The sequence below is a fragment of the Schistocerca gregaria genome, chromosome 3 (assembly GCF_023897955.1).
Source record: "Schistocerca gregaria isolate iqSchGreg1 chromosome 3, iqSchGreg1.2, whole genome shotgun sequence".
Classification (NCBI taxonomy): Eukaryota; Metazoa; Arthropoda; class Insecta; order Orthoptera; family Acrididae; genus Schistocerca; species Schistocerca gregaria.
In genome coordinates, this window is record NC_064922.1 from 57,548,006 (window position 1) to 57,620,094 (window position 72,089).

A 72,089-nucleotide genomic window follows, 5' to 3' on the forward strand; every position below is an offset into this window, starting at 1 on the left:
TTCAAGCTGAAGAGCATCTCCAAGCAAAAAATGGTCAACAGCAACATTCAGACTGTTTCGTACTGCTCAATTGCTACATTAAAACGTTATGTTTCTTTTTCAGAACTGGAAAAACACAAGCGTGACAGCATTCGAACCTGTAATCTTCACATCCGAAGTCCGACGCCTTATCCATTAGGCCACACGGTCACTGACGACCAACATTTACATGTATACGACTCATCTCGAAACGCTCACACCCCTGAGGATTTGTGTTTTCGTTCTGCACAGCCGCTGCCCCTTGCTCTTTCCCACCCATTCGTTACATTCAACCTCTGACGTGACCGACCAAATATAGACTGAGAAACAAGACCACACACTTTGTGCATTCGGAATCGAAGGCAGGGCGTCCCTCGCCGCATTTGCTACGATTGCCATTTGCTACTTCTGCAGAAGCGGCGGCGACGACGACGACGACGACGACGTTGAATATCGCGAGAGGCTCTGAGATATGTGAGAAATACATCTATAAAATGTAATTCAGACTGCCTCGTCCCACCTTATGCTGTACCGCTTTGGCAAATGCTTTATCTGCGCCATTCGCCTTAATCGCATCTGAGAGTAATTCTTAAAAAAACGCCTGTCGCTAATTGTTCGTCATCACAGGTACTGTTTGCAATACGGCCACGACGCGCAACTGATTTCCAAAATTCATCTTTCTCCTGTGAGGACGGAACTTACGACCCCTGGTTTATTACACCAGTGCTCTACCACAGAGCTAAAGAGGCGCGGCCTAGCGGTACTCTTGGGTACTTCGTCCTTACGGTCGTCTGCATCATCAGACTTTAGCTGACAACACTTCATATTACCGGCTAATATCTGCAGCTATGGCGACAAATTACTGCTTGGCTACACATCTGACACGTAACCGATGTGCTCTCCAAACAACAACACTTGCATTTCGGAACATGTCTTTCACACATGTCTACAAAATCACCTTCACCTTCAAATACAGTTTCCTTGCGACTGACAGAGACGTAGGCAAAGTTTAAAGTTGCTATTTCCATTAAATCTCGTTAATCAGAAAAACGGTGATTTACACCTGCAGCGGAACAAAATTCCGTTCCGCCCAGCGTCTGGCTCGAACCCACAACCCTGGGTTTAAGTGTCTGACGCTCTACCGACTGAGCTAGCCGGCTACCTCGGTGAATACCTGCCGGGTAGCACGTCACACAGTACTCGTTTGGGTTGGGTGGTCCCATACAGAATCTCTCCATGATGCCTAATCTTTTCCTAACGTCACACTCGTCACGTACTTCACTTTTATGTCATAATCATTTCTGAGAGGTAAAGAAATTGCATGACAACATGCAGAGCTAGTGGCGTCAAAATTAACACACATACTTTATGTGACTCAAAAGCCGAACGAGTTACTTTCCGACGTTGTCTTAGATGTGCAAGTGATAGTCAAAACTCGCTGTGTCGGCACTCTGCCGACCATTTCGCTAGTTAACACCGGTCTTGTTGTGTGTGTTTCAAGCTGAAGAGCATCTCCAAGCAAAAAATGGTCAACAGCAACATTCAGACTGTTTCGTACTGCTCAATTGCTACATTAAAACGTTATGTTTCTTTTTCAGAACTGGAAAAACACAAGCGTGACAGCATTCGAACCTGTAATCTTCACATCCGAAGTCCGACGCCTTATCCATTAGGCCACACGGTCACTGACGACCAACATTTACATGTATACGACTCATCTCGAAACGCTCACACCCCTGAGGATTTGCGTTTTCGTTCTGCACAGCCGCTGCCCCTTGCTCTTTCCCACCCATTCGTTACATTCAATCTCTGACGTGACCGACCAAATACAGACTGAGAAACAAGACCACACACTTTGTGCATTCGGAATCGAAGGCAGGGCGTCCCTCGCCGCATTTGCTACGATTGCCATTTGCTACTTCTGCAGAAGCGGCGGCGGCGGCGACGACGACGACGACGACGACGACGACGACGACGACGTTGAATATCGCGAGAGGCTCTGAGATATGTGAGAAATACATCTATAAAATGTAATTCAGACTGCCTCGTCCCACCTTATGCTGTACCGCTTTGGCAAATGCTTTATCTGCGCCATTCGCCTTAATCGCATCTGAGAGTAATTCTTAAAAAAACGCCTGTCGCTAATTGTTCGTCATCACAGGTACTGTTTGCAATACGGCCACGACGCGCAACTGATTTCCAAAATTCATCTTTCTCCTGTGAGGACGGAACTTACGACCCCTGGTTTATTACACCAGTGCTCTACCACAGAGCTAAAGAGGCGCGGCCTAGCGGTACTCTTGGGTACTTCGTCCTTACGGTAGTCTGCATCATCAGACTTTAGCTGACAACACTTCATATTACCGGCTAATATCTGCAGCTATGGCGACAAATTACTGCTTGGCTACACATCTGACACGTAACCGATGTGCTCTCCAAACAACAACACTTGCATTTCGGAACATGTCTTTCACACATGTCTACAAAATCACCTTCACCTTCAAATACAGTTTCCTTGCGACTGACAGAGACGTAGGCAAAGTTTAAAGTTGCTATTTCCATTAAATCTCGTTAATCAGAAAAACGGTGATTTACACCTGCAGCGGAACAAAATTCCGTTCCGCCCAGCGTCTGGCTCGAACCCACAACCCTGGGTTTAAGTGTCTGACGCTCTACCGACTGAGCTAGCCGGCTACCTCGGTGAATACCTGCCGGGTAGCACGTCACACAGTACTCGTTTGGGTTGGGTGGTCCCATACAGAATCTCTCCATGATGCCTAATCTTTTCCTAACGTCACACTCGTCACGTACTTCACTTTTATGTCATAATCATTTCTGAGAGGTAAAGAAATTGCATGACAACATGCAGAGCTAGTGGCGTCAAAATTAACACACATACTTTATGTGACTCAAAAGCCGAACGAGTTACTTTCCGACGTTGTTTTAGATGTGCAAGTGATAGTCAAAACTCGCTGTGTCGGCACTCTGCCGACCATTTCGCTAGTTAACACCGGTCTTGTTGTGTGTGTTTCAAGCTGAAGAGCATCGCCAAGCAAAAAATGGTCAACAGCAACATTCAGACTGTTTCGTACTGCTCAATTGCTACATTAAAACGTTATGTTTCTTTTTCAGAACTGGAAAAACACAAGCGTGACAGCATTCGAACCTGTAATCTTCACATCCGAAGTCCGACGCCTTATCCATTAGGCCACACGGTCACTGACGACCAACATTTACATGTATACGACTCATCTCGAAACGCTCACACCCCTGAGGATTTGTGTTTTCGTTCTGCACAGCCGCTGCCCCTTGCTCTTTCCCACCCATTCGTTACATTCAACCTCTGACGTGACCGACCAAATATAGACTGAGAAACAAGACCACACACTTTGTGCATTCGGAATCGAAGGCAGGGCGTCCCTCGCCGCATTTGCTACGATTGCCATTTGCTACTTCTGCAGAAGCGGCGGCGGCGGCGACGACGACGACGACGACGTTGAATATCGCGAGAGGCTCTGAGATATGTGAGAAATACATCTATAAAATGTAATTCAGACTGCCTCGTCCCACCTTATGCTGTACCGCTTTGGCAAATGCTTTATCTGCGCCATTCGCCTTAATCGCATCTGAGAGTAATTCTTAAAAAAACGCCTGTCGCTAATTGTTCGTCATCACAGGTACTGTTTGCAATACGGCCACGACGCGCAACTGATTTCCAAAATTCATCTTTCTCCTGTGAGGACGGAACTTACGACCCCTGGTTTATTACACCAGTGCTCTACCACAGAGCTAAAGAGGCGCGGCCTAGCGGTACTCTTGGGTACTTCGTCCTTACGGTCGTCTGCATCATCAGACTTTAGCTGACAACACTTCATATTACCGGCTAATATTTGCAGCTATGGCGACAAATTACTGCTTGGCTACACATCTGACACGTAACCGATGTGCTCTCCAAACAACAACACTTGCATTTCAGAACATGTCTTTCACACATGTCTACAAAATCACCTTCACCTTCAAATACAGTTTCCTTGCGACTGACAGAGACGTAGGCAAAGTTTAAAGTTGCTATTTCCATTAAATCTCGTTAATCAGAAAAACGGTGATTTACACCTGCAGCGGAACAAAATTCCGTTCCGCCCAGCGTCTGGCTCGAACCCACAACCCTGGGTTTAAGTGTCTGACGCTCTACCGACTGAGCTAGCCGGCTACCTCGGTGAATACCTGCCGGGTAGCACGTCACACAGTACTCGTTTGGGTTGGGTGGTCCCATACAGAATCTCTCCATGATGCCTAATCTTTTCCTAACGTCACACTCGTCACGTACTTCACTTTTATGTCATAATCATTTCTGAGAGGTAAAGAAATTGCATGACAACATGCAGAGCTAGTGGCGTCAAAATTAACACACATACTTTATGTGACTCAAAAGCCGAACGAGTTACTTTCCGACGTTGTTTTAGATGTGCAAGTGATAGTCAAAACTCGCTGTGTCGGCACTCTGCCGACCATTTCGCTAGTTAACACCGGTCTTGTTGTGTGTGTTTCAAGCTGAAGAGCATCTCCAAGCAAAAAATGGTCAACAGCAACATTCAGACTGTTTCGTACTGCTTAATTGCTACATTAAAACGTTATGTTTCTTTTTCAGAACTGGAAAAACACAAGCGTGACAGCATTCGAACCTGTAATCTTCACATCCGAAGTCCGACGCCTTATCCATTAGGCCACACGGTCACTGACGACCAACATTTACATGTATACGACTCATCTCGAAACGCTCACACCCCTGAGGATTTGTGTTTTCGTTCTGCACAGCCGCTGCCCCTTGCTCTTTCCCACCCATTCGTTACATTCAAACTCTGACGTGACCGACCAAATATAGACTGAGAAACAAGACCACACACTTTGTGCATTCGGAATCGAAGGCAGGGCGTCCCTCGCCGCATTTGCTACGATTGCCATTTGCTACTTCTGCAGAAGCGGCGGCGGCGGCGACGACGACGACGTTGAATATCGCGAGAGGCTCTGAGATATGTGAGAAATACATCTATAAAATGTAATTCAGACTGCCTCGTCCCACCTTATGCTGTACCGCTTTGGCAAATGCTTTATCTGCGCCATTCGCCTTAATCGCATCTGAGAGTAATTCTTAAAAAAACGCCTGTCGCTAATTGTTCGTCATCACAGGTACTGTTTGCAATACGGCCACGACGCGCAACTGATTTCCAAAATTCATCTTTCTCCTGTGAGGACGGAACTTACGACCCCTGGTTTATTACACCAGTGCTCTACCACAGAGCTAAAGAGGCGCGGCCTAGCGGTACTCTTGGGTACTTCGTCCTTACGGTCGTCTGCATCATCAGACTTTAGCTGACAACACTTCATATTACCGGCTAATATTTGCAGCTATGGCGACAAATTACTGCTTGGCTACACATCTGACACGTAACCGATGTGCTCTCCAAACAACAACACTTGCATTTCGGAACATGTCTTTCACACATGTCTACAAAATCACCTTCACCTTCAAATACAGTTTCCTTGCGACTGACAGAGACGTAGGCAAAGTTTAAAGTTGCTATTTCCATTAAATCTCGTTAATCAGAAAAACGGTGATTTACACCTGCAGCGGAACAAAATTCCGTTCCGCCCAGCGTCTGGCTCGAACCCACAACCCTGGGTTTAAGTGTCTGACGCTCTACCGACTGAGCTAGCCGGCTACCTCGGTGAATACCTGCCGGGTAGCACGTCACACAGTACTCGTTTGGGTTGGGTGGTCCCATACAGAATCTCTCCATGATGCCTAATCTTTTCCTAACGTCACACTCGTCACGTACTTCACTTTTATGTCATAATCATTTCTGAGAGGTAAAGAAATTGCATGACAACATGCAGAGCTAGTGGCGTCAAAATTAACACACATACTTTATGTGACTCAAAAGCCGAACGAGTTACTTTCCGACGTTGTTTTAGATGTGCAAGTGATAGTCAAAACTCGCTGTGTCGGCACTCTGCCGACCATTTCGCTAGTTAACACCGGTCTTGTTGTGTGTGTTTCAAGCTGAAGAGCATCTCCAAGCAAAAAATGGTCAACAGCAACATTCAGACTGTTTCGTACTGCTCAATTGCTACATTAAAACGTTATGTTTCTTTTTCAGAACTGGAAAAACACAAGCGTGACAGCATTCGAACCTGTAATCTTCACATCCGAAGTCCGACGCCTTATCCATTAGGCCACACGGTCACTGACGACCAACATTTACATGTGTGCGACTCATCTCGAAACGCTCACACCCCTGAGGATTTGTGTTTTCGTTCTGCACAGCCACTGCCCCTTGCTCTTTCCCACCCATTCGTTACATTCAACCTCTGACGTGACCGACCAAATATAGACTGAGAAACAAGACCACACACTTTGTGCATTCGGAATCGAAGGCAGGGCGTCCCTCGCCGCATTTGCTACGATTGCCATTTGCTACTTCTGCAGAAGCGGCGGCGGCGGCGATGACGACGACGTTGAATATCGCGAGAGGCTCTGAGATATGTGAGAAATACATCTATAAAATGTAATTCAGACTGCCTCGTCCCACCTTATGCTGTACCGCTTTGGCAAATGCTTTATCTGCGCCATTCGCCTTAATCGCATCTGAGAGTAATTCTTAAAAAAACGCCTGTCGCTAATTGTTCGTCATCACAGGTACTGTTTGCAATACGGCCACGACGCGCAACTGATTTCCAAAATTCATCTTTCTCCTGTGAGGACGGAACTTACGACCCCTGGTTTATTACACCAGTGCTCTACCACAGAGCTAAAGAGGCGCGGCCTAGCGGTGCTCTTGGGTACTTCGTCCTTACGGTCGTCTGCATCATCAGACTTTAGCTGACAACACTTCATATTACCGGCTAATATCTGCAGCTATGGCGACAAATTACTGCTTGGCTACACATCTGACACGTAACCGATGTGCTCTCCAAACAACAACACTTGCATTTCGGAACATGTCTTTCACACATGTCTACAAAATCACCTTCACCTTCAAATACAGTTTCCTTGCGACTGACAGAGACGTAGGCAAAGTTTAAAGTTGCTATTTCCATTAAATCTCGTTAATCAGAAAAACGGTGATTTACACCTGCAGCGGAACAAAATTCCGTTCCGCCCAGCGTCTGGCTCGAACCCACAACCCTGGGTTTAAGTGTCTGATGCTCTACCGACTGAGCTAGCCGGCTACCTCGGTGAATACCTGCCGGGTAGCACGTCACACAGTACTCGTTTGGGTTGGGTGGTCCCATACAGAATCTCTCCATGATGCCTAATCTTTTCCTAACGTCACACTCGTCACGTACTTCACTTTTATGTCATAATCATTTCTGAGAGGTAAAGAAATTGCATGACAACATGCAGAGCTAGTGGCGTCAAAATTAACACACATACTTTATGTGACTCAAAAGCCGAACGAGTTACTTTCCGACGTTGTTTTAGATGTGCAAGTGATAGTCAAAACTCGCTGTGTCGGCACTCTGCCGACCATTTCGCTAGTTAACACCGGTCTTGTTGTGTGTGTTTCAAGCTGAAGAGCATCTCCAAGCAAAAAATGGTCAACAGCAACATTCAGACTGTTTCGTACTGCTCAATTGCTACATTAAAACGTTATGTTTCTTTTTCAGAACTGGAAAAACACAAGCGTGACAGCATTCGAACCTGTAATCTTCACATCCGAAGTCCGACGCCTTATCCATTAGGCCACACGGTCACTGACGACCAACATTTACATGTATACGACTCATCTCGAAACGCTCACACCCCTGAGGATTTGTGTTTTCGTTCTGCACAGCCGCTGCCCCTTGCTCTTTCCCACCCATTCGTTACATTCAACCTCTGACGTGACCGACCAAATATAGACTGAGAAACAAGACCACACACTTTGTGCATTCGGAATCGAAGGCAGGGCGTCCCTCGCCGCATTTGCTACGATTGCCATTTGCTACTTCTGCAGAAGCGGCGGCGGCGGCGACGACGACGACGACGACGACGACGACGACGACGTTGAATATCGCGAGAGGCTCTGAGATATGTGAGAAATACATCTATAAAATGTAATTCAGACTGCCTCGTCCCACCTTATGCTGTACCGCTTTGGCAAATGCTTTATCTGCGCCATTCGCCTTAATCGCATCTGAGAGTAATTCTTAAAAAAACGCCTGTCGCTAATTGTTCGTCATCACAGGTACTGTTTGCAATACGGCCACGACGCGCAACTGATTTCCAAAATTCATCTTTCTCCTGTGAGGACGGAACTTAGGACCCCTGGTTTATTACACCAGTGCTCTACCACAGAGCTAAAGAGGCGCGGCCTAGCGGTACTCTTGGGTACTTCGTCCTTACGGTCGTCTGCATCATCAGACTTTAGCTGACAACACTTCATATTACCGGCTAATATCTGCAGCTATGGCGACAAATTACTGCTTGGCTACACATCTGACACGTAACCGATGTGCTCTCCAAACAACAACACTTGCATTTCGGAACATGTCTTTCACACATGTCTACAAAATCACCTTCACCTTCAAATACAGTTTCCTTGCGACTGACAGAGACGTAGGCAAAGTTTAAAGTTGCTATTTCCATTAAATCTCGTTAATCAGAAAAACGGTGATTTACACCTGCAGCGGAACAAAATTCCGTTCCGCCCAGCGTCTGGCTCGAACCCACAACCCTGGGTTTAAGTGTCTGACGCTCTACCGACTGAGCTAGCCGGCTACCTCGGTGAATACCTGCCGGGTAGCACGTCACACAGTACTCGTTTGGGTTGGGTGGTCCCATACAGAATCTCTCCATGATGCCTAATCTTTTCCTAACGTCACACTCGTCACGTACTTCACTTTTATGTCATAATCATTTCTGAGAGGTAAAGAAATTGCATGACAACATGCAGAGCTAGTGGCGTCAAAATTAACACACATACTTTATGTGACTCAAAAGCCGAACGAGTTACTTTCCGACGTTGTTTTAGATGTGCAAGTGATAGTCAAAACTCGCTGTGTCGGCACTCTGCCGACCATTTCGCTAGTTAACACCGGTCTTGTTGTGTGTGTTTCAAGCTGAAGAGCATCTCCAAGCAAAAAATGGTCAACAGCAACATTCAGACTGTTTCGTACTGCTCAATTGCTACATTAAAACGTTATGTTTCTTTTTCAGAACTGGAAAAACACAAGCGTGACAGCATTCGAACCTGTAATCTTCACATCCGAAGTCCGACGCCTTATCCATTAGGCCACACGGTCACTGACGACCAACATTTACATGTATACGACTCATCTCGAAACGCTCACACCCCTGAGGATTTGTGTTTTCGTTCTGCACAGCCGCTGCCCCTTGCTCTTTCCCACCCATTCGTTACATTCAACCTCTGACGTGACCGACCAAATATAGACTGAGAAACAAGACCACACACTTTGTGCATTCGGAATCGAAGGCAGGGCGTCCCTCGCCGCATTTGCTACGATTGCCATTTGCTACTTCTGCAGAAGCGGCGGCGGCGGCGACGACGACGACGACGACGACGACGACGACGACGACGACGTTGAATATCGCGAGAGGCTCTGAGATATGTGAGAAATACATCTATAAAATGTAATTCAGACTGCCTCGTCCCACCTTATGCTGTACCGCTTTGGCAAATGCTTTATCTGCGCCATTCGCCTTAATCGCATCTGAGAGTAATTCTTAAAAAAACGCCTGTCGCTAATTGTTCGTCATCACAGGTACTGTTTGCAATACGGCCACGACGCGCAACTGATTTCCAAAATTCATCTTTCTCCTGTGAGGACGGAACTTACGACCCCTGGTTTATTACACCAGTGCTCTACCACAGAGCTAAAGAGGCGCGGCCTAGCGGTACTCTTGGGTACTTCGTCCTTACGGTCGTCTGCATCATCAGACTTTAGCTGACAACACTTCATATTACCGGCTAATATTTGCAGCTATGGCGACAAATTACTGCTTGGCTACACATCTGACACGTAACCGATGTGCTCTCCAAACAACAACACTTGCATTTCGGAACATGTCTTTCACACATGTCTACAAAATCACCTTCACCTTCAAATACAGTTTCCTTGCGACTGACAGAGACGTAGGCAAAGTTTAAAGTTGCTATTTCCATTAAATCTCGTTAATCAGAAAAACGGTGATTTACACCTGCAGCGGAACAAAATTCCGTTCCGCCCAGCGTCTGGCTCGAACCCACAACCCTGTGTTTAAGTGTCTGACGCTCTACCGACTGAGCTAGCCGGCTACCTCGGTGAATACCTGCCGGGTAGCACGTCACACAGTACTCGTTTGGGTTGGGTGGTCCCATACAGAATCTCTCCATGATGCCTAATCTTTTCCTAACGTCACACTCGTCACGTACTTCACTTTTATGTCATAATCATTTCTGAGGGGTAAAGAAATTGCATGACAACATGCAGAGCTAGTGGCGTCAAAATTAACACACATACTTTATGTGACTCAAAAGCCGAACGAGTTACTTTCCGACGTTGTTTTAGATGTGCAAGTGATAGTCAAAACTCGCTGTGTCGGCACTCTGCCGACCATTTCGCTAGTTAACACCGGTCTTGTTGTGTGTGTTTCAAGCTGAAGAGCATCTCCAAGCAAAAAATGGTCAACAGCAACATTCAGACTGTTTCGTACTGCTCAATTGCTACATTAAAACGTTATGTTTCTTTTTCAGAACTGGAAAAACACAAGCGTGACAGCATTCGAACCTGTAATCTTCACATCCGAAGTCCGACGCCTTATCCATTAGGCCACACGGTCACTGACGACCAACATTTACATGTATACGACTCATCTCGAAACGCTCACACCCCTGAGGATTTGTGTTTTCGTTCTGCACAGCCACTGCCCCTTGCTCTTTCCCACCCATTCGTTACATTCAACCTCTGACGTGACCGACCAAATATAGACTGAGAAACAAGACCACACACTTTGTGCATTCGGAATCGAAGGCAGGGCGTCCCTCGCCGCATTTGCTACGATTGCCATTTGCTACTTCTGCAGAAGCGGCGGCGGCGGCGATGACGACGACGTTGAATATCGCGAGAGGCTCTGAGATATGTGAGAAATACATCTATAAAATGTAATTCAGACTGCCTCGTCCCACCTTATGCTGTACCTTTTTTTTTTTTTTTTTTTTTTTCCTTTATTGTGATTTTAATACCTGTGACAAACAGGTAGGCCGGCAGCGGACCAAGTACGCCGCTCTTCGGCCTCAGAGTATACACAGAACAGAGATGAGTGAGATATAAAAACAATCAAGACGGCGGGGTACAAACAGTAGACAAAACAGAGTTAAAACGGAGTCGGTCACGTGCGTAGCACAATGGATAAAAGCGGAGAAACACGGTGCACAAACGCAGATGGCAGATGGCCACACGTGAACCAGCGGAGCACAAACGACGAAACACAAACACACTGCAGGAGAGTCGAGGCACAAACACATGCGATGGTCTTCGGCGTAGGACGATGAAAGTAACTGATGGAAGACAGCAGAGTCGTGGCCTGCCAAGGGGAAAAGGTGTGGGGAAGAGGAGAGAGAGGGGGAGGGGAAGATGCCAGTGGAGGAGATGGATGGAGGAGAAGGGGGAGGGTAGGGGGAGTGGAAGCCCAAGGAGAAAGGGGAGGGGAGGGAGGGAGAGAAGGGAGAGAGGGTGCCCACAGGAAAAGGAGAGGAGAGGGAAGGTAAGGCTCAAAGTTGGTAGGAGGGGTAGATGGAGGGGAGGAGGGCATCATCAGGGAGGGGGAGTTGACGGAAGCCACCGAGGGAGAGGGTGTGGAGGGTGTAAAGATGGAGAGCAGGTGGGATATAGGAATGCAGGCGCGGCAGCGGGTTGGGGTGGGAGAGGATGGGAGAGACAAGAGGGTGTGGAGGATCAAGCTTGCGGGAGGTGTAGAGGATCCGTAACCGTTCGAGGAAAAGGAGGAGGTGCGGGAAGGGAATCAGGTCATAGAGGATCCGCGTGGGGGAAGGGAGACGGATGCGATAGGCGAGGCGGAGCGCATGGCGTTCTAGGATCTGAATGGACTTGTAGAAGGTAGGAGGGGCAGAGATCCAGGCGGGATGAGCATAGCAAAGGATAGGACGGATGAGGGACTTGTAGGTGTAGAGGATGGTGGAAGGGTCCAGACCCCATGTACGGCCAGAAAGGAGCTTAAGGAGGCGGAGGCGGGAGCGTGCCTTGGCTTGGATCGTCCGGAGATGTGGGTTCCAGGAGAGGCGACGGTCGAGGGTGACACCAAGGTACTTGAGAGTAGGTGTGAGGGTGATGGGACGGCCATAAATAGTAAGATAGAAATCAAGGAGACGGAAGGAACGAGTGGTTTTGCCTACAATGATCGCCTGGGTCTTGGAAGGATTGACCTTGAGCAACCACTGGTTACACCAAGTGGTGAACCGGTCAAGATAGGATTGGAGAAGGCGCTGGGAGCGTTGCAGGGTGGGAGCGAGGGCAAGGAAGGCAGTGTCATCGGCGTACTGGAGAAGGTGTAGGGGAGGTGCAGGTGGAGGCATGTCTGCCGTGTAAAGGAGGTAGAGAAGAGGGGAAAGGACGGAACCTTGGGGCACACCGGCGGAGGGGTAGAAGGTGTAGGAATCAGTGTTGTGGATGGTGACATAGGAAGGACGGTGGGAAAGGAAGGAAGCGACCAGACGGACATAGTTGAGAGGAAGAGCAAAGGTTTGGAGCTTGAAAAGGAGACCGGAATGCCACACACGGTCATATGCGCGTTCGAGGTCGAGGGAAAGGAAGATGGCGGAACGACGGGAATTGAGTTGTTCGGAGAGGAGGTGAGTGAGGTGAAGGAGGAGGTCATCGGCTGAGAAGGACGGCCGAAAGCCACATTGGGTAGGGGGGAGGAGGCGGTGTTGGTGAAGGTGCTTGTGTAGGCGGCGGGTAAGAATGGATTCCAGGACCTTGCTGAAGACCGAGGTAAGGCTGATGGGACGGTAGGAGGAGACAGCGGAAGGCGGTTTGTCGGGCTTGAGGAACATCAGGATCCGGGAGGTTTTCCACAGGTCGGGGTAGTAGCCGGTGGACAGGACCACATTGTAGTGCCTGGCCAATGTGGAGAGGAAGGAGGCAGGAGCTTCACGGAGGTGACGGTAAGTAACACGATCGTGACCGGGAGCAGTGTTGCGTTTAGGGCGAAGTGTAGCAATGATATCTTGAGTGGTGATTGGGGTATTTAGTTCTGTGTGTGTGATGTTGTCCAAGTACTGGAAGCCAGGAGCAAGCGGGGGGACAGAGGTATCAGTTCGATCACGGACATCAGGAAAGAGGGAATAATCGAACTGGGGATCGTCAGGGATGGTAAGGATATCGGAGAGGTAGGAGGCGAAATGGTTGGCCTTACTAAGGGCATCAGGGAAGGGGTGGTCATCATGAAGGAGAGGGTAGTAGGGAGAGGGTTTAGATCCGGTAAGGCGGCGGAAGGCTGACCAGTACTTGGACGAGTTGATAGGTAAGGTGGCATTAAGACGGGTGCATGTCTGTCGCCAGTCCCGGCGTTTCTTTGCCGTGAGTAAGTTCCTGATGTGTCGCTGTAGTTGCCGGTGGCGTCGTAGTGTGTCCTGGTCACGTGTGTGAAGGAAGGCACGGTAGAGCCGGCGGGATTCACGCAGGAGAAGGACGGCCTGTGGGGGTAAGGTGGGGCGGTGCGGATGGATGGCAATGGTAGGGACGTGGGCCTCCACGGCCTCAGACAAGGTCTGCTGGAGAAAGGAGGCAGCACGGGTAACGTCATCAGGTTGGTGGTAGGTGAGGGGGTGGCTATCGACCTGGAGAGCAAGGGAGTCCCGGTAGGCATTCCAGTTGGCACGGGAGTAGTCATGGACATATTTCGGGGGAGGGTCATGGCGCGGGTCGGGACGGGGGCGACGACCGTCTGATACAGTGAGGAGGACAGGGAGATGGTCACTGCCAATGGGATCAAGGACGTCCACCGCTATGCGGCCAAGCAGGTTGGGGGAGGCTAGGACGACATCGGGAGTGGTATTGGATTCAGGGCGGGTGTGTTGGGGAATTGGAAGGACGTCGCCTTGGAGGGTGGCAAGGAACCGATGCCACCGCCGTAACTGGGCGGCAGAACGACTATGGATGTTAAGGTCGGCGGCGATCACGTAGGAGGAGAAGGTACGGTCGATGTGGGAAAGGAAGTCGAAAGGAATAGGTGCAGCGGGGCGGACATAGATGGTGGCACAGGTAAGGGTAAGGCCGGGGAAGAAGAGACTAAGGATCAAGTGTTCTGTGGGGTCAGGAAGGAGGGGTTGGAGCCGGACAGGGATCTGGCGGTGGTGGCCAATGGCAACTCCGCCACGCGCTATCTGGAGTGGATTGTCAGACCGGTGAAGGAGGTAGGGCGAGGTGTGGACGGTGTGGTGGGGCTGAAGAAAGGTTTCGTTCAGAAGGAAGGCATCCACACGGTGGGTCGTAAGGGTATGCATAAGGAGGTGCTTGTTGGTGGGAAGGGAGCGGATGTTATTGAACAGGATACGGTGCTGTCGTGCCATAATGGGAATTTAAACGAGGGTGTCGAGACGGGAGAAGGTGAAATGGGCCTGGTTGTGGGAATAGGTGGCGTAGGTGTTGAGGTGGAACACGGAACGGGCAGCGAGGGAAATCTGGTGGAGGGTGTGGGGACGCTGAAAGGGATGGACGTTCTGGAGCACTATTGTGACGAACCTGATGATGTCCTCTGCGGTGGGGGGAGGACGGAGGGAATTGCCAGGAGGGGTGGGGTCATCCAAAGGGCGGAGAGGAACAGTGAGTTCAGGAGCGGATGGAGGAGGTCGAGCCTTGCATTTCTGGGAGTAGGTAGGGTGTTGGAGGTTGCAGGTATTGCAGGAGGGAGGAGACTGAAGGTTGGGGCACTGCCGGAGGAAGTGCGCTTGCTTACAATGCGGGCAGACTGGGGCCTCGCGGCACTCTGATGTTGGGTGTGCGTTATAACGCAGACACCTCTGGCAGCGAATGGATTGTGGTGGGGAGCGGGAGGGGTCAACCTTATACCGGCGGTGGAAGAGGAGGGCACCCTCCTTAAGGAGATGGTCGATGGAGGGAGCGTGTTCGGTGAAAACTCGCATAAGGCGAGTGGGGCCCGCAGAGTTGAAAATGCGGCGAACAGCTCGCACCTCCAGGTACGGGTGGGCCTTCAACTCCGCCAGCACCTCTTCCTCCGTGATCGTCGGGCTAAGCCGAGTGATCACGGCGGTGAGGGTCGGCGGGCGACGTGGGGGTTGGGGTTGACGGGGGGAGGAAGGGGAAGGAGCAGGGGCAAGGGAGGCATTAGGTCCAAATCGGGTGAGAGGAATTCGGGAGAGGATGTCGGAGTGTAGGGTAGGGCTTGGGGAGGTGATCAAGACAGAGTCCCTACGGGGGGTAAGAAGGGAGATGGGGGCTGCAGGGAAGTATTGGCGGAGGAGCAAGGTCAGGTTGCGGGCCTCCAGGAGAGAGGGATCAGGACGGGAGAGGAGATACTTGTAGGAGGGGGAGTTAGAAGAGGAAGTAGAGGGGGCTGGAGGGGAGACATCCATGGCATCTAGGGGTGGGGGAGGGGGAAGATGCTGGGACTTCTTGGGTGCAGAGGAGGCGGGGGTGCCACTGGGACGCTTAACAGCGGGGACAGGATGGGAGGAGGTGTGGGGCACAGGAGTGACGGGGAGATGACGGGAAGCGGCAGGTCCCGGTGTCGGTGCTGGTGCTGGTGCTGCTGTTGGTGCTGCTGTTGGTGCTGCTGCTGGTTGTGGCGCTGCTGCAGGTGGTGGTGCTGGCGCCGGCGATGGTGCGGCATGGGTCGTAGCCCGACGAGACACAACCCTGGCAGGGGCCGCATGAGTGGTGTGGGGGAGTGGGGGAAAGGGGTCGTGTGTGGAGGCTTGGGGAGAAGGAGCAGGGGATGGGGCGACAAAGGGAGCTGGGGTGGGAAGGGTGAGGAGGGGCGGGATATAGTAGGACGGGGGCGACTGAGCACACCAAGTAAGAGTAGTGGCAGCGAGGGAGGGCGTCGTATAGACGATGGCGGTGGTAGTGGCGGTGGTGGTGGGGGTGGTCATGATGGCAGTAAGGAAAACTGGAAACACAGAAAAGAAGAATGGGGACAGACAAGGGACAAAGTCAGGAACAGATTACAGATGACAGATGAGAGACGTCGAGGAGCGAAAGGATGAAGGCAAAGACGAAGACGAGAATAGCGACGACAACGAAAGCAGGAGAGGAAGACGAAGCACTGGGTCCTGGCGGCGGCGGCGGCGGCGGCGGCGGCGGGGGCCGGAAGCTGCGGCGGCGGCGGCGGCGGCGGCGGCGGCGGGGGCCGGAAGCTGCGGCGGCGGCGGCGGCGGCGGCGGCTGGGTCCGGAAGCTGCGGCTGGGTCCGGCGACGACTGCTACTGCAAAACTGGCGGCACTGGAAACTGCTGCTGCTGCTGCTGCTGCTGCTGGCGGTTCCGGAACTGCGACTGCGACTGCGACTGCGACTTCTGCGAAGCCCTAACACTTCGATACGTAGCAGTACTCTGCAAGGTATCGAAGGGCGGAACTCTTCCGAGGTCCGCCGAAGAATGTATGCTGTACCGCTTTGGCAAATACTTTATCTGCGCCATTCGCCTTAATCGCATCTGAGAGTAATTCTTAAAAAAACGCCTGTCGCTAATTGTTCGTCATCACAGGTACTGTTTGCAATACGGCCACGACGCGCAACTGATTTCCAAAATTCATCTTTCTCCTGTGAGGACGGAACTTACGACCCCTGGTTTATTACACCAGTGCTCTACCACAGAGCTAAAGAGGCGCGGCCTAGCGGTGCTCTTGGGTACTTCGTCCTTACGGTCGTCTGCATCATCAGACTTTAGCTGACAACACTTCATATTACCGGCTAATATCTGCAGCTATGGCGACAAATTACTGCTTGGCTACACATCTGACACGTAACCGATGTGCTCTCCAAACAACAACACTTGCATTTCGGAACATGTCTTTCACACATGTCTACAAAATCACCTTCACCTTCAAATACAGTTTCCTTGCGACTGACAGAGACGTAGGCAAAGTTTAAAGTTGCTATTTCCATTAAATCTCGTTAATCAGAAAAACGGTGATTTACACCTGCAGCGGAACAAAATTCCGTTCCGCCCAGCGTCTGGCTCGAACCCACAACCCTGGGTTTAAGTGTCTGATGCTCTACCGACTGAGCTAGCCGGCTACCTCGGTGAATACCTGCCGGGTAGCACGTCACACAGTACTCGTTTGGGTTGGGTGGTCCCATACAGAATCTCTCCATGATGCCTAATCTTTTCCTAACGTCACACTCGTCACGTACTTCACTTTTATGTCATAATCATTTCTGAGAGGTAAAGAAATTGCATGACAACATGCAGAGCTAGTGGCGTCAAAATTAACACACATACTTTATGTGACTCAAAAGCCGAACGAGTTACTTTCCGACGTTGTTTTAGATGTGCAAGTGATAGTCAAAACTCGCTGTGTCGGCACTCTGCCGACCATTTCGCTAGTTAACACCGGTCTTGTTGTGTGTGTTTCAAGCTGAAGAGCATCTCCAAGCAAAAAATGGTCAACAGCAACATTCAGACTGTTTCGTACTGCTCAATTGCTACATTAAAACGTTATGTTTCTTTTTCAGAACTGGAAAAACACAAGCGTGACAGCATTCGAACCTGTAATCTTCACATCCGAAGTCCGACGCCTTATCCATTAGGCCACACGGTCACTGACGACCAACATTTACATGTATACGACTCATCTCGAAACGCTCACACCCCTGAGGATTTGTGTTTTCGTTCTGCACAGCCGCTGCCCCTTGCTCTTTCCCACCCATTCGTTACATTCAACCTCTGACGTGACCGACCAAATATAGACTGAGAAACAAGACCACACACTTTGTGCATTCGGAATCGAAGGCAGGGCGTCCCTCGCCGCATTTGCTACGATTGCCATTTGCTACTTCTGCAGAAGCGGCGGCGGCGGCGACGACGACGACGACGACGACGACGACGACGACGACGACGTTGAATATCGCGAGAGGCTCTGAGATATGTGAGAAATACATCTATAAAATGTAATTCAGACTGCCTCGTCCCACCTTATGCTGTACCGCTTTGGCAAATGCTTTATCTGCGCCATTCGCCTTAATCGCATCTGAGAGTAATTCTTAAAAAAACGCCTGTCGCTAATTGTTCGTCATCACAGGTACTGTTTGCAATACGGCCACGACGCGCAACTGATTTCCAAAATTCATCTTTCTCCTGTGAGGACGGAACTTACGACCCCTGGTTTATTACACCAGTGCTCTACCACAGAGCTAAAGAGGCGCGGCCTAGCGGTACTCTTGGGTACTTCGTCCTTACGGTCGTCTGCATCATCAGACTTTAGCTGACAACACTTCATATTACCGGCTAATATCTGCAGCTATGGCGACAAATTACTGCTTGGCTACACATCTGACACGTAACCGATGTGCTCTCCAAACAACAACACTTGCATTTCGGAACATGTCTTTCACACATGTCTACAAAATCACCTTCACCTTCAAATACAGTTTCCTTGCGACTGACAGAGACGTAGGCAAAGTTTAAAGTTGCTATTTCCATTAAATCTCGTTAATCAGAAAAACGGTGATTTACACCTGCAGCGGAACAAAATTCCGTTCCGCCCAGCGTCTGGCTCGAACCCACAACCCTGGGTTTAAGTGTCTGACGCTCTACCGACTGAGCTAGCCGGCTACCTCGGTGAATACCTGCCGGGTAGCACGTCACACAGTACTCGTTTGGGTTGGGTGGTCCCATACAGAATCTCTCCATGATGCCTAATCTTTTCCTAACGTCACACTCGTCACGTACTTCACTTTTATGTCATAATCATTTCTGAGAGGTAAAGAAATTGCATGACAACATGCAGAGCTAGTGGCGTCAAAATTAACACACATACTTTATGTGACTCAAAAGCCGAACGAGTTACTTTCCGACGTTGTTTTAGATGTGCAAGTGATAGTCAAAACTCGCTGTGTCGGCACTCTGCCGACCATTTCGCTAGTTAACACCGGTCTTGTTGTGTGTGTTTCAAGCTGAAGAGCATCTCCAAGCAAAAAATGGTCAACAGCAACATTCAGACTGTTTCGTACTGCTCAATTGCTACATTAAAACGTTATGTTTCTTTTTCAGAACTGGAAAAACACAAGCGTGACAGCATTCGAACCTGTAATCTTCACATCCGAAGTCCGACGCCTTATCCATTAGGCCACACGGTCACTGACGACCAACATTTACATGTATACGACTCATCTCGAAACGCTCACACCCCTGAGGATTTGTGTTTTCGTTCTGCACAGCCGCTGCCCCTTGCTCTTTCCCACCCATTCGTTACATTCAACCTCTGACGTGACCGACCAAATATAGACTGAGAAACAAGACCACACACTTTGTGCATTCGGAATCGAAGGCAGGGCGTCCCTCGCCGCATTTGCTACGATTGCCATTTGCTACTTCTGCAGAAGCGGCGGCGGCGGCGACGACGACGACGACGACGTTGAATATCGCGAGAGGCTCTGAGATATGTGAGAAATACATCTATAAAATGTAATTCAGACTGCCTCGTCCCACCTTATGCTGTACCGCTTTGGCAAATGCTTTATCTGCGCCATTCGCCTTAATCGCATCTGAGAGTAATTCTTAAAAAAACGCCTGTCGCTAATTGTTCGTCATCACAGGTACTGTTTGCAATACGGCCACGACGCGCAACTGATTTCCAAAATTCATCTTTCTCCTGTGAGGACGGAACTTACGACCCCTGGTTTATTACACCAGTGCTCTACCACAGAGCTAAAGAGGCGCGGCCTAGCGGTACTCTTGGGTACTTCGTCCTTACGGTCGTCTGCATCATCAGACTTTAGCTGACAACACTTCATATTACCGGCTAATATCTGCAGCTATGGCGACAAATTACTGCTTGGCTACACATCTGACACGTAACCGATGTGCTCTCCAAACAACAACACTTGCATTTCGGAACATGTCTTTCACACATGTCTACAAAATCACCTTCACCTTCAAATACAGTTTCCTTGCGACTGACAGAGACGTAGGCAAAGTTTAAAGTTGCTATTTCCATTAAATCTCGTTAATCAGAAAAACGGTGATTTACACCTGCAGCGGAACAAAATTCCGTTCCGCCCAGCGTCTGGCTCGAACCCACAACCCTGGGTTTAAGTATCTGACGCTCTACCGACTGAGCTAGCCGGCTACCTCGGTGAATACCTGCCGGGTAGCACGTCACACAGTACTCGTTTGGGTTGGGTGGTCCCATACAGAATCTCTCCATGATGCCTAATCTTTTCCTAACGTCACACTCGTCACGTACTTCACTTTTATGTCATAATCATTTCTGAGAGGTAAAGAAATTGCATGACAACATGCAGAGCTAGTGGCGTCAAAATTAACACACATACTTTATGTGACTCAAAAGCCGAACGAGTTACTTTCCGACGTTGTTTTAGATGTGCAAGTGATAGTCAAAACTCGCTGTGTCGGCACTCTGCCGACCATTTCGCTAGTTAACACCGGTCTTGTTGTGTGTGTTTCAAGCTGAAGAGCATCTCCAAGCAAAAAATGGTCAACAGCAACATTCAGACTGTTTCGTACTGCTCAATTGCTACATTAAAACGTTATGTTTCTTTTTCAGAACTGGAAGAACACAAGCGTGACAGCATTCGAACCTGTAATCTTCACATCCGAAGTCCGACGCCTTATCCATTAGGCCACACGGTCACTGACGACCAATATTTACATGTATACGACTCATCTCGAAACGCTCACACCCCTGAGGATTTGTGTTTTCGTTCTGCACAGCCGCTGCCCCTTGCTCTTTCCCACCCATTCGTTACATTCAACCTCTGACGTGACCGACCAAATATAGACTGAGAAACAAGACCACACACTTTGTGCATTCGGAATCGAAGGCAGGGCGTCCCTCGCCGCATTTGCTACGATTGCCATTTGCTACTTCTGCAGAAGCGGCGGCGGCGGCGGCGGCGACGACGACGACGACGACGACGTTGAATATCGCGAGAGGCTCTGAGATATGTGAGAAATACATCTATAAAATGTAATTCAGACTGCCTCGTCCCACCTTATGCTGTACCGCTTTGGCAAATGCTTTATCTGCGCCATTCGCCTTAATCGCATCTGAGAGTAATTCTTAAAAAAACGCCTGTCGCTAATTGTTCGTCATCACAGGTACTGTTTGCAATACGGCCACGACGCGCAACTGATTTCCAAAATTCATCTTTCTCCTGTGAGGACGGAACTTACGACCCCTGGTTTATTACACCAGTGCTCTACCACAGAGCTAAAGAGGCGCGGCCTAGCGGTACTCTTGGGTACTTCGTCCTTACGGTCGTCTGCATCATCAGACTTTAGCTGACAACACTTCATATTACCGGCTAATATCTGCAGCTATGGCGACAAATTACTGCTTGGCTACACATCTGACACGTAACCGATGTGCTCTCCAAACAACAACACTTGCATTTCGGAACATGTCTTTCACACATGTCTACAAAATCACCTTCACCTTCAAATACAGTTTCCTTGCGACTGACAGAGACGTAGGCAAAGTTTAAAGTTGCTATTTCCATTAAATCTCGTTAATCAGAAAAACGGTGATTTACACCTGCAGCGGAACAAAATTCCGTTCCGCCCAGCGTCTGGCTCGAACCCACAAGCCTGGGTTTAAGTGTCTGACGCTCTACCGACTGAGCTAGCCGGCTACCTCGGTGAATACCTGCCGGGTAGCACGTCACACAGTACTCGTTTGGGTTGGGTGGTCCCATACAGAATCTCTCCATGATGCCTAATCTTTTCCTAACGTCACACTCGTCACGTACTTCACTTTTATGTCATAATCATTTCTGAGAGGTAAAGAAATTGCATGACAACATGCAGAGCTAGTGGCGTCAAAATTAACACACATACTTTATGTGACTCAAAAGCCGAACGAGTTACTTTCCGACGTTGTTTTAGATGTGCAAGTGATAGTCAAAACTCGCTGTGTCGGCACTCTGCCGACCATTTCGCTAGTTAACACCGGTCTTGTTGTGTGTGTTTCAAGCTGAAGAGCATCTCCAAGCAAAAAATGGTCAACAGCAACATTCAGACTGTTTCGTACTGCTCAATTGCTACATTAAAACGTTATGTTTCTTTTTCAGAACTGGAAAAACACAAGCGTGACAGCATTCGAACCTGTAATCTTCACATCCGAAGTCCGACGCCTTATCCATTAGGCCACACGGTCACTGACGACCAACATTTACATGTGTGCGACTCATCTCGAAACGCTCACACCCCTGAGGATTTGTGTTTTCGTTCTGCACAGCCGCTGCCCCTTGCTCTTTCCCACCCATTCGTTACATTCAACCTCTGACGTGACCGACCAAATATAGACTGAGAAACAAGACCACACACTTTGTGCATTCGGAATCGAAGGCAGGGCGTCCCTCGCCGCATTTGCTACGATTGCCATTTGCTACTTCTGCAGAAGCGGCGGCGGCGGCGACGACGACGACGACGACGACGACGACGTTGAATATCGCGAGAGGCTCTGAGATATGTGAGAAATACATCTATAAAATGTAATTCAGACTGCCTCGTCCCACCTTATGCTGTACCGCTTTGGCAAATGCTTTATCTGCGCCATTCGCCTTAATCGCATCTGAGAGTAATTCTTAAAAAAACGCCTGTCGCTAATTGTTCGTCATCACAGGTACTGTTTGCAATACGGCCACGACGCGCAACTGATTTCCAAAATTCATCTTTCTCCTGTGAGTACGGAACTTACGACCCCTGGTTTATTACACCAGTGCTCTACCACAGAGCTAAAGAGGCGCGGCCTAGCGGTACTCTTGGGTACTTCGTCCTTACGGTCGTCTGCATCATCAGACTTTAGCTGACAACACTTCATATTACCGGCTAATATTTGCAGCTATGGCGACAAATTACTGCTTGGCTACACATCTGACACGTAACCGATGTGCTCTCCAAACAACAACACTTGCATTTCGGAACATGTCTTTCACACATGTCTACAAAATCACCTTCACCTTCAAATACAGTTTCCTTGCGACTGACAGAGACGTAGGCAAAGTTTAAAGTTGCTATTTCCATTAAATCTCGTTAATCAGAAAAACGGTGATTTACACCTGCAGCGGAACAAAATTCCGTTCCGCCCAGCGTCTGGCTCGAACCCACAACCCTGGGTTTAAGTGTCTGACGCTCTACCGACTGAGCTAGCCGGCTACCTCGGTGAATACCTGCCGGGTAGCACGTCACACAGTACTCGTTTGGGTTGGGTGGTCCCATACAGAATCTCTCCATGATGCCTAATCTTTTCCTAACGTCACACTCGTCACGTACTTCACTTTTATGTCATAATCATTTCTGAGAGGTAAAGAAATTGCATGACAACATGCAGAGCTAGTGGCGTCAAAATTAACACACATACTTTATGTGACTCAAAAGCCGAACGAGTTACTTTCCGACGTTGTTTTAGATGTGCAAGTGATAGTCAAAACTCGCTGTGTCGGCACTCTGCCGACCATTTCGCTAGTTAACACCGGTCTTGTTGTGTGTGTTTCAAGCTGAAGAGCATCTCCAAGCAAAAAATGGTCAACAGCAACATTCAGACTGTTTCGTACTGCTCAATTGCTACATTAAAACGTTATGTTTCTTTTTCAGAACTGGAAAAACACAAGCGTGACAGCATTCGAACCTGTAATCTTCACATCCGAAGTCCGACGCCTTATCCATTAGGCCACACGGTCACTGACGACCAACATTTACATGTATACGACTCATCTCGAAACGCTCACACCCCTGAGGATTTGTGTTTTCGTTCTGCACAGCCGCTGCCCCTTGCTCATTCCCACCCATTCGTTACATTCAACCTCTGACGTGACCGACCAAATATAGACTGAGAAACAAGACCACACACTTTATGCATTCGGAATCGAAGGCAGGGCGTCCCTCGCCGCATTTGCTACGATTGCCATTTGCTACTTCTGCAGAAGCGGCGGCGACGACGACGACGACGACGACGACGTTGAATATCGCGAGAGGCTCTGAGATATGTGAGAAATACATCTATAAAATGTAATTCAGACTGCCTCGTCCCACCTTATGCTGTACCGCTTTGGCAAATGCTTTATCTGCGCCATTCGCCTTAATCGCATCTGAGAGTAATTCTTAAAAAAACGCCTGTCGCTAATTGTTCGTCATCACAGGTACTGTTTGCAATACGGCCACGACGCGCAACTGATTTCCAAAATTCATCTTTCTCCTGTGAGGACGGAACTTACTACCCCTGGTTTATTACACCAGTGCTCTACCACAGAGCTAAAGAGGCGCGGCCTAGCGGTACTCTTGGGTACTTCGTCCTTACGGTCGTCTGCATCATCAGACTTTAGCTGACAACACTTCATATTACCGGCTAATATTTGCAGCTATGGCGACAAATTACTGCTTGGCTACACATCTGACACGTAACCGATGTGCTCTCCAAACAACAACACTTGCATTTCAGAACATGTCTTTCACACATGTCTACAAAATCACCTTCACCTTCAAATACAGTTTCCTTGCGACTGACAGAGACGTAGGCAAAGTTTAAAGTTGCTATTTCCATTAAATCTCGTTAATCAGAAAAACGGTGATTTACACCTGCAGCGGAACAAAATTCCGTTCCGCCCAGCGTCTGGCTCGAACCCACAACCCTGGGTTTAAGTGTCTGACGCTCTACCGACTGAGCTAGCCGGCTACCTCGGTGAATACCTGCCGGGTAGCACGTCACACAGTACTCGTTTGGGTTGGGTGGTCCCATACAGAATCTCTCCATGATGCCTAATCTTTTCCTAACGTCACACTCGTCACGTACTTCACTTTTATGTCATAATCATTTCTGAGAGGTAAAGAAATTGCATGACAACATGCAGAGCTAGTGGCGTCAAAATTAACACACATACTTTATGTGACTCAAAAGCCGAACGAGTTACTTTCCGACGTTGTTTTAGATGTGCAAGTGATAGTCAAAACTCGCTGTGTCGGCACTCTGCCGACCATTTCGCTAGTTAACACCGGTCTTGTTGTGTGTGTTTCAAGCTGAAGAGCATCTCCAAGCAAAAAATGGTCAACAGCAACATTCAGACTGTTTCGTACTGCTCAATTGCTACATTAAAACGTTATGTTTCTTTTTCAGAACTGGAAAAACACAAGCTTGACAGCATTCGAACCTGTAATCTTCACATCCGAAGTCCGACGCCTTATCCATTAGGCCACACGGTCACTGACGACCAACATTTACATGTATACGACTCATCTCGAAACGCTCACACCCCTGAGGATTTGTGTTTTCGTTCTGCACAGCCGCTGCCCCTTGCTCTTTCCCACCCATTCGTTACATTCAACCTCTGACGTGACCGACCAAATATAGACTGAGAAACAAGACCACACACTTTGTGCATTCGGAATCGAAGGCAGGGCGTCCCTCGCCGCATTTGCTACGATTGCCATTTGCTACTTCTGCAGAAGCGGCGGCGGCGACGACGACGACGTTGAATATCGCGAGAGGCTCTGAGATATGTGAGAAATACATCTATAAAATGTAATTCAGACTGCCTCGTCCCACCTTATGCTGTACCGCTTTGGCAAATGCTTTATCTGCGCCATTCGCCTTAATCGCATCTGAGAGTAATTCTTAAAAAAACGCCTGTCGCTAATTGTTCGTCATCACAGGTACTGTTTGCAATACGGCCACGACGCGCAACTGATTTCCAAAATTCATCTTTCTCCTGTGAGGACGGAACTTACGACCCCTGGTTTATTACACCAGTGCTCTACCACAGAGCTAAAGAGGCGCGGCCTAGCGGTACTCTTGGGTACTTCGTCCTTACGGTCGTCTGCATCATCAGACTTTAGCTGACAACACTTCATATTACCGGCTAATATTTGCAGCTATGGCGACAAATTACTGCTTGGCTACACATCTGACACGTAACCGATGTGCTCTCCAAACAACAACACTTGCATTTCGGAACATGTCTTTCACACATGTCTACAAAATCACCTTCACCTTCAAATACAGTTTCCTTGCGACTGACAGAGACGTAGGCAAAGTTTAAAGTTGCTATTTCCATTAAATCTCGTTAATCAGAAAAACGGTGATTTACACCTGCAGCGGAACAAAATTCCGTTCCGCCCAGCGTCTGGCTCGAACCCACAACCCTGGGTTGAAGTGTCTGACGCTCTACCGACTGAGCTAGCCGGCTACCTCGGTGAATACCTGCCGGGTAGCACGTCACACAGTACTCGTTTGGGTTGGGTGGTCCCATACAGAATCTCTCCATGATGCCTAATCTTTTCCTAACGTCACACTCGTCACGTACTTCACTTTTATGTCATAATCATTTCTGAGAGGTAAAGAAATTGCATGACAACATGCAGAGCTAGTGGCGTCAAAATTAACACACATACTTTATGTGACTCAAAAGCCGAACGAGTTACTTTCCGACGTTGTTTTAGATGTGCAAGTGATAGTCAAAACTCGCTGTGTCGGCACTCTGCCGACCATTTCGCTAGTTAACACCGGTCTTGTTGTGTGTGTTTCAAGCTGAAGAGCATCTCCAAGCAAAAAATGGTCAACAGCAACATTCAGACTGTTTCGTACTGCTTAATTGCTACATTAAAACGTTATGTTTCTTTTTCAGAACTGGAAAAACACAAGCGTGACAGCATTCGAACCTGTAATCTTCACATCCGAAGTCCGACGCCTTATCCATTAGGCCACACGGTCACTGACGACCAACATTTACATGTATACGACTCATCTCGAAACGCTCACACCCCTGAGGATTTGTGTTTTCGTTCTGCACAGCCGCTGCCCCTTGCTCTTTCCCACCCATTCGTTACATTCAACCTCTGACGTGACCGACCAAATATAGACTGAGAAACAAGACCACACACTTTGTGCATTCGGAATCGAAGGCAGGGCGTCCCTCGCCGCATTTGCTACGATTGCCATTTGCTACTTCTGCAGAAGCGGCGGCGGCGGCGATGACGACGACGTTGAATATCGCGAGAGGCTCTGAGATATGTGAGAAATACATCTATAAAATGTAATTCAGACTGCCTCGTCCCACCTTATGCTGTACCGCTTTGGCAAATGCTTTATCTGCGCCATTCGCCTTAATCGCATCTGAGAGTAATTCTTAAAAAAAACGCCTGTCGCTAATTGTTCGTCATCACAGGTACTGTTTGCAATACGGCCACGACGCGCAACTGATTTCCAAAATTCATCTTTCTCCTGTGAGGACGGAACTTACGACCCCTGGTTTATTACACCAGTGCTCTACCACAGAGCTAAAGAGGCGCGGCCTAGCGGTACTCTTGGGTACTTCGTCCTTACGGTCGTCTGCATCATCAGACTTTAGCTGACAACACTTCATATTACCGGCTAATATTTGCAGCTATGGCGACAAATTACTGCTTGGCTACACATCTGACACGTAACCGATGTGCTCTCCAAACAACAACACTTGCATTTCGGAACATGTCTTTCACACATGTCTACAAAATCACCTTCACCTTCAAATACAGTTTCCTTGCGACTGACAGAGACGTAGGCAAAGTTTAAAGTTGCTATTTCCATTAAATCTCGTTAATCAGAAAAACGGTGATTTACACCTGCAGCGGAACAAAATTCCGTTCCGCCCAGCGTCTGGCTCGAACCCACAACCCTGGGTTTAAGTGTCTGACGCTCTACCGACTGAGCTAGCCGGCTACCTCGGTGAATACCTGCCGGGTAGCACGTCACACAGTACTCGTTTGGGTTGGGTGGTCCCATACAGAATCTCTCCATTATGCCTAATCTTTTCCTAACGTCACACTCGTCACGTACTTCACTTTTATGTCATAATCATTTCTGAGAGGTAAAGAAATTGCATGACAACATGCAGAGCTAGTGGCGTCAAAATTAACACACATACTTTATGTGACTCAAAAGCCGAACGAGTTACTTTCCGACGTTGTTTTAGATGTGCAAGTGATAGTCAAAACTCGCTGTGTCGGCACTCTGCCGACCATTTCGCTAGTTAACACCGGTCTTGTTGTGTGTGTTTCAAGCTGAAGAGCATCTCCAAGCAAAAAATGGTCAACAGCAACATTCAGACTGTTTCGTACTGCTTAATTGCTACATTAAAACGTTATGTTTCTTTTTCAGAACTGGAAAAACACAAGCGTGACAGCATTCGAACCTGTAATCTTCACATCCGAAGTCCGACGCCTTATCCATTAGGCCACACGGTCACTGACGACCAACATTTACATGTATACGACTCATCTCGAAACGCTCACACCCCTGAGGATTTGTGTTTTCGTTCTGCACAGCCGCTGCCCCTTGCTCTTTCCCACCCATTCGTTACATTCAACCTCTGACGTGACCGACCAAATATAGACTGAGAAACAAGACCACACACTTTGTGCATTCGGAATCGAAGGCAGGGCGTCCCTCGCCGCATTTGCTACGATTGCCATTTGCTACTTCTGCAGAAGCGGCGGCGGCGGCGATGACGACGACGTTGAATATCGCGAGAGGCTCTGAGATATGTGAGAAATACATCTATAAAATGTAATTCAGACTGCCTCGTCCCACCTTATGCTGTACCGCTTTGGCAAATGCTTTATCTGCGCCATTCGCCTTAATCGCATCTGAGAGTAATTCTTAAAAAAAACGCCTGTCGCTAATTGTTCGTCATCACAGGTACTGTTTGCAATACGGCCACGACGCGCAACTGATTTCCAAAATTCATCTTTCTCCTGTGAGGACGGAACTTACGACCCCTGGTTTATTACACCAGTGCTCTACCACAGAGCTAAAGAGGCGCGGCCTAGCGGTACTCTTGGGTACTTCGTCCTTACGGTCGTCTGCATCATCAGACTTTAGCTGACAACACTTCATATTACCGGCTAATATTTGCAGCTATGGCGACAAATTACTGCTTGGCTACACATCTGACACGTAACCGATGTGCTCTCCAAACAACAACACTTGCATTTCGGAACATGTCTTTCACACATGTCTACAAAATCACCTTCACCTTCAAATACAGTTTCCTTGCGACTGACAGAGACGTAGGCAAAGTTTAAAGTTGCTATTTCCATTAAATCTCGTTAATCAGAAAAACGGTGATTTACACCTGCAGCGGAACAAAATTCCGTTCCGCCCAGCGTCTGGCTCGAACCCACAACCCTGGGTTTAAGTGTCTGACGCTCTACCGACTGAGCTAGCCGGCTACCTCGGTGAATACCTGCCGGGTAGCACGTCACACAGTACTCGTTTGGGTTGGGTGGTCCCATACAGAATCTCTCCATTATGCCTAATCTTTTCCTAACGTCACACTCGTCACGTACTTCACTTTTATGTCATAATCATTTCTGAGAGGTAAAGAAATTGCATGACAACATGCAGAGCTAGTGGCGTCAAAATTAACACACATACTTTATGTGACTCAAAAGCCGAACGAGTTACTTTCCGACGTTGTTTTAGATGTGCAAGTGATAGTCAAAACTCGCTGTGTCGGCACTCTGCCGACCATTTCGCTAGTTAACACCGGTCTTGTTGTGTGTGTTTCAAGCTGAAGAGCATCTCCAAGCAAAAAATGGTCAACAGCAACATTCAGACTGTTTCGTACTGCTTAATTGCTACATTAAAACGTTATGTTTCTTTTTCAGAACTGGAAAAACACAAGCGTGACAGCATTCGAACCTGTAATCTTCACATCCGAAGTCCGACGCCTTATCCATTAGGCCACACGGTCACTGACGACCAACATTTACATGTATACGACTCATCTCGAAACGCTCACACCCCTGAGGATTTGTGTTTTCGTTCTGCACAGCCGCTGCCCCTTGCTCTTTCCCACCCATTCGTTACATTCAACCTCTGACGTGACCGACCAAATATAGACTGAGAAACAAGACCACACACTTTGTGCATTCGGAATCGAAGGCAGGGCGTCCCTCGCCGCATTTGCTACGATTGCCATTTGCTACTTCTGCAGAAGCGGCGGCGGCGGCGATGACGACGACGTTGAATATCGCGAGAGGCTCTGAGATATGTGAGAAATACATCTATAAAATGTAATTCAGACTGCCTCGTCCCACCTTATGCTGTACCGCTTTGGCAAATGCTTTATCTGCGCCATTCGCCTTAATCGCATCTGAGAGTAATTCTTAAAAAAACGCCTGTCGCTAATTGTTCGTCATCACAGGTACTGTTTGCAATACGGCCACGACGCGCAACTGATTTCCAAAATTCATCTTTCTCCTGTGAGGACGGAACTTACGACCCCTGGTTTATTACACCAGTGCTCTACCACAGAGCTAAAGAGGCGCGGCCTAGCGGTACTCTTGGGTACTTCGTCCTTACGGTCGTCTGCATCATCAGACTTTAGCTGACAACACTTCATATTACCGGCTAATATTTGCAGCTATGGCGACAAATTACTGCTTGGCTACACATCTGACACGTAACCGATGTGCTCTCCAAACAACAACACTTGCATTTCGGAACATGTCTTTCACACATGTCTACAAAATCACCTTCACCTTCGAATACAGTTTCCTTGCGACTGACAGAGACGTAGGCAAAGTTTAAAGTTGCTATTTCCATTAAATCTCGTTAATCAGAAAAACGGTGATTTACACCTGCAGCGGAACAAAATTCCGTTCCGCCCAGCGTCTGGCTCGAACCCACAACCCTGGGTTTAAGTGTCTGACGCTCTACCGACTGAGCTAGCCGGCTACCTCGGTGAATACCTGCCGGGTAGCACGTCACACAGTACTCGTTTGGGTTGGGTGGTCCCATACAGAATCTCTCCATGATGCCTAATCTTTTCCTAACGTCACACTCGTCACGTACTTCACTTTTATGTCATAATCATTTCTGAGAGGTAAAGAAATTGCATGACAACATGCAGAGCTAGTGGCGTCAAAATTAACACACATACTTTATGTGACTCAAAAGCCGAACGAGTTACTTTCCGACGTTGTTTTAGATGTGCAAGTGATAGTCAAAACTCGCTGTGTCGGCACTCTGCCGACCATTTCGCTAGTTAACACCGGTCTTGTTGTGTGTGTTTCAAGCTGAAGAGCATCTCCAAGCAAAAAATGGTCAACAGCAACATTCAGACTGTTTCGTACTGCTCAATTGCTACATTAAAACGTTATGTTTCTTTTTCAGAACTGGAAAAACACAAGCGTGACAGCATTCGAACCTGTAATCTTCACATCCGAAGTCCGACGCCTTATCCATTAGGCCACACGGTCACTGACGACCAACATTTACATGTATACGACTCATCTCAAAACGCTCACACCCCTGAGGATTTGTGTTTTCGTTCTGCACAGCCGCTGCCCCTTGCTCTTTCCCACCCATTCGTTACATTCAACCTCTGACGTGACCGACCAAATATAGACTGAGAAACAAGACCACACACTTTGTGCATTCGGAATCGAAGGCAGGGCGTCCCTCGCCGCATTTGCTACGATTGCCATTTGCTACTTCTGCAGAAGCGGCGGCGGCGGCGGCGGCGACGACGACGACGACGACGACGTTGAATATCGCGAGAGGCTCTGAGATATGTGAGAAATACATCTATAAAATGTAATTCAGACTGCCTCGTCCCACCTTATGCTGTACCGCTTTGGCAAATGCTTTATCTGCGCCATTCGCCTTAATCGCATCTGAGAGTAATTCTTAAAAAAACGCCTGTCGCTAATTGTTCGTCATCACAGGTACTGTTTGCAATACGGCCACGACGCGCAACTGATTTCCAAAATTCATCTTTCTCCTGTGAGGACGGAACTTACGACCCCTGGTTTATTACACCAGTGCTCTACCACAGAGCTAAAGAGGCGCGGCCTAGCGGTACTCTTGGGTACTTCGTCCTTACGGTCGTCTGCATCATCAGACTTTAGCTGACAACACTTCATATTACCGGCTAATATTTGCAGCTATGGCGACAAATTACTGCTTGGCTACACATCTGACACGTAACCGATGTGCTCTCCAAACAACAACACTTGCATTTCGGAACATGTCTTTCACACATGTCTACAAAATCACCTTCACCTTCGAATACAGTTTCCTTGCGACTGACAGAGACGTAGGCAAAGTTTAAAGTTGCTATTTCCATTAAATCTCGTTAATCAGAAAAACGGTGATTTACACCTGCAGCGGAACAAAATTCCGTTCCGCCCAGCGTCTGGCTCGAACCCACAACCCTGGGTTTAAGTGTCTGACGCTCTACCGACTGAGCTAGCCGGCTACCTCGGTGAATACCTGCCGGGTAGCACGTCACACAGTACTCGTTTGGGTTGGGTGGTCCCATACAGAATCTCTCCATGATGCCTAATCTTTTCCTAACGTCACACTCGTCACGTACTTCACTTTTATGTCATAATCATTTCTGAGAGGTAAAGAAATTGCATGACAACATGCAGAGCTAGTGGCGTCAAAATTAACACACATACTTTATGTGACTCAAAAGCCGAACGAGTTACTTTCCGACGTTGTTTTAGATGTGCAAGTGATAGTCAAAACTCGCTGTGTCGGCACTCTGCCGACCATTTCGCTAGTTAACACCGGTCTTGTTGTGTGTGTTTCAAGCTGAAGAGCATCTCCAAGCAAAAAATGGTCAACAGCAACATTCAGACTGTTTCGTACTGCTCAATTGCTACATTAAAACGTTATGTTTCTTTTTCAGAACTGGAAAAACACAAGCGTGACAGCATTCGAACCTGTAATCTTCACATCCGAAGTCCGACGCCTTATCCATTAGGCCACACGGTCACTGACGACCAACATTTACATGTATACGACTCATCTCAAAACGCTCACACCCCTGAGGATTTGTGTTTTCGTTCTGCACAGCCGCTGCCCCTTGCTCTTTCCCACCCATTCGTTACATTCAACCTCTGACGTGACCGACCAAATATAGACTGAGAAACAAGACCACACACTTTGTGCATTCGGAATCGAAGGCAGGGCGTCCCTCGCCGCATTTGCTACGATTGCCATTTGCTACTTCTGCAGAAGCGGCGGCGGCGGCGACGACGACGACGTTGAATATCGCGAGAGGCTCTGAGATATGTGAGAAATACATCTATAAAATGTAATTCAGACTGCCTCGTCCCACCTTATGCTGTACCGCTTTGGCAAATGCTTTATCTGCGCCATTCGCCTTAATCGCATCTGAGAGTAATTCTTAAAAAAACGCCTGTCGCTAATTGTTCGTCATCACAGGTACTGTTTGCAATACGGCCACGACGCGCAACTGATTTCCAAAATTCATCTTTCTCCTGTGAGGACGGAACTTACGACCCCTGGTTTATTACACCAGTGCTCTACCACAGAGCTAAAGAGGCGCGGCCTAGCGGTACTCTTGGGTACTTCGTCCTTACGGTCGTCTGCATCATCAGACTTTAGCTGACAACACTTCATATTACCGGCTAATATTTGCAGCTATGGCGACAAATTACTGCTTGGCTACACATCTGACACGTAACCGATGTGCTCTCCAAACAACAACACTTGCATTTCGGAACATGTCTTTCACACATGTCTACAAAATCACCTTCACCTTCAAATACAGTTTCCTTGCGACTGACAGAGACGTAGGCAAAGTTTAAAGTTGCTATTTCCATTAAATCTCGTTAATCAGAAAAACGGTGATTTACACCTGCAGCGGAACAAAATTCCGTTCCGCCCAGCGTCTGGCTCGAACCCACAACCCTGGGTTTAAGTGTCTGACGCTCTACCGACTGAGCTAGCCGGCTGCCTCGGTGAATACCTGCCGGGTAGCACGTCACACAGTACTCGTTTGGGTTGGGTGGTCCCATACAGAATCTCTCCATGATGCCTAATCTTTTCCTAACGTCACACTCGTCACGTACTTCACTTTTATGTCATAATCATTTCTGAGAGGTAAAGAAATTGCATGACAACATGCAGAGCTAGTGGCGTCAAAATTAACACACATACTTTATGTGACTCAAAAGCCGAACGAGTTACTTTCCGACGTTGTTTTAGATGTGCAAGTGATAGTCAAAACTCGCTGTGTCGGCACTCTGCCGACCATTTCGCTAGTTAACACCGGTCTTGTTGTGTGTGTTTCAAGCTGAAGAGCATCTCCAAGCAAAAAATGGTCAACAGCAACATTCAGACTGTTTCGTACTGCTCAATTGCTACATTAAAACGTTATGTTTCTTTTTCAGAACTGGAAAAACACAAGCGTGACAGCATTCGAACCTGTAATCTTCACATCCGAAGTCCGACGCCTTATCCATTAGGCCACACGGTCACTGACGACCAACATTTACATGTATACGACTCATCTCGAAACGCTCACACCCCTGAGGATTTGTGTTTTCGTTCTGCACAGCCGCTGCCCCTTGCTCTTTCCCACCCATTCGTTACATTCAACCTCTGACGTGACCGACCAAATATAGACTGAGAAACAAGACCACACACTTTGTGCATTCGGAATCGAAGGCAGGGCGTCCCTCGCCGCATTTGCTACGATTGCCATTTGCTACTTCTGCAGTAGCGGCGGCGACGACGACGACGTTGAATATCGCGAGAGGCTCTGAGATATGTGAGAAATACATCTATAAAATGTAATTCAGACTGCCTCGTCCCACCTTATGCTGTACCGCTTTGGCAAATGCTTTATCTGCGCCATTCGCCTTAATCGCATCTGAGAGTAATTCTTAAAAAAACGCCTGTCGCTAATTGTTCGTCATCACAGGTACTGTTTGCAATACGGCCACGACGCGCAACTGATTTCCAAAATTCATCTTTCTCCTGTGAGGACGGAACTTACGACCCCTGGTTTATTACACCAGTGCTCTACCACAGAGCTAAAGAGGCGCGGCCTAGCGGTACTCTTGGGTACTTCGTCCTTACGGTCGTCTGCATCATCACACTTTAGCTGACAACACTTCATATTACCGGCTAATATTTGCAGCTATGGCGACAAATTACTGCTTGGCTACACATCTGACACGTAACCGATGTGCTCTCCAAACAACAACACTTGCATTTCAGAACATGTCTTTCACACATGTCTACAAAATCACCTTCACCTTCAAATACAGTTTCCTTGCGACTGACAGAGACGTAGGCAAAGTTTAAAGTTGCTATTTCCATTAAATCTCGTTAATCAGAAAAACGGTGATTTACACCTGCAGCGGAACAAAATTCCGTTCCGCCCAGCGTCTGGCTCGAACCCACAACCCTGGGTTTAAGTGTCTGACGCTCTACCGACTGAGCTAGCCGGCTACCTCGGTGAATACCTGCCGGGTAGCACGTCACACAGTACTCGTTTGGGTTGGGTGGTCCCATACAGAATCTCTCCATGATGCCTAATCTTTTCCTAACGTCACACTCGTCACGTACTTCACTTTTATGTCATAATCATTTCTGAGAGGTAAAGAAATTGCATGACAACATGCAGAGCTAGTGGCGTCAAAATTAACACACATACTTTATGTGACTCAAAAGCCGAACGAGTTACTTTCCGACGTTGTTTTAGATGTGCAAGTGATAGTCAAAACTCGCTGTGTCGGCACTCTGCCGACCATTTCGCTAGTTAACACCGGTCTTGTTGTGTGTGTTTCAAGCTGAAGAGCATCTCCAAGCAAAAAATGGTCAACAGCAACATTCAGACTGTTTCGTACTGCTCAATTGCTACATTAAAACGTTATGTTTCTTTTTCAGAACTGGAAAAACACAAGCGTGACAGCATTCGAACCTGTAATCTTCACATCCGAAGTCCGACGCCTTATCCATTAGGCCACACGGTCACTGACGACCAACATTTACATGTATACGACTCATCTCGAAACGCTCACACCCCTGAGGATTTGTGTTTTCGTTCTGCACAGCCGCTGCCCCTTGCTCTTTCCCACCCATTCGTTACATTCAACCTCTGACGTGACCGACCAAATATAGACTGAGAAACAAGACCACACACTTTGTGCATTCGGAATCGAAGGCAGGGCGTCCCTCGCCGCATTTGCTACGATTGCCATTTGCTACTTCTGCAGAAGCGGCGGCGGCGGCGACGACGACGACGACGACGACGACGACGACGTTGAATATCGCGAGAGGCTCTGAGATATGTAAGAAATACATCTATAAAATGTAATTCAGACTGCCTCGTCCCACCTTATGCTGTACCGCTTTGGCAAATGCTTTATCTGCGCCATTCGCCTTAATCGCATCTGAGAGTAATTCTTAAAAAAACGCCTGTCGCTAATTGTTCGTCATCACAGGTACTGTTTGCAATACGGCCACGACGCGCAACTGATTTCCAAAATTCATCTTTCTCCTGTGAGGACGGAACTTACGACCCCTGGTTTATTACACCAGTGCTCTACCACAGAGCTAAAGAGGCGCGGCCTAGCGGTACTCTTGGGTACTTCGTCCTTACGGTCGTCTGCATCATCAGACTTTAGCTGACAACACTTCATATTACCGGCTAATATTTGCAGCTATGGCGACAAATTACTGCTTGGCTACACATCTGACACGTAACCGATGTGCTCTCCAAACAACAACACTTGCATTTCAGAACATGTCTTTCACACATGTCTACAAAATCACCTTCACCTTCAAATACAGTTTCCTTGCGACTGACAGAGACGTAGGCAAAGTTTAAAGTTGCTATTTCCATTAAATCTCGTTAATCAGAAAAACGGTGATTTACACCTGCAGCGGAACAAAATTCCGTTCCGCCCAGCGTCTGGCTCGAACCCACAACCCTGGGTTTAAGTGTCTGACGCTCTACCGACTGAGCTAGCCGGCTACCTCGGTGAATACCTGCCGGGTAGCACGTCACACAGTACTCGTTTGGGTTGGGTGGTCCCATACAGAATCTCTCCATGATGCCTAATCTTTTCCTAACGTCACACTCGTCACGTACTTCACTTTTATGTCATAATCATTTCTGAGAGGTAAAGAAATTGCATGACAACATGCAGAGCTAGTGGCGTCAAAATTAACACACATACTTTATGTGACTCAAAAGCCGAACGAGTTACTTTCCGACGTTGTTTTAGATGTGCAAGTGATAGTCAAAACTCGCTGTGTCGGCACTCTGCCGACCATTTCGCTAGTTAACACCGGTCTTGTTGTGTGTGTTTCAAGCTGAAGAGCATCTCCAAGCAAAAAATGGTCAACAGCAACATTCAGACTGTTTCGTACTGCTCAATTGCTACATTAAAACGTTATGTTTCTTTTTCAGAACTGGAAAAACACAAGCGTGACAGCATTCGAACCTGTAATCTTCACATCCGAAGTCCGACGCCTTATCCATTAGGCCACACGGTCACTGACGACCAACATTTACATGTATACGACTCATCTCGAAACGCTCACACCCCTGAGGATTTGTGTTTTCGTTCTGCACAGCCGCTGCCCCTTGCTCTTTCCCACCCATTCGTTACATTCAACCTCTGACGTGACCGACCAAATATAGACTGAGAAACAAGACCACACACTTTGTGCATTCGGAATCGAAGGCAGGGCGTCCCTCGCCGCATTTGCTACGATTGCCATTTGCTACTTCTGCAGAAGCGGCGGCGGCGACGACGACGACGACGACGACGACGTTGAATATCGCGAGAGGCTCTGAGATATGTGAGAAATACATCTATAAAATGTAATTCAGACTGCCTCGTCCCACCTTATGCTGTACCGCTTTGGCAAATGCTTTATCTGCGCCATTCGCCTTAATCGCATCTGAGAGTAATTCTTAAAAAAACGCCTGTCGCTAATTGTTCGTCATCACAGGTACTGTTTGCAATACGGCCACGACGCGCAACTGATTTCCAAAATTCATCTTTCTCCTGTGAGGACGGAACTTACGACCCCTGGTTTATTACACCAGTGCTCTACCACAGAGCTAAAGAGGCGCGGCCTAGCGGTACTCTTGGGTACTTCGTCCTTACGGTCGTCTGCATCATCAGACTTTAGCTGACAACACTTCATATTACCGGCTAATATTTGCAGCTATGGCGACAAATTACTGCTTGGCTACACATCTGACACGTAACCGATGTGCTCTCCAAACAACAACACTTGCATTTCGGAACATGTCTTTCACACATGTCTACAAAATCACCTTCACCTTCAAATACAGTTTCCTTGCGACTGACAGAGACGTAGGCAAAGTTTAAAGTTGCTATTTCCATTAAATCTTGTTAATCAGAAAAACGGTGATTTACACCTGCAGCGGAACAAAATTCCGTTCCGCCCAGCGTCTGGCTCGAACCCACAACCCTGGGTTTAAGTGTCTGACGCTCTACCGACTGAGCTAGCCGGCTACCTCGGTGAATACCTGCCGGGTAGCACGTCACACAGTACTCGTTTGGGTTGGGTGGTCCCATACAGAATCTCTCCATGATGCCTAATCTTTTCCTAACGTCACACTCGTCACGTACTTCACTTTTATGTCATAATCATTTCTGAGAGGTAAAGAAATTGCATGACAACATGCAGAGCTAGTGGCGTCAAAATTAACACACATACTTTATGTGACTCAAAAGCCGAACGAGTTACTTTCCGACGTTGTTTTAGATGTGCAAGTGATAGTCAAAACTCGCTGTGTCGGCACTCTGCCGACCATTTCGCTAGTTAACACCGGTCTTGTTGTGTGTGTTTCAAGCTGAAGAGCATCTCCAAGCAAAAAATGGTCAACAGCAACATTCAGACTGTTTCGTACTGCTCAATTGCTACATTAAAACGTTATGTTTCTTTTTCAGAACTGGAAAAACACAAGCGTGACAGCATTCGAACCTGTAATCTTCACATCCGAAGTCCGACGCCTTATCCATTAGGCCACACGGTCACTGACGACCAACATTTACATGTATACGACTCATCTCGAAACGCTCACACCCCTGAGGATTTGTGTTTTCGTTCTGCACAGCCGCTGCCCCTTGCTCTTTCCCACCCATTCGTTACATTCAACCTCTGACGTGACCGACCAAATATAGACTGAGAAACAAGACCACACACTTTGTGCATTCGGAATCGAAGGCAGGGCGTCCCTCGCCGCATTTGCTACGATGGCCATTTGCTACTTCTGCAGAAGCGGCGGCGGCGGCGACGACGACGACGACGACGACGACGACGACGACGACGACGTTGAATATCGCGAGAGGCTCTGAGATATGTGAGAAATACATCTATAAAATGTAATTCAGACTGCCTCGTCCCACCTTATGCTGTACCGCTTTGGCAAATGCTTTATCTGCGCCATTCGCCTTAATCGCATCTGAGAGTAATTCTTAAAAAAACGCCTGTCGCTAATTGTTCGTCATCACAGGTACTGTTTGCAATACGGCCACGACGCGCAACTGATTTCCAAAATTCATCTTTCTCCTGTGAGGACGGAACTTACGACCCCTGGTTTATTACACCAGTGCTCTACCACAGAGCTAAAGAGGCGCGGCCTAGCGGTACTCTTGGGTACTTCGTCCTTACGGTCGTCTGCATCATCAGACTTTAGCTGACAACACTTCATATTACCGGCTAATATTTGCAGCTATGGCGACAAATTACTGCTTGGCTACACATCTGACACGTAACCGATGTGCTCTCCAAACAACAACACTTGCATTTCAGAACATGTCTTTCACACATGTCTACAAAATCACCTTCACCTTCAAATACAGTTTCCTTGCGACTGACAGAGACGTAGGCAAAGTTTAAAGTTGCTATTTCCATTAAATCTCGTTAATCAGAAAAACGGTGATTTACACCTGCAGCGGAACAAAATTCCGTTCCGCCCAGCGTCTGGCTCGAACCCACAACCCTGGGTTTAAGTGTCTGACGCTCTACCGACTGAGCTAGCCGGCTACCTCGGTGAATACCTGCCGGGTAGCACGTCACACAGTACTCGTTTGGGTTGGGTGGTCCCATACAGAATCTCTCCATGATGCCTAATCTTTTCCTAACGTCACACTCGTCACGTACTTCACTTTTATGTCATAATCATTTCTGAGAGGTAAAGAAATTGCATGACAACATGCAGAGCTAGTGGCGTCAAAATTAACACACATACTTTATGTGACTCAAAAGCCGAACGAGTTACTTTCCGACGTTGTTTTAGATGTGCAAGTGATAGTCAAAACTCGCTGTGTCGGCACTCTGCCGACCATTTCGCTAGTTAACACCGGTCTTGTTGTGTGTGTTTCAAGCTGAAGAGCATCTCCAAGCAAAAAATGGTCAACAGCAACATTCAGACTGTTTCGTACTGCTCAATTGCTACATTAAAACGTTATGTTTCTTTTTCAGAACTGGAAAAACACAAGCGTGACAGCATTCGAACCTGTAATCTTCACATCCGAAGTCCGACGCCTTATCCATTAGGCCACACGGTCACTGACGACCAACATTTACATGTATACGACTCATCTCGAAACGCTCACACCCCTGAGGATTTGTGTTTTCGTTCTGCACAGCCGCTGCCCCTTGCTCTTTCCCACCCATTCGTTACATTCAACCTCTGACGTGACCGACCAAATATAGACTGAGAAACAAGACCACACACTTTGTGCATTCGGAATCGAAGGCAGGGCGTCCCTCGCCGCATTTGCTACGATTGCCATTTGCTACTTCTGCAGAAGCGGCGGCGGCGGCGACGACGACGACGACGACGACGACGACGACGACGACGACGACGACGACGTTGAATATCGCGAGAGGCTCTGAGATATGTAAGAAATACATCTATAAAATGTAATTCAGACTGCCTCGTCCCACCTTATGCTGTACCGCTTTGGCAAATGCTTTATCTGCGCCATTCGCCTTAATCGCATCTGAGAGTAATTCTTAAAAAAACGCCTGTCGCTAATTGTTCGTCATCACAGGTACTGTTTGCAATACGGCCACGACGCGCAACTGATTTCCAAAATTCATCTTTCTCCTGTGAGGACGGAACTTACGACCCCTGGTTTATTACACCAGTGCTCTACCACAGAGCTAAAGAGGCGCGGCCTAGCGGTACTCTTGGGTACTTCGTCCTTACGGTCGTCTGCATCATCAGACTTTAGCTGACAACACTTCATATTACCGGCTAATATTTGCAGCTATGGCGACAAATTACTGCTTGGCTACACATCTGACACGTAACCGATGTGCTCTCCAAACAACAACACTTGCATTTCAGAACATGTCTTTCACACATGTCTACAAAATCACCTTCACCTTCAAATACAGTTTCCTTGCGACTGACAGAGACGTAGGCAAAGTTTAAAGTTGCTATTTCCATTAAATCTCGTTAATCAGAAAAACGGTGATTTACACCTGCAGCGGAACAAAATTCCGTTCCGCCCAGCGTCTGGCTCGAACCCACAACCCTGGGTTTAAGTGTCTGACGCTCTACCGACTGAGCTAGCCGGCTACCTCGGTGAATACCTGCCGGGTAGCACGTCACACAGTACTCGTTTGGGTTGGGTGGTCCCATACAGAATCTCTCCATGATGCCTAATCTTTTCCTAACGTCACACTCGTCACGTACTTCACTTTTATGTCATAATCATTTCTGAGAGGTAAAGAAATTGCATGACAACATGCAGAGCTAGTGGCGTCAAAATTAACACACATACTTTATGTGACTCAAAAGCCGAACGAGTTACTTTCCGACGTTGTTTTAGATGTGCAAGTGATAGTCAAAACTCGCTGTGTCGGCACTCTGCCGACCATTTCGCTAGTTAACACCGGTCTTGTTGTGTGTGTTTCAAGCTGAAGAGCATCTCCAAGCAAAAAATGGTCAACAGCAACATTCAGACTGTTTCGTACTGCTCAATTGCTACATTAAAACGTTATGTTTCTTTTTCAGAACTGGAAAAACACAAGCGTGACAGCATTCGAACCTGTAATCTTCACATCCGAAGTCCGACGCCTTATCCATTAGGCCACACGGTCACTGACGACCAACATTTACATGTATACGACTCATCTCGAAACGCTCACACCCCTGAGGATTTGTGTTTTCGTTCTGCACAGCCGCTGCCCCTTGCTCTTTCCCACCCATTCGTTACATTCAACCTCTGACGTGACCGACCAAATATAGACTGAGAAACAAGACCACACACTTTATGCATTCGGAATCGAAGGCAGGGCGTCCCTCGCCGCATTTGCTACGATTGCCATTTGCTACTTCTGCAGAAGCGGCGGCGACGACGACGACGACGACGACGACGTTGAATATCGCGAGAGGCTCTGAGATATGTGAGAAATACATCTATAAAATGTAATTCAGACTGCCTCGTCCCACCTTATGCTGTACCGCTTTGGCAAATGCTTTATCTGCGCCATTCGCCTTAATCGCATCTGAGAGTAATTCTTAAAAAAACGCCTGTCGCTAATTGTTCGTCATCACAGGTACTGTTTGCAATACGGCCACGACGCGCAACTGATTTCCAAAATTCATCTTTCTCCTGTGAGGACGGAACTTACGACCCCTGGTTTATTACACCAGTGCTCTACCACAGAGCTAAAGAGGCGCGGCCTAGCGGTACTCTTGGGTACTTCGTCCTTACGGTCGTCTGCATCATCAGACTTTAGCTGACAACACTTCATATTACCGGCTAATATTTGCAGCTATGGCGACAAATTACTGCTTGGCTACACATCTGACACGTAACCGATGTGCTCTCCAAACAACAACACTTGCATTTCGGAACATGTCTTTCACACATGTCTACAAAATCACCTTCACCTTCAAATACAGTTTCCTTGCGACTGACAGAGACGTAGGCAAAGTTTAAAGTTGCTATTTCCATTAAATCTCGTTAATCAGAAAAACGGTGATTTACACCTGCAGCGGAACAAAATTCCGTTCCGCACAGCGTCTGGCTCGAACCCACAACCCTGGGTTTAAGTGTCTGACGCTCTACCGACTGAGCTAGCCGGCTACCTCGGTGAATACCTGCCGGGTAGCACGTCACACAGTACTCGTTTGGGTTGGGTGGTCCCATACAGAATCTCTCCATGATGCCTAATCTTTTCCTAACGTCACACTCGTCACGTACTTCACTTTTATGTCATAATCATTTCTGAGAGGTAAAGAAATTGCATGACAACATGCAGAGCTAGTGGCGTCAAAATTAACACACATACTTTATGTGACTCAAAAGCCGAACGAGTTACTTTCCGACGTTGTTTTAGATGTGCAAGTGATAGTCAAAACTCGCTGTGTCGGCACTCTGCCGACCATTTCGCTAGTTAACACCGGTCTTGTTGTGTGTGTTTCAAGCTGAAGAGCATCTCCAAGCAAAAAATGGTCAACAGCAACATTCAGACTGTTTCGTACTGCTCAATTGCTACATTAAAACGTTATGTTTCTTTTTCAGAACTGGAAAAACACAAGCGTGACAGCATTCGAACCTGTAATCTTCACATCCGAAGTCCGACGCCTTATCCATTAGGCCACACGGTCACTGACGACCAACATTTACATGTATACGACTCATCTCGAAACGCTCACACCCCTGAGGATTTGTGTTTTCGTTCTGCACAGCCGCTGCCCCTTGCTCTTTCCCACCCATTCGTTACATTCAACCTCTGACGTGACCGACCAAATATAGACTGAGAAACAAGACCACACACTTTATGCATTCGGAATCGAAGGCAGGGCGTCCCTCGCCGCATTTGCTACGATTGCCATTTGCTACTTCTGCAGAAGCGGCGGCGACGACGACGACGACGACGACGACGTTGAATATCGCGAGAGGCTCTGAGATATGTGAGAAATACATCTATAAAATGTAATTCAGACTGCCTCGTCCCACCTTATGCTGTACCGCTTTGGCAAATGCTTTATCTGCGCCATTCGCCTTAATCGCATCTGAGAGTAATTCTTAAAAAAACGCCTGTCGCTAATTGTTCGTCATCACAGGTACTGTTTGCAATACGGCCACGACGCGCAACTGATTTCCAAAATTCATCTTTCTCCTGTGAGGACGGAACTTACGACCCCTGGTTTATTACACCAGTGCTCTACCACAGAGCTAAAGAGGCGCGGCCTAGCGGTACTCTTGGGTACTTCGTCCTTACGGTCGTCTGCATCATCAGACTTTAGCTGACAACACTTCATATTACCGGCTAATATTTGCAGCTATGGCGACAAATTACTGCTTGGCTACACATCTGACACGTAACCGATGTGCTCTCCAAACAACAACACTTGCATTTCGGAACATGTCTTTCACACATGTCTACAAAATCACCTTCACCTTCAAATACAGTTTCCTTGCGACTGACAGAGACGTAGGCAAAGTTTAAAGTTGCTATTTCCATTAAATCTCGTTAATCAGAAAAACGGTGATTTACACCTGCAGCGGAACAAAATTCCGTTCCGCACAGCGTCTGGCTCGAACCCACAACCCTGGGTTTAAGTGTCTGACGCTCTACCGACTGAGCTAGCCGGCTACCTCGGTGAATACCTGCCGGGTAGCACGTCACACAGTACTCGTTTGGGTTGGGTGGTCCCATACAGAATCTCTCCATGATGCCTAATCTTTTCCTAACGTCACACTCGTCACGTACTTCACTTTTATGTCATAATCATTTCTGAGAGGTAAAGAAATTGCATGACAACATGCAGAGCTAGTGGCGTCAAAATTAACACACATACTTTATGTGACTCAAAAGCCGAACGAGTTACTTTCCGACGTTGTTTTAGATGTGCAAGTGATAGTCAAAACTCGCTGTGTCGGCACTCTGCCGACCATTTCGCTAGTTAACACCGGTCTTGTTGTGTGTGTTTCAAGCTGAAGAGCATCTCCAAGCAAAAAATGGTCAACAGCAACATTCAGACTGTTTCGTACTGCTCAATTGCTACATTAAAACGTTATGTTTCTTTTTCAGAACTGGAAAAACACAAGCGTGACAGCATTCGAACCTGTAATCTTCACATCCGAAGTCCGACGCCTTATCCATTAGGCCACACGGTCACTGACGACCAACATTTACATGTATACGACTCATCTCGAAACGCTCACACCCCTGAGGATTTGTGTTTTCGTTCTGCACAGCCGCTGCCCCTTGCTCTTTCCCACCCATTCGTTACATTCAACCTCTGACGTGACCGACCAAATATAGACTGAGAAACAAGACCACACACTTTGTGCATTCGGAATCGAAGGCAGGGCGTCCCTCGCCGCATTTGCTACGATGGCCATTTGCTACTTCTGCAGAAGCGGCGGCGGCGGCGACGACGACGACGACGACGACGTTGAATATCGCGAGAGGCTCTGAGATATGTGAGAAATACATCTATAAAATGTAATTCAGACTGCCTCTTCCCACCTTATGCTGTACCGCTTTGGCAAATGCTTTATCTGCGCCATTCGCCTTAATCGCATCTGAGAGTAATTCTTAAAAAAACGCCTGTCGCTAATTGTTCGTCATCACAGGTACTGTTTGCAATACGGCCACGACGCGCAACTGATTTCCAAAATTCATCTTTCTCCTGTGAGGACGGAACTTACGACCCCTGGTTTATTACACCAGTGCTCTACCACAGAGCTAAAGAGGCGCGGCCTAGCGGTACTCTTGGGTACTTCGTCCTTACGGTCGTCTGCATCATCAGACTTTAGCTGACAACACTTCATATTACCGGCTAATATTTGCAGCTATGGCGACAAATTACTGCTTGGCTACACATCTGACACGTAACCGATGTGCTCTCCAAACAACAACACTTGCATTTCAGAACATGTCTTTCACACATGTCTACAAAATCACCTTCACCTTCAAATACAGTTTCCTTGCGACTGACAGAGACGTAGGCAAAGTTTAAAGTTGCTATTTCCATTAAATCTCGTTAATCAGAAAAACGGTGATTTACACCTGCAGCGGAACAAAATTCCGTTCCGCCCAGCGTCTGGCTCGAACCCACAACCCTGGGTTTAAGTGTCTGACGCTCTACCGACTGAGCTAGCCGGCTACCTCGGTGAATATCTGCCGGGTAGCACGTCACACAGTACTCGTTTGGGTTGGGTGGTCCCATACAGAATCTCTCCATGATGCCTAATCTTTTCCTAACGTCACACTCGTCACGTACTTCACTTTTATGTCATAATCATTTCTGAGAGGTAAAGAAATTGCATGACAACATGCAGAGCTAGTGGCGTCAAAATTAACACACATACTTTATGTGACTCAAAAGCCGAACGAGTTACTTTCCGACGTTGTTTTAGATGTGCAAGTGATAGTCAAAACTCGCTGTGTCGGCACTCTGCCGACCATTTCGCTAGTTAACACCGGTCTTGTTGTGTGTGTTTCAAGCTGAAGAGCATCTCCAAGCAAAAAATGGTCAACAGCAACATTCAGACTGTTTCGTACTGCTCAATTGCTACATTAAAACGTTATGTTTCTTTTTCAGAACTGGAAAAACACAAGCGTGACAGCATTCGAACCTGTAATCTTCACATCCGAAGTCCGACGCCTTATCCATTAGGCCACACGGTCACTGACGACCAACATTTACATGTATACGACTCATCTCGAAACGCTCACACCCCTGAGGATTTGTGTTTTCGTTCTGCACAGCCGCTGCCCCTTGCTCTTTCCCACCCATTCGTTACATTCAACCTCTGACGTGACCGACCAAATATAGACTGAGAAACAAGACCACACACTTTGTGCATTCGGAATCGAAGGCAGGGCGTCCCTCGCCGCATTTGCTACGATGGCCATTTGCTACTTCTGCAGAAGCGGCGGCGGCGACGACGACGACGACGACGTTGAATATCGCGAGAGGCTCTGAGATATGTGAGAAATACATCTATAAAATGTAATTCAGACTGCCTCGTCCCACCTTATGCTGTACCGCTTTGGCAAATGCTTTATCTGCGCCATTCGCCTTAATCGCATCTGAGAGTAATTCTTAAAAAAACGCCTGTCGCTAATTGTTCGTCATCACAGGTACTGTTTGCAATACGGCCACGACGCGCAACTGATTTCCAAAATTCATCTTTCTCCTGTGAGGACGGAACTTACGACCCCTGGTTTATTACACCAGAGCTCTACCACAGAGCTAAAGAGGCGCGGCCTAGCGGTACTCTTGGGTACTTCGTCCTTACGGTCGTCTGCATCATCAGACTTTAGCTGACAACACTTCATATTACCGGCTAATATTTGCAGCTATGGCGACAAATTACTGCTTGGCTACACATCTGACACGTAACCGATGTGCTCTCCAAACAACAACACTTGCATTTCGGAACATGTCTTTCACACATGTCTACAAAATCACCTTCACCTTCAAATACAGTTTCCTTGCGACTGACAGAGACGTAGGCAAAGTTTAAAGTTGCTATTTCCATTAAATCTCGTTAATCAGAAAAACGGTGATTTACACCTGCAGCGGAACAAAATTCCGTTCCGCACAGCGTCTGGCTCGAACCCACAACCCTGGGTTTAAGTGTCTGACGCTCTACCGACTGAGCTAGCCGGCTACCTCGGTGAATACCTGCCGGGTAGCACGTCACACAGTACTCGTTTGGGTTGGGTGGTCCCATACAGAATCTCTCCATGATGCCTAATCTTTTCCTAACGTCACACTCGTCACGTACTTCACTTTTATGTCATAATCATTTCTGAGAGGTAAAGAAATTGCATAACAACATGCAGAGCTAGTGGCGTCAAAATTAACACACATACTTTATGTGACTCAAAAGCCGAACGAGTTACTTTCCGACGTTGTTTTAGATGTGCAAGTGATAGTCAAAACTCGCTGTGTCGGCACTCTGCCGACCATTTCGCTAGTTAACACCGGTCTTGTTGTGTGTGTTTCAAGCTGAAGAGCATCTCCAAGCAAAAAATGGTCAACAGCAACATTCAGACTGTTTCGTACTGCTCAATTGCTACATTAAAACGTTATGTTTCTTTTTCAGAACTGGAAAAACACAAGCGTGACAGCATTCGAACCTGTAATCTTCACATCCGAAGTCCGACGCCTTATCCATTAGGCCACACGGTCACTGACGACCAACATTTACATGTATACGACTCATCTCGAAACGCTCACACCCCTGAGGATTTGTGTTTTCGTTCTGCACAGCCGCTGCCCCTTGCTCTTTCCCACCCATTCGTTACATTCAACCTCTGACGTGACCGACCAAATATAGACTGAGAAACAAGACCACACACTTTGTGCATTCGGAATCGAAGGCAGGGCGTCCCTCGCCGCATTTGCTACGATTGCCATTTGCTACTTCTGCAGAAGCGGCGGCGGCGGCGACGACGACGACGACGACGACGTTGAATATCGCGAGAGGCTCTGAGATATGTGAGAAATACATCTATAAAATGTAATTCAGACTGCCTCGTCCCACCTTATGCTGTACCGCTTTGGCAAATGCTTTATCTGCGCCATTCGCCTTAATCGCATCTGAGAGTAATTCTTAAAAAAACGCCTGTCGCTAATTGTTCGTCATCACAGGTACTGTTTGCAATACGGCCACGACGCGCAACTGATTTCCAAAATTCATCTTTCTCCTGTGAGGACGGAACTTACGACCCCTGGTTTATTACACCAGTGCTCTACCACAGAGCTAAAGAGGCGCGGCCTAGCGGTACTCTTGGGTACTTCGTCCTTACGGTCGTCTGCATCATCAGACTTTAGCTGACAACACTTCATATTACCGGCTAATATTTGCAGCTATGGCGACAAATTACTGCTTGGCTACACATCTGACACGTAACCGATGTGCTCTCCAAACAACAACACTTGCATTTCAGAACATGTCTTTCACACATGTCTACAAAATCACCTTCACCTTCAAATACAGTTTCCTTGCGACTGACAGAGACGTAGGCAAAGTTTAAAGTTGCTATTTCCATTAAATCTCGTTAATCAGAAAAACGGTGATTTACACCTGCAGCGGAACAAAATTCCGTTCCGCCCAGCGTCTGGCTCGAACCCACAACCCTGGGTTTAAGTGTCTGACGCTCTACCGACTGAGCTAGCCGGCTACCTCGGTGAATACCTGCCGGGTAGCACGTCACACAGTACTCGTTTGGGTTGGGTGGTCCCATACAGAATCTCTCCATGATGCCTAATCTTTTCCTAACGTCACACTCGTCACGTACTTCACTTTTATGTCATAATCATTTCTGAGAGGTAAAGAAATTGCATGACAACATGCAGAGCTAGTGGCGTCAAAATTAACACACATACTTTATGTGACTCAAAAGCCGAACGAGTTACTTTCCGACGTTGTTTTAGATGTGCAAGTGATAGTCAAAACTCGCTGTGTCGGCACTCTGCCGACCATTTCGCTAGTTAACACCGGTCTTGTTGTGTGTGTTTCAAGCTGAAGAGCATCTCCAAGCAAAAAATGGTCAACAGCAACATTCAGACTGTTTCGTACTGCTCAATTGCTACATTAAAACGTTATGTTTCTTTTTCAGAACTGGAAAAACACAAGCGTGACAGCATTCGAACCTGTAATCTTCACATCCGAAGTCCGACGCCTTATCCATTAGGCCACACGGTCACTGACGACCAACATTTACATGTATACGACTCATCTCGAAACGCTCACACCCCTGAGGATTTGTGTTTTCGTTCTGCACAGCCGCTGCCCCTTGCTCTTTCCCACCCATTCGTTACATTCAACCTCTGACGTGACCGACCAAATATAGACTGAGAAACAAGACCACACACTTTATGCATTCGGAATCGAAGGTAGGGCGTCCCTCGCCGCATTTGCTACGATTGCCATTTGCTACTTCTGCAGAAGCGGCGGCGGCGGCGACGACGACGACGACGACGACGACGTTGAATATCGCGAGAGGCTCTGAGATATGTGAGAAATACATCTATAAAATGTAATTCAGACTGCCTCGTCCCACCTTATGCTGTACCGCTTTGGCAAATGCTTTATCTGCGCCATTCGCCTTAATCGCATCTGAGAGTAATTCTTAAAAAAACGCCTGTCGCTAATTGTTCGTCATCACAGGTACTGTTTGCAATACGGCCACGACGCGCAACTGATTTCCAAAATTCATCTTTCTCCTGTGAGGACGGAACTTACGACCCCTGGTTTATTACACCAGTGCTCTACCACAGAGCTAAAGAGGCGCGGCCTAGCGGTACTCTTGGGTACTTCGTCCTTACGGTCGTCTGCATCATCAGACTTTAGCTGACAACACTTCATATTACCGGCTAATATTTGCAGCTATGGCGACAAATTACTGCTTGGCTACACATCTGACACGTAACCGATGTGCTCTCCAAACAACAACACTTGCATTTCAGAACATGTCTTTCACACATGTCTACAAAATCACCTTCACCTTCAAATACAGTTTCCTTGCGACTGACAGAGACGTAGGCAAAGTTTAAAGTTGCTATTTCCATTAAATCTCGTTAATCAGAAAAACGGTGATTTACACCTGCAGCGGAACAAAATTCCGTTCCGCCCAGCGTCTGGCTCGAACCCACAACCCTGGGTTTAAGTGTCTGACGCTCTACCGACTGAGCTAGCCGGCTACCTCGGTGAATACCTGCCGGGTAGCACGTCACACAGTACTCGTTTGGGTTGGGTGGTCCCATACAGAATCTCTCCATGATGCCTAATCTTTTCCTAACGTCACACTCGTCACGTACTTCACTTTATGTCATAATCATTTCTGAGAGGTAAAGAAATTGCATGACAACATGCAGAGCTAGTGGCGTCAAAATTAACACACATACTTTATGTGACTCAAAAGCCGAACGAGTTACTTTCCGACGTTGTTTTAGATGTGCAAGTGATAGTCAAAACTCGCTGTGTCGGCACTCTGCCGACCATTTCGCTAGTTAACACCGGTCTTGTTGTGTGTGTTTCAAGCTGAAGAGCATCTCCAAGCAAAAAATGGTCAACAGCAACATTCAGACTGTTTCGTACTGCTCAATTGCTACATTAAAACGTTATGTTTCTTTTTCAGAACTGGAAAAACACAAGCGTGACAGCATTCGAACCTGTAATCTCCACATCCGAAGTCCGACGCCTTATCCATTAGGCCACACGGTCACTGACGACCAACATTTACATGTATACGACTCATCTCGAAACGCTCACACCCCTGAGGATTTGTGTTTTCGTTCTGCACAGCCGCTGCCCCTTGCTCTTTCCCACCCATTCGTTACATTCAACCTCTGACGTGACCGACCAAATATAGACTGAGAAACAAGACCACACACTTTATGCATTCGGAATCGAAGGCAGGGCGTCCCTCGCCGCATTTGCTACGATTGCCATTTGCTACTTCTGCAGAAGCGGCGGCGGCGGCGATGACGACGACGTTGAATATCGCGAGAGGCTCTGAGATATGTGAGAAATACATCTATAAAATGTAATTCAGACTGCCTCGTCCCACCTTATGCTGTACCGCTTTGGCAAATGCTTTATCTGCGCCATTCGCCTTAATCGCATCTGAGAGTAATTCTTAAAAAAACGCCTGTCGCTAATTGTTCGTCATCACAGGTACTGTTTGCAATACGGCCACGACGCGCAACTGATTTCCAAAATTCATCTTTCTCCTGTGAGGACGGAACTTACGACCCCTGGTTTATTACACCAGTGCTCTACCACAGAGCTAAAGAGGCGCGGCCTAGCGGTACTCTTGGGTACTTCGTCCTTACGGTCGTCTGCATCATCAGACTTTAGCTGACAACACTTCATATTACCGGCTAATATTTGCAGCTATGGCGACAAATTACTGCTTGGCTACACATCTGACACGTAACCGATGTGCTCTCCAAACAACAACACTTGCATTTCAGAACATGTCTTTCACACATGTCTACAAAATCACCTTCACCTTCAAATACAGTTTCCTTGCGACTGACAGAGACGTAGGCAAAGTTTAAAGTTGCTATTTCCATTAAATCTCGTTAATCAGAAAAACGGTGATTTACACCTGCAGCGGAACAAAATTCCGTTCCGCCCAGCGTCTGGCTCGAACCCACAACCCTGGGTTTAAATGTCTGACGCTCTACCGACTGAGCTAGCCGGCTACCTCGGTGAATACCTGCCGGGTAGCACGTCACACAGTACTCGTTTGGGTTGGGTGGTCCCATACAGAATCTCTCCATGATGCCTAATCTTTTCCTAACGTCACACTCGTCACGTACTTCACTTTATGTCATAATCATTTCTGAGAGGTAAAGAAATTGCATGACAACATGCAGAGCTAGTGGCGTCAAAATTAACACACATACTTTATGTGACTCAAAAGCCGAACGAGTTACTTTCCGACGTTGTTTTAGATGTGCAAGTGATAGTCAAAACTCGCTGTGTCGGCACTCTGCCGACCATTTCGCTAGTTAACACCGGTCTTGTTGTGTGTGTTTCAAGCTGAAGAGCATCTCCAAGCAAAAAATGGTCAACAGCAACATTCAGACTGTTTCGTACTGCTCAATTGCTACATTAAAACGTTATGTTTCTTTTTCAGAACTGGAAAAACACAAGCGTGACAGCATTCGAACCTGTAATCTTCACATCCGAAGTCCGACGCCTTATCCATTAGGCCACACGGTCACTGACGACCAACATTTACATGTATACGACTCATCTCGAAACGCTCACACCCCTGAGGATTTGTGTTTTCGTTCTGCACAGCCGCTGCCCCTTGCTCTTTCCCACCCATTCGTTACATTCAACCTCTGACGTGACCGACCAAATATAGACTGAGAAACAAGACCACACACTTTATGCATTCGGAATCGAAGGCAGGGCGTCCCTCGCCGCATTTGCTACGATTGCCATTTGCTACTTCTGCAGAAGCGGCGGCGGCGGCGATGACGACGACGTTGAATATCGCGAGAGGCTCTGAGATATGTGAGAAATACATCTATAAAATGTAATTCAGACTGCCTCGTCCCACCTTATGCTGTACCGCTTTGGCAAATGCTTTATCTGCGCCATTCGCCTTAATCGCATCTGAGAGTAATTCTTAAAAAAACGCCTGTCGCTAATTGTTCGTCATCACAGGTACTGTTTGCAATACGGCCACGACGCGCAACTGATTTCCAAAATTCATCTTTCTCCTGTGAGGACGGAACTTACGACCCCTGGTTTATTACACCAGTGCTCTACCACAGAGCTAAAGAGGCGCGGCCTAGCGGTACTCTTGGGTACTTCGTCCTTACGGTCGTCTGCATCATCAGACTTTAGCTGACAACACTTCATATTACCGGCTAATATTTGCAGCTATGGCGACAAATTACTGCTTGGCTACACATCTGACACGTAACCGATGTGCTCTCCAAACAACAACACTTGCATTTCAGAACATGTCTTTCACACATGTCTACAAAATCACCTTCACCTTCAAATACAGTTTCCTTGCGACTGACAGAGACGTAGGCAAAGTTTAAAGTTGCTATTTCCATTAAATCTCGTTAATCAGAAAAACGGTGATTTACACCTGCAGCGGAACAAAATTCCGTTCCGCCCAGCGTCTGGCTCGAACCCACAACCCTGGGTTTAAGTGTCTGACGCTCTACCGACTGAGCTAGCCGGCTACCTCGGTGAATACCTGCCGGGTAGCACGTCACACAGTACTCGTTTGGGTTGGGTGGTCCCATACAGAATCTCTCCATGATGCCTCATCTTTTCCTAACGTCACACTCGTCACGTACTTCACTTTTATGTCATAATCATTTCTGAGAGGTAAAGAAATTGCATGACAACATGCAGAGCTAGTGGCGTCAAAATTAACACACATACTTTATGTGACTCAAAAGCCGAACGAGTTACTTTCCGACGTTGTTTTAGATGTGCAAGTGATAGTCAAAACTCGCTGTGTCGGCACTCTGCCGACCATTTCGCTAGTTAACACCGGTCTTGTTGTGTGTGTTTCAAGCTGAAGAGCATCTCCAAGCAAAAAATGGTCAACAGCAACATTCAGACTGTTTCGTACTGCTCAATTGCTACATTAAAACGTTATGTTTCTTTTTCAGAACTGGAAAAACACAAGCGTGACAGCATTCGAACCTGTAATCTTCACATCCGAAGTCCGACGCCTTATCCATTAGGCCACACGGTCACTGACGACCAGCATTTACATGTATACGACTCATCTCGAAACGCTCACACCCCTGAGGATTTGTGTTTTCGTTCTGCACAGCCGCTGCCCCTTGCTCTTTCCCACCCATTCGTTACATTCAACCTCTGACGTGACCGACCAAATATAGACTGAGAAACAAGACCACACACTTTGTGCATTCGGAATCGAAGGCAGGGCGTCCCTCGCCGCATTTGCTACGATGGCCATTTGCTACTTCTGCAGAAGCGGCGGCGGCGGCGGCGACGACGACGACGACGACGTTGAATATCGCGAGAGGCTCTGAGATATGTGAGAAATACATCTATAAAATGTAATTCAGACTGCCTCGTCCCACCTTATGCTGTACCGCTTTGGCAAATGCTTTATCTGCGCCATTCGCCTTAATCGCATCTGAGAGTAATTCTTAAAAAAACGCCTGTCGCTAATTGTTCGTCATCACAGGTACTGTTTGCAATACGGCCACGACGCGCAACTGATTTCCAAAATTCATCTTTCTCCTGTGAGGACGGAACTTACGACCCCTGGTTTATTACACCAGTGCTCTACCACAGAGCTAAAGAGGCGCGGCCTAGCGGTACTCTTGGGTACTTCGTCCTTACGGTCGTCTGCATCATCAGACTTTAGCTGACAACACTTCATATTATCGGCTAATATTTGCAGCTATGGCGACAAATTACTGCTTGGCTACACATCTGACACGTAACCGATGTGCTCTCCAAACAACAACACTTGCATTTCGGAACATGTCTTTCACACATGTCTACAAAATCACCTTCACCTTCAAATACAGTTTCCTTGCGACTGACAGAGACGTAGGCAAAGTTTAAAGTTGCTATTTCCATTAAATCTCGTTAATCAGAAAAACGGTGATTTACACCTGCAGCGGAACAAAATTCCGTTCCGCCCAGCGTCTGGCTCGAACCCACAACCCTGGGTTTAAGTGTCTGACGCTCTACCGACTGAGCTAGCCGGCTACCTCGGTGAATACCTGCCGGGTAGCACGTCACACAGTACTCGTTTGGGTTGGGTGGTCCCATACAGAATCTCTCCATGATGCCTAATCTTTTCCTAACGTCACACTCGTCACGTACTTCACTTTATGTCATAATCATTTCTGAGAGGTAAAGAAATTGCATGACAACATGCAGAGCTAGTGGCGTCAAAATTAACACACATACTTTATGTGACTCAAAAGCCGAACGAGTTACTTTCCGACGTTGTTTTAGATGTGCAAGTGATAGTCAAAACTCGCTGTGTCGGCACTCTGCCGACCATTTCGCTAGTTAACACCGGTCTTGTTGTGTGTGTTTCAAGCTGAAGAGCATCTCCAAGCAAAAAATGGTCAACAGCAACATTCAGACTGTTTCGTACTGCTCAATTGCTACATTAAAACGTTATGTTTCTTTTTCAGAACTGGAAAAACACAAGCGTGACAGCATTCGAACCTGTAATCTTCACATCCGAAGTCCGACGCCTTATCCATTAGGCCACACGGTCACTGACGACCAACATTTACATGTATACGACTCATCTCGAAACGCTCACACCCCTGAGGATTTGTGTTTTCGTTCTGCACAGCCGCTGCCCCTTGCTCTTTCCCACCCATTCGTTACATTCAACCTCTGACGTGACCGACCAAATATAGACTGAGAAACAAGACCACACACTTTATGCATTCGGAATCGAAGGCAGGGCGTCCCTCGCCGCATTTGCTACGATTGCCATTTGCTACTTCTGCAGAAGCGGCGGCGGCGGCGGCGGCGACGACGACGACGACGACGACGACGTTGAATATCGCGAGAGGCTCTGAGATATGTGAGAAATACATCTATAAAATGTAATTCAGACTGCCTCGTCCCACCTTATGCTGTACCGCTTTGGCAAATGCTTTATCTGCGCCATTCGCCTTAATCGCATCTGAGAGTAATTCTTAAAAAAACGCCTGTCGCTAATTGTTCGTCATCACAGGTACTGTTTGCAATACGGCCACGACGCGCAACTGATTTCCAAAATTCATCTTTCTCCTGTGAGGACGGAACTTACGACCCCTGGTTTATTACACCAGTGCTCTACCACAGAGCTAAAGAGGCGCGGCCTAGCGGTACTCTTGGGTACTTCGTCCTTACGGTCGTCTGCATCATCAGACTTTAGCTGACAACACTTCATATTACCGGCTAATATTTGCAGCTATGGCGACAAATTACTGCTTGGCTACACATCTGACACGTAACCGATGTGCTCTCCAAACAACAACACTTGCATTTCAGAACATGTCTTTCACACATGTCTACAAAATCACCTTCACCTTCAAATACAGTTTCCTTGCGACTGACAGAGACGTAGGCAAAGTTTAAAGTTGCTATTTCCATTAAATCTCGTTAATCAGAAAAACGGTGATTTACACCTGCAGCGGAACAAAATTCCGTTCCGCCCAGCGTCTGGCTCGAACCCACAACCCTGGGTTTAAGTGTCTGACGCTCTACCGACTGAGCTAGCCGGCTACCTCGGTGAATACCTGCCGGGTAGCACGTCACACAGTACTCGTTTGGGTTGGGTGGTCCCATACAGAATCTCTCCATGCTGCCTAATGTTTTCCTAACGTCACACTCGTCACGTACTTCACTTTTATGTCATAATCATTTCTGAGAGGTAAAGAAATTGCATGACAACATGCAGAGCTAGTGGCGTCAAAATTAACACACATACTTTATGTGACTCAAAAGCCGAACGAGTTACTTTCCAACGTTGTTTTAGATGTGCAAGTGATAGTCAAAACTCGCTGTGTCGGCACTCTGCCGACCATTTCGCTAGTTAACACCGGTCTTGTTGTGTGTGTTTCAAGCTGAAGAGCATCTCCAAGCAAAAAATGGTCAACAGCAACATTCAGACTGTTTCGTACTGCTCAATTGCTACATTAAAACGTTATGTTTCTTTTTCAGAACTGGAAAAACACAAGCGTGACAGCATTCGAACCTGTAATCTTCACATCCGAAGTCCGACGCCTTATCCATTAGGCCACACGGTCACTGACGACCAACATTTACATGTATACGACTCATCTCGAAACGCTCACACCCCTGAGGATTTGTGTTTTCGTTCTGCACAGCCGCTGCCCCTTGCTCTTTCCCACCCATTCGTTACATTCAACCTCTGACGTGACCGACCAAATATAGACTGAGAAACAAGACCACACACTTTATGCATTCGGAATCGAAGGCAGGGCGTCCCTCGCCGCATTTGCTACGATTGCCATTTGCTACTTCTGCAGAAGCGGCGGCGGCGGCGGCGGCGACGACGACGACGACGACGACGACGACGACGACGACGACGACGACGACGACGACGTTGAATATCGCGAGAGGCTCTGAGATATGTGAGAAATACATCTATAAAATGTAATTCAGACTGCCTCGTCCCACCTTATGCTGTACCGCTTTGGCAAATGCTTTATCTGCGCCATTCGCCTTAATCGCATCTGAGAGTAATTCTTAAAAAAACGCCTGTCGCTAATTGTTCGTCATCACAGGTACTGTTTGCAATACGGCCACGACGCGCAACTGATTTCCAAAATTCATCTTTCTCCTGTGAGGACGGAACTTACGACCCCTGGTTTATTACACCAGTGCTCTACCACAGAGCTAAAGAGGCGCGGCCTAGCGGTACTCTTGGGTACTTCGTCCTTACGGTCGTCTGCATCATCAGACTTTAGCTGACAACACTTCATATTACCGGCTAATATTTGCAGCTATGGCGACAAATTACTGCTTGGCTACACATCTGACACGTAACCGATGTGCTCTCCAAACAACAACACTTGCATTTCAGAACATGTCTTTCACACATGTCTACAAAATCACCTTCACCTTCAAATACAGTTTCCTTGCGACTGACAGAGACGTAGGCAAAGTTTAAAGTTGCTATTTCCATTAAATCTCGATAATCAGAAAAACGGTGATTTACACCTGCAGCGGAACAAAATTCCGTTCCGCCCAGCGTCTGGCTCGAACCCACAACCCTGGGTTTAAGTGTCTGACGCTCTACCGACTGAGCTAGCCGGCTACCGCGGTGAATACCTGCCGGGTAGCACGTCACACAGTACTCGTTTGGGTTGGGTGGTCCCATACAGAATCTCTCCATGATGCCTAATCTTTTCCTAACGTCACACTCGTCACGTACTTCACTTTTATGTCATAATCATTTCTGAGAGGTAAAGAAATTGCATGACAACATGCAGAGCTAGTGGCGTCAAAATTAACACACATACTTTATGTGACTCAAAAGCCGAACGAGTTACTTTCCGACGTTGTTTTAGATGTGCAAGTGATAGTCAAAACTCGCTGTGTCGGCACTCTGCCGACCATTTCGCTAGTTAACACCGGTCTTGTTGTGTGTGTTTCAAGCTGAAGAGCATCTCCAAGCAAAAAATGGTCAACAGCAACATTCAGACTGTTTCGTACTGCTCAATTGCTACATTAAAACGTTATGTTTCTTTTTCAGAACTGGAAAAACACAAGCGTGACAGCATTCGAACCTGTAATCTTCACATCCGAAGTCCGACGCCTTATCCATTAGTCCACACGGTCACTGACGACCAACATTTACATGTATACGACTCATCTCGAAACGCTCACACCCCTGAGGATTTGTGTTTTCGTTCTGCACAGCCGCTGCCCCTTGCTCTTTCCCACCCATTCGTTACATTCAACCTCTGACGTGACCGACCAAATATAGACTGAGAAACAAGACCACACACTTTGTGCATTCGGAATCGAAGGCAGGGCGTCCCTCGCCGCATTTGCTACGATTGCCATTTGCTACTTCTGCAGAAGCGGCGGCGGCGGCGATGACGACGACGTTGAATATCGCGAGAGGCTCTGAGATATGTGAGAAATACATCTATAAAATGTAATTCAGACTGCCTCGTCCCACCTTATGCTGTACCGCTTTGGCAAATGCTTTATCTGCGCCATTCGCCTTAATCGCATCTGAGAGTAATTCTTAAAAAAACGCCTGTCGCTAATTGTTCGTCATCACAGGTACTGTTTGCAATACGGCCACGACGCGCAACTGATTTCCAAAATTCATCTTTCTCCTGTGAGGACGGAACTTACGACCCCTGGTTTATTACACCAGTGCTCTACCACAGAGCTAAAGAGGCGCGGCCTAGCGGTACTCTTGGGTACTTCGTCCTTACGGTCGTCTGCATCATCAGACTTTAGCTGACAACACTTCATATTACCGGCTAATATTTGCAGCTATGGCGACAAATTACTGCTTGGCTACACATCTGACACGTAACCGATGTGCTCTCCAAACAACAACACTTGCATTTCGGAACATGTCTTTCACACATGTCTACAAAATCACCTTCACCTTCAAATACAGTTTCCTTGCGACTGACAGAGACGTAGGCAAAGTTTAAAGTTGCTATTTCCATTAAATCTCGTTAATCAGAAAAACGGTGATTTACACCTGCAGCGGAACAAAATTCCGTTCCGCCCAGCGTCTGGCTCGAACCCACAACCCTGGGTTTAAGTGTCTGACGCTCTACCGACTGAGCTAGCCGGCTACCTCGGTGAATACCTGCCGGGTAGCACGTCACACAGTACTCGTTTGGGTTGGGTGGTCCCATACAGAATCTCTCCATGATGCCTAATCTTTTCCTAACGTCACACTCGTCACGTACTTCACTTTATGTCATAATCATTTCTGAGAGGTAAAGAAATTGCATGACAACATGCAGAGCTAGTGGCGTCAAAATTAACACACATACTTTATGTGACTCAAAAGCCGAACGAGTTACTTTCCGACGTTGTTTTAGATGTGCAAGTGATAGTCAAAACTCGCTGTGTCGGCACTCTGCCGACCATTTCGCTAGTTAACACCGGTCTTGTTGTGTGTGTTTCAAGCTGAAGAGCATCTCCAAGCAAAAAATGGTCAACAGCAACATTCAGACTGTTTCGTACTGCTCAATTGCTACATTAAAACGTTATGTTTCTTTTTCAGAACTGGAAAAACACAAGCGTGACAGCATTCGAACCTGTAATCTTCACATCCGAAGTCCGACGCCTTATCCATTAGGCCACACGGTCACTGACGACCAACATTTACATGTATACGACTCATCTCGAAACGCTCACACCCCTGAGGATTTGTGTTTTCGTTCTGCACAGCCGCTGCCCCTTGCTCTTTCCCACCCATTCGTTACATTCAACCTCTGACGTGACCGACCAAATATAGACTGAGAAACAAGACCACACACTTTATGCATTCGGAATCGAAGGCAGGGCGTCCCTCGCCGCATTTGCTACGATTGCCATTTGCTACTTCTGCAGAAGCGGCGGCGGCGGCGACGACGACGACGACGACGACGACGACGACGACGACGACGACGACGTTGAATATCGCGAGAGGCTCTGAGATATGTGAGAAATACATCTATAAAATGTAATTCAGACTGCCTCGTCCCACCTTATGCTGTACCGCTTTGGCAAATGCTTTATCTGCGCCATTCGCCTTAATCGCATCTGAGAGTAATTCTTAAAAAAAACGCCTGTCGCTAATTGTTCGTCATCACAGGTACTGTTTGCAATACGGCCACGACGCGCAACTGATTTCCAAAATTCATCTTTCTCCTGTGAGGACGGAACTTACGACCCCTGGTTTATTACACCAGTGCTCTACCACAGAGCTAAAGAGGCGCGGCCTAGCGGTACTCTTGGGTACTTCGTCCTTACGGTCGTCTGCATCATCAGACTTTAGCTGACAACACTTCATATTACCGGCTAATATTTGCAGCTATGGCGACAAATTACTGCTTGGCTACACATCTGACACGTAACCGATGTGCTCTCCAAACAACAACACTTGCATTTCGGAACATGTCTTTCACACATGTCTACAAAATCACCTTCACCTTCAAATACAGTTTCCTTGCGACTGACAGAGACGTAGGCAAAGTTTAAAGTTGCTATTTCCATTAAATCTCGTTAATCAGAAAAACGGTGATTTACACCTGCAGCGGAACAAAATTCCGTTCCGCCCAGCGTCTGGCTCGAACCCACAACCCTGGGTTTAAGTGTCTGACGCTCTACCGACTGAGCTAGCCGGCTACCTCGGTGAATACCTGCCGGGTAGCACGTCACACAGTACTCGTTTGGGTTGGGTGGTCCCATACAGAATCTCTCCATGATGCCTAATCTTTTCCTAACGTCACACTCGTCACGTACTTCACTTTTATGTCATAATCATTTCTGAGAGGTAAAGAAATTGCATGACAACATGCAGAGCTAGTGGCGTCAAAATTAACACACATACTTTATGTGACTCAAAAGCCGAACGAGTTACTTTCCGACGTTGTTTTAGATGTGCAAGTGATAGTCAAAACTCGCTGTGTCGGCACTCTGCCGACCATTTCGCTAGTTAACACCGGTCTTGTTGTGTGTGTTTCAAGCTGAAGAGCATCTCCAAGCAAAAAATGGTCAACAGCAACATTCAGACTGTTTCGTACTGCTCAATTGCTACATTAAAACGTTATGTTTCTTTTTCAGAACTGGAAAAACACAAGCGTGACAGCATTCGAACCTGTAATCTTCACATCCGAAGTCCGACGCCTTATCCATTAGGCCACACGGTCACTGACGACCAACATTTACATGTATACGACTCATCTCGAAACGCTCACACCCCTGAGGATTTGTGTTTTCGTTCTGCACAGCCGCTGCCCCTTGCTCTTTCCCACCCATTCGTTACATTCAACCTCTGACGTGACCGACCAAATATAGACTGAGAAACAAGACCACACACTTTATGCATTCGGAATCGAAGGCAGGGCGTCCCTCGCCGCATTTGCTACGATTGCCATTTGCTACTTCTGCAGAAGCGGCGGCGACGACGACGACGACGACGACGTTGAATATCGCGAGAGGCTCTGAGATATGTGAGAAATACATCTATAAAATGTAATTCAGACTGCCTCGTCCCACCTTATGCTGTACCGCTTTGGCAAATGCTTTATCTGCGCCATTCGCCTTAATCGCATCTGAGAGTAATTCTTAAAAAAACGCCTGTCGCTAATTGTTCGTCATCACAGGTACTGTTTGCAATACGGCCACGACGCGCAACTAATTTCCAAAATTCATCTTTCTCCTGTGAGGACGGAACTTACGACCCCTGGTTTATTACACCAGTGCTCTACCACAGAGCTAAAGAGGCGCGGCCTAGCGGTACTCTTGGGTACTTCGTCCTTACGGTCGTCTGCATCATCAGACTTTAGCTGACAACACTTCATATTACCGGCTAATATTTGCAGCTATGGCGACAAATTACTGCTTGGCTACACATCTGACACGTAACCGATGTGCTCTCCAAACAACAACACTTGCATTTCAGAACATGTCTTTCACACATGTCTACAAAATCACCTTCACCTTCAAATACAGTTTCCTTGCGACTGACAGAGACGTAGGCAAAGTTTAAAGTTGCTATTTCCATTAAATCTCGTTAATCAGAAAAACGGTGATTTACACCTGCAGCGGAACAAAATTCCGTTCCGCCCAGCGTCTGGCTCGAACCCACAACCCTGGGTTTAAGTGTCTGACGCTCTACCGACTGAGCTAGCCGGCTACCTCGGTGAATACCTGCCGGGTAGCACGTCACACAGTACTCGTTTGGGTTGGGTGGTCCCATACAGAATCTCTCCATGATGCCTAATGTTTTCCTAACGTCACACTCGTCACGTACTTCACTTTTATGTCATAATCATTTCTGAGAGGTAAAGAAATTGCATGACAACATGCAGAGCTAGTGGCGTCAAAATTAACACACATACTTTATGTGACTCAAAAGCCGAACGAGTTACTTTCCGACGTTGTTTTAGATGTGCAAGTGATAGTCAAAACTCGCTGTGTCGGCACTCTGCCGACCATTTCGCTAGTTAACACCGGTCTTGTTGTGTGTGTTTCAAGCTGAAGAGCATCTCCAAGCAAAAAATGGTCAACAGCAACATTCAGACTGTTTCGTACTGCTCAATTGCTACATTAAAACGTTATGTTTCTTTTTCAGAACTGGAAAAACACAAGCGTGACAGCATTCGAACCTGTAATCTTCACATCCGAAGTCCGACGCCTTATCCATTAGGCCACACGGTCACTGACGACCAACATTTACATGTATACGACTCATCTCGAAACGCTCACACCCCTGAGGATTTGTGTTTTCGTTCTGCACAGCCGCTGCCCCTTGCTCTTTCCCACCCATTCGTTACATTCAACCTCTGACGTGACCGACCAAATATAGACTGAGAAACAAGACCACACACTTTGTGCATTCGGAATCGAAGGCAGGGCGTCCCTCGCCGCATTTGCTACGATTGCCATTTGCTACTTCTGCAGAAGCGGCGGCGGCGACGACGACGACGACGACGACGACGTTGAATATCGCGAGAGGCTCTGAGATATGTGAGAAATACATCTATAAAATGTAATTCAGACTGCCTCGTCCCACCTTATGCTGTACCGCTTTTTTTTTTTTTTTTTTTTTTTTTTCCTTTATTGTGATTTTAATACCTGTGACAAACAGGTAGGCCGGCAGCGGACCAAGTATGCCGCTCTTCGGCCTCAGAGTATACACAGAACAGAGATGAGTGAGATATAAAAACAATCAAGACGGCGGGGTACAAACAGTAGACAAAACAGAGTTAAAACGGAGTCGGTCACGTGCGTAGCACAATGGATAAAAGCGGAGAAACACGGTGCACAAACGCAGATGGCAGATGGCCACACGTGAACCAGCGGAGCACAAACGACGAAACACAAACACACTGCAGGAGAGTCGAGGCACAAACACATGCGATGGTCTTCGGCGTAGGACGATGAAAGTAACTGATGGAAGACAGCAGAGTCGTGGCCTGCCAAGGGGAAAAGGTGTGGGGAAGAGGAGAGAGAGGGGGAGGGGAAGATGCCAGTGGAGGAGAGGGATGGAGGAGAAGGGGGAGGGTAGGGGGAGTGGAAGCCCAAGGAGAAAGGGGAGGGGAGGGAGGGAGAGAAGGGAGAGAGGGTGCCCACAGGAAAAGGAGAGGAGAGGGAAGGTAAGGCTCAAAGTTGGTAGGAGGGGTAGATGGAGGGGAGGAGGGCATCATAAGGGAGGGGGAGTTGACGGAAGCCACCGAGGGAGAGGGTGTGGAGGGTGTAAAGATGGAGAGCAGGTGGGATATAGGAATGCAGGCGCGGCAGCGGGTTGGGGTGGGAGAGGATGGGAGAGACAAGAGGGTGTGGAGGATCAAGCTTGCGGGAGGTGTAGAGGATCCGTAACCGTTCGAGGAAAAGGAGGAGGTGCGGGAAGGGAATCAGGTCATAGAGGATCCGCGTGGGGGAAGGGAGACGGATGCGATAGGCGAGGCGGAGCGCATGGCGTTCTAGGATCTGAATGGACTTGTAGAAGGTAGGAGGGGCAGAGATCCAGGCGGGATGAGCATAGCAAAGGATAGTGCTGTACCGCTTTGGCAAATGCTTTATCTGCGCCATTCGCCTTAATCGCATCTGAGAGTAATTCTTAAAAAAACGCCTGTCGCTAATTGTTCGTCATCACAGGTACTGTTTGCAATACGGCCACGACGCGCAACTGATTTCCAAAATTCATCTTTCTCCTGTGAGGACGGAATTTACGACCCCTGGTTTATTACACCAGTGCTCTACCACAGAGCTAAAGAGGCGCGGCCTAGCGGTACTCTTGGGTACTTCGTCCTTACGGTCGTCTGCATCATCAGACTTTAGCTGACAACACTTCATATTACCGGCTAATATTTGCAGCTATGGCGACAAATTACTGCTTGGCTACACATCTGACACGTAACCGATGTGCTCTCCAAACAACAACACTTGCATTTCAGAACATGTCTTTCACACATGTCTACAAAATCACCTTCACCTTCAAATACAGTTTCCTTGCGACTGACAGAGACGTAGGCAAAGTTTAAAGTTGCTATTTCCATTAAATCTCGTTAATCAGAAAAACGGTGATTTACACCTGCAGCGGAACAAAATTCCGTTCCGCCCAGCATCTGGCTCGAACCCACAACCCTGGGTTTAAGTGTCTGACGCTCTACCGACTGAGCTAGCCGGCTACCTCGGTGAATACCTGCCGGGTAGCACGTCACACAGTACTCGTTTGGGTTGGGTGGTCCCATACAGAATCTCTCCATGCTGCCTAATGTTTTCCTAACGTCACACTCGTCACGTACTTCACTTTTATGTCATAATCATTTCTGAGAGGTAAAGAAATTGCATGACAACATGCAGAGCTAGTGGCGTCAAAATTAACACACATACTTTATGTGACTCAAAAGCCGAACGAGTTACTTTCCGACGTTGTTTTAGATGTGCAAGTGATAGTCAAAACTCGCTGTGTCGGCACTCTGCCGACCATTTCGCTAGTTAACACCGGTCTTGTTGTGTGTGTTTCAAGCTGAAGAGCATCTCCAAGCAAAAAATGGTCAACAGCAACATTCAGACTGTTTCGTACTGCTCAATTGCTACATTAAAACGTTATGTTTCTTTTTCAGAACTGGAAAAACACAAGCGTGACAGCATTCGAACCTGTAATCTTCACATCCGAAGTCCGACGCCTTATCCATTAGGCCACACGGTCACTGACGACCAACATTTACATGTATACGACTCATCTCGAAACGCTCACACCCCTGAGGATTTGTGTTTTCGTTCTGCACAGCCGCTGCCCCTTGCTCTTTCCCACCCATTCGTTACATTCAACCTCTGACGTGACCGACCAAATATAGACTGAGAAACAAGACCACACACTTTGTGCATTCGGAATCGAAGGCAGGGCGTCCCTCGCCGCATTTGCTACGATTGCCATTTGCTACTTCTGCAGAAGCGGCGGCGACGACGACGACGACGACGACGACGACGACGACGACGACGACGACGTTGAATATCGCGAGAGGCTCTGAGATATGTGAGAAATACATCTATAAAATGTAATTCAGACTGCCTCGTCCCACCTTATGCTGTACCGCTTTGGCAAATGCTTTATCTGCGCCATTCGCCTTAATCGCATCTGAGAGTAATTCTTAAAAAAACGCCTGTCGCTAATTGTTCGTCATCACAGGTACTGTTTGCAATACGGCCACGACGCGCAACTGATTTCCAAAATTCATCTTTCTCCTGTGAGGACGGAATTTACGACCCCTGGTTTATTACACCAGTGCTCTACCACAGAGCTAAAGAGGCGCGGCCTAGCGGTACTCTTGGGTACTTCGTCCTTACGGTCGTCTGCATCATCAGACTTTAGCTGACAACACTTCATATTACCGGCTAATATTTGCAGCTATGGCGACAAATTACTGCTTGGCTACACATCTGACACGTAACCGATGTGCTCTCCAAACAACAACACTTGCATTTCAGAACATGTCTTTCACACATGTCTACAAAATCACCTTCACCTTCAAATACAGTTTCCTTGCGACTGACAGAGACGTAGGCAAAGTTTAAAGTTGCTATTTCCATTAAATCTCGTTAATCAGAAAAACGGTGATTTACACCTGCAGCGGAACAAAATTCCGTTCCGCCCAGCATCTGGCTCGAACCCACAACCCTGGGTTTAAGTGTCTGACGCTCTACCGACTGAGCTAGCCGGCTACCTCGGTGAATACCTGCCGGGTAGCACGTCACACAGTACTCGTTTGGGTTGGGTGGTCCCATACAGAATCTCTCCATGCTGCCTAATGTTTTCCTAACGTCACACTCGTCACGTACTTCACTTTTATGTCATAATCATTTCTGAGAGGTAAAGAAATTGCATGACAACATGCAGAGCTAGTGGCGTCAAAATTAACACACATACTTTATGTGACTCAAAAGCCGAACGAGTTACTTTCCGACGTTGTTTTAGATGTGCAAGTGATAGTCAAAACTCGCTGTGTCGGCACTCTGCCGACCATTTCGCTAGTTAACACCGGTCTTGTTGTGTGTGTTTCAAGCTGAAGAGCATCTCCAAGCAAAAAATGGTCAACAGCAACATTCAGACTGTTTCGTACTGCTCAATTGCTACATTAAAACGTTATGTTTCTTTTTCAGAACTGGAAAAACACAAGCGTGACAGCATTCGAACCTGTAATCAGCACATCCGAAGTCCGACGCCTTATCCATTAGGCCACACGGTCACTGACGACCAACATTTACATGTATACGACTCATCTCGAAACGCTCACACCCCTGAGGATTTGTGTTTTCGTTCTGCACAGCCGCTGCCCCTTGCTCTTTCCCACCCATTCGTTACATTCAACCTCTGACGTGACCGACCAAATATAGACTGAGAAACAAGACCACACACTTTGTGCATTCGGAATCGAAGGCAGGGCGTCCCTCGCCGCATTTGCTACGATTGCCATTTGCTACTTCTGCAGAAGCGGCGGCGGCGGCGACGACGACGACGACGACGACGACGACGACGACGACGACGACGACGACGACGACGACGTTGAATATCGCGAGAGGCTCTGAGATATGTGAGAAATACATCTATAAAATGTAATTCAGACTGCCTCGTCCCACCTTATGCTGTACCGCTTTGGCAAATGCTTTATCTGCGCCATTCGCCTTAATCGCATCTGAGAGTAATTCTTAAAAAAACGCCTGTCGCTAATTGTTCGTCATCACAGGTACTGTTTGCAATACGGCCACGACGCGCAACTGATTTCCAAAATTCATCTTTCTCCTGTGAGGACGGAATTTACGACCCCTGGTTTATTACACCAGTGCTCTACCACAGAGCTAAAGAGGCGCGGCCTAGCGGTACTCTTGGGTACTTCGTCCTTACGGTCGTCTGCATCATCAGACTTTAGCTGACAACACTTCATATTACCGGCTAATATTTGCAGCTATGGCGACAAATTACTGCTTGGCTACACATCTGACACGTAACCGATGTGCTCTCCAAACAACAACACTTGCATTTCAGAACATGTCTTTCACACATGTCTACAAAATCACCTTCACCTTCAAATACAGTTTCCTTGCGACTGACAGAGACGTAGGCAAAGTTTAAAGTTGCTATTTCCATTAAATCTCGTTAATCAGAAAAACGGTGATTTACACCTGCAGCGGAACAAAATTCCGTTCCGCCCAGCATCTGGCTCGAACCCACAACCCTGGGTTTAAGTGTCTGACGCTCTACCGACTGAGCTAGCCGGCTACCTCGGTGAATACCTGCCGGGTAGCACGTCACACAGTACTCGTTTGGGTTGGGTGGTCCCATACAGAATCTCTCCATGCTGCCTAATGTTTTCCTAACGTCACACTCGTCACGTACTTCACTTTTATGTCATAATCATTTCTGAGAGGTAAAGAAATTGCATGACAACATGCAGAGCTAGTGGCGTCAAAATTAACACACATACTTTATGTGACTCAAAAGCCGAACGAGTTACTTTCCGACGTTGTTTTAGATGTGCAAGTGATAGTCAAAACTCGCTGTGTCGGCACTCTGCCGACCATTTCGCTAGTTAACACCGGTCTTGTTGTGTGTGTTTCAAGCTGAAGAGCATCTCCAAGCAAAAAATGGTCAACAGCAACATTCAGACTGTTTCGTACTGCTCAATTGCTACATTAAAACGTTATGTTTCTTTTTCAGAACTGGAAAAACACAAGCGTGACAGCATTCGAACCTGTAATCTTCACATCCGAAGTCCGACGCCTTATCCATTAGGCCAAACGGTCACTGACGACCAACATTTACATGTATACGACTCATCTCGAAACGCTCACACCCCTGAGGATTTGTGTTTTCGTTCTGCACAGCCGCTGCCCCTTGCTCTTTCCCACCCATTCGTCACATTCAACCTCTGACGTGACCGACAAAATATAGACTGAGAAACAAGACCACACACTTTGTGCATTCGGAATCGAAGGCAGGGCGTCCCTCGCCGCATTTGCTACGATTGCCATTTGCTACTTCTGCAGAAGCGGCGGCGGCGGCGACGACGACGACGACGACGACGTTGAATATCGCGAGAGGCTCTGAGATATGTGAGAAATAGATCTATAAAATGTAATTCAGACTGCCTCGTCCCACCTTATGCTGTACCGCTTTGGCAAATGCTTTAGCTGCGCCATTCGCCTTAATCGCATCTGAGAGTAATTCTTAAAAAAACGCCTGTCGCTAATTGTTCGTCATCACAGGTACTGTTTGCAATACGGCCACGACGCGCAACTGATTTCCAAAATTCATCTTTCTCCTGTGAGGACGGAATTTACGACCCCTGGTTTATTACACCAGTGCTCTACCACAGAGCTAAAGAGGCGCGGCCTAGCGGTACTCTTGGGTACTTCGTCCTTACGGTCGTCTGCATCATCAGACTTTAGCTGACAACACTTCATATTACCGGCTAATATTTGCAGCTATGGCGACAAATTACTGCTTGGCTACACATCTGACACGTAACCGATGTGCTCTCCAAACAACAACACTTGCATTTCAGAACATGTCTTTCACACATGTCTACAAAATCACCTTCACCTTCAAATACAGTTTCCTTGCGACTGACAGAGACGTAGGCAAAGTTTAAAGTTGCTATTTCCATTAAATCTCGTTAATCAGAAAAACGGTGATTTACACCTGCAGCGGAACAAAATTCCGTTCCGCCCAGCATCTGGCTCGAACCCACAACCCTGGGTTTAAGTGTCTGACGCTCTACCGACTGAGCTAGCCGGCTACCTCGGTGAATACCTGCCGGGTAGCACGTCACACAGTACTCGTTTGGGTTGGGTGGTCCCATACAGAATCTCTCCATGCTGCCTAATGTTTTCCTAACGTCACACTCGTCACGTACTTCACTTTTATGTCATAATCATTTCTGAGAGGTAAAGAAATTGCATGACAACATGCAGAGCTAGTGGCGTCAAAATTAACACACATACTTTATGTGACTCAAAAGCCGAACGAGTTACTTTCCGACGTTGTTTTAGATGTGCAAGTGATAGTCAAAACTCGCTGTGTCGGCACTCTGCCGACCATTTCGCTAGTTAACACCGGTCTTGTTGTGTGTGTTTCAAGCTGAAGAGCATCTCCAAGCAAAAAATGGTCAACAGCAACATTCAGACTGTTTCGTACTGCTCAATTGCTACATTAAAACGTTATGTTTCTTTTTCAGAACTGGAAAAACACAAGCGTGACAGCATTCGAACCTGTAATCAGCACATCCGAAGTCCGACGCCTTATCCATTAGGCCACACGGTCACTGACGACCAACATTTACATGTATACGACTCATCTCGAAACGCTCACACCCCTGAGGATTTGTGTTTTCGTTCTGCACAGCCGCTGCCCCTTGCTCTTTCCCACCCATTCGTTACATTCAACCTCTGACGTGACCGACCAAATATAGACTGAGAAACAAGACCACACACTTTGTGCATTCGGAATCGAAGGCAGGGCGTCCCTCGCCGCATTTGCTACGATTGCCATTTGCTACTTCTGCAGAAGCGGCGGCGGCGGCGACGACGACGACGACGACGACGACGACGACGACGACGACGACGACGACGTTGAATATCGCGAGAGGCTCTGAGATATGTGAGAAATACATCTATAAAATGTAATTCAGACTGCCTCGTCCCACCTTATGCTGTACCGCTTTGGCAAATGCTTTATCTGCGCCATTCGCCTTAATCGCATCTGAGAGTAATTCTTAAAAAAACGCCTGTCGCTAATTGTTCGTCATCACAGGTACTGTTTGCAATACGGCCACGACGCGCAACTGATTTCCAAAATTCATCTTTCTCCTGTGAGGACGGAATTTACGACCCCTGGTTTATTACACCAGTGCTCTACCACAGAGCTAAAGAGGCGCGGCCTAGCGGTACTCTTGGGTACTTCGTCCTTACGGTCGTCTGCATCATCAGACTTTAGCTGACAACACTTCATATTACCGGCTAATATTTGCAGCTATGGCGACAAATTACTGCTTGGCTACACATCTGACACGTAACCGATGTGCTCTCCAAACAACAACACTTGCATTTCAGAACATGTCTTTCACACATGTCTACAAAATCACCTTCACCTTCAAATACAGTTTCCTTGCGACTGACAGAGACGTAGGCAAAGTTTAAAGTTGCTATTTCCATTAAATCTCGTTAATCAGAAAAACGGTGATTTACACCTGCAGCGGAACAAAATTCCGTTCCGCCCAGCATCTGGCTCGAACCCACAACCCTGGGTTTAAGTGTCTGACGCTCTACCGACTGAGCTAGCCGGCTACCTCGGTGAATACCTGCCGGGTAGCACGTCACACAGTACTCGTTTGGGTTGGGTGGTCCCATACAGAATCTCTCCATGCTGCCTAATGTTTTCCTAACGTCACACTCGTCACGTACTTCACTTTTATGTCATAATCATTTCTGAGAGGTAAAGAAATTGCATGACAACATGCAGAGCTAGTGGCGTCAAAATTAACACACATACTTTATGTGACTCAAAAGCCGAACGAGTTACTTTCCGACGTTGTTTTAGATGTGCAAGTGATAGTCAAAACTCGCTGTGTCGGCACTCTGCCGACCATTTCGCTAGTTAACACCGGTCTTGTTGTGTGTGTTTCAAGCTGAAGAGCATCTCCAAGCAAAAAATGGTCAACAGCAACATTCAGACTGTTTCGTACTGCTCAATTGCTACATTAAAACGTTATGTTTCTTTTTCAGAACTGGAAAAACACAAGCGTGACAGCATTCGAACCTGTAATCTTCACATCCGAAGTCCGACGCCTTATCCATTAGGCCAAACGGTCACTGACGACCAACA